The sequence below is a fragment of the Lissotriton vulgaris genome, chromosome 12 (assembly GCF_964263255.1).
Source record: "Lissotriton vulgaris chromosome 12, aLisVul1.2, whole genome shotgun sequence".
In the NCBI taxonomy this organism is placed as follows: Eukaryota; Metazoa; Chordata; class Amphibia; order Caudata; family Salamandridae; genus Lissotriton; species Lissotriton vulgaris.
In genome coordinates this window covers 707968262-708033842 of record NC_141700.1, presented here as the reverse complement: position 1 = coordinate 708033842, position 65581 = coordinate 707968262, and the positions used below count along the sequence as shown (strand labels likewise).

General features: G+C 43.4%; 1 protein-coding gene across 1 annotated transcript; it reads left to right on the top strand.

Annotated features, from left to right (window-relative positions):
• Nucleotides 1-12066: 12066 nt before the first annotated feature.
• Nucleotides 12067-60609, top strand: LOC147678058 (extracellular calcium-sensing receptor-like). Its single transcript, XM_086945610.1, has 7 exons — nucleotides 12067-12212; nucleotides 31638-31929; nucleotides 35314-35406; nucleotides 39854-40702; nucleotides 40988-41215; nucleotides 44841-44964; nucleotides 59648-60609. Exons 1-7 carry the CDS (start codon nucleotides 12067-12069, stop codon nucleotides 60607-60609), a joined length of 2694 nt encoding a protein of 897 aa, XP_086801736.1.
• The last annotated feature ends 4972 nt before the right edge of the window (nucleotides 60610-65581 follow it).

The following is a 65581-nucleotide window of genomic DNA, read 5'->3' as shown; positions in this document are numbered from 1 at the left end:
GTGGCCTGAATGAGTATGAGGAAGTAAACAAACAGGTCTCTGTTCTAAGCAACGGCTAGCTACTACCTCCTTGTACAGCCTCCTGACAAGTTATAAGTTACCTGCCAGCCAACACACCTTGTCCTACGTGCACGAGGCATACACACTACCCTGACTTAACAGCCACATGCATAACACATCATGCCCACACCACGGTCACCTTGTACAACGATGTGCCTTAGGGCAGGTATGATGCACATGTAATATGCATATATCGAGTGTCAGTTATTTAGAACATGCAGAGACCCCTTGGCAGCTAGATCCCGACTGGACACTTGGGGGACTGATTGTATTTCACATGTTGCCATGTTTGATTAACATGCATGCAGTTCACTATATGCACTTGCAGGCCATCTCGCCCTTTGCAAGTATCCTCTCCACTGTAAATAAAATATGTGTAAAAACTGAGGCAACATCCACCGAGCCGCGGTGTGTTGCCTTGCTTTAAATGTTTTATTAAATGTTTTCTAATCTCTCTACCTATTTAAATACACCACTGTTTTTTCAATTGTAAATGCCTTATTTGTTCACTGAGAAGTATTGTAAATACAACAACGTTTATGTATAGTGTTCGCATTATTAACATAATGTCGTATCAATTAAGCTGTCCGCAAATGATTCAGAATGACAGCGTGTGCCCGCCCTTGATCAAAAACGTTGCTGAATCGTTATCTGTATAAAGTTGCCATTCAATTGTACATCGATGTGAAGATATTGGTCCACACAAGACCTCCCGTGTCAGACCAACAGGATTTTCAGAAGAGTCTTTCTTCACTCTACATTTACCGTAGCCCCCACCGGCGTGCGACGCTCGCTCGCGAGCCGCTTTATAACGTCCTCACGGCCGAGTAGTCCTTCTGCCAGTTTTTCAAACGCGGACTCTGGATGCCTTTTTCCTACGGAGACGAGGTGAGAAATTGACTAGCCCCGTGCTTACTACCCACAATAGGTGCCCAACCCCTTTCTAATCAAGGCCATTTCTTTTAGCAGCGGCAGTAAAAGCACTCTGAAGGAAGGACAAAACGCTACCCTTCAAACTGGGGTAAGTGCACCCCCCCCCTTGCTTTCACACACCCATAGATGGTCTCATATAGAGGCTTACCCAGAAATTACAAGATGGTTTTTAATGGCAGCCCCTCTTGTAGTGTAGTTCCTATATTCCCAATAGGCTCTGCGCACTTGAATAATATATCCTGTAGATGTGACGTAGGACTTATGTCTACTAGGTCTCTATTGAATATATTAAACTTAATTGTGAGTGCCAGGTGGCTCAGAGGTCACTAGAAACTTTCTCAAGTTCACAAGAAGGGATTTCGTTTCTGACAACCACATAAACATGACAACTTTGTTTCCCCAAGATAAAACTGATTTTCAGAGTTGTGGAAACAATAGATAGATATTTTACTCAGTCATTCGTGCACGCTTCGTTTCAACAGAGTTGCAGAGAAGTAGAGAGACAGGCGTTTTCAATAAAAGGTATTACAATCGTAATACTGGTTGCAAAATATAATGCATACAGTAAAAAGAGTAGAATAAAATAATACTGTAAGAGCATTGTATGGTTCCTACACCATAGATAAATACATACATAAATAACAGAGGCTAAAAAGTACTCGACGAGTGCGTCTAAAATACACCTACCCCGATGTTCCTAACCTAAGCTTAGTACGAGGGAAGGAGTAAGTGAGGTGTAGCATAAATGTAGTATTTTTTGCCAAGAATCTATCCAAGACTTCTCTAAGGGTCTAATCAGCTCCGTACCTTGGTGTAGAAGGAAGACGGTCAGCCTCAGGACCCGATTTCCCAACAACCCGCAAGGGTAGCTTGGAAACAATGGAGCTGGATTTCTCTCTCGGCAAGAGAAACAACAGCAGCGTCTCTCTCAGTGCGTCTGCTGGAGGGTCAGCTTCCTCCGTCACTTGCTGTAGGAGGATGTGTTGGGCAGGTAGATAGTCGAACTGCTCCGAACCACTGTGTGTTTGCTATGGCAAGTGTGGGCATATTTATACCTTGAAGGTACCGAGATTGACGTAAAGGTGGACATAATAACGTCATTAAAGAGTTTCAGTTCTTTAAAAACTCCATGAGTTCTTGGACAAGTCAGTTTTCGAGCAAGGGGAAGTCCCTAGCTGCTGAAGCCGAGTTTTCCAAGAAATTGTTGTGGATTTTTGGAACTAGTGGAAGTAGCCCTGTCGTATTTGGACTGCATGAGCTATGTCTAAATATGGTTATGATTTCTATGCCTATATAAGGATATGGTGACTTATACCTATATAAGGGCATGAATCGGGAAAATTACAATAGGGTCCTAAAATGTTATACAACACTCTCACCACAGATGACGATGCCCCCTTCCCTGATCATAACTGATGTGAGGCCCTTGACGACACATAGGAGCCTTCTGGAGAATTCTAAAATAATGATATACACTCCGTATTGACAGCACCCACTACCCTGATTAACACACCGGTAAGCTTCTGATTGTGCAAGGACTGTCTAGTCTTGGCAATTTGTTTTTAACCTGTGCACAACCTTGACCCACTAGTATTTATCCCTAGGCATCCTCCGAAGTAGAGGATCATCTTTAAAGGCATGTGCATTGTGCTCAAGGCACTACAGGTTATAGGCCCTGTGCCTTTACAATGTAAACTAAAAGGATATACTCATGGGAAACATCTTCATTTTAGCTCTGCAAACTTGGTTTGCATAAACAAATTTCGAAGTCTAGACAAAGATGTCAGGCCTTCACAGTCAAAGCAGACAATTTGTGGAATGAATTACCACCCCTACTTAGGTCCTCAATGGAAATGTTGCAATTTAGGAAGGCCTTGAAGTCATAGCTATTTCCTAAGTAGGTAGACCTGCTACTGTGCCAGGGCATGTGCACAGTATTGACAGTATAGTACCTATATGAAAGCTTGGCTTCAGGATACCAGTTTTGTAACAGTTGCACTCTATAAAATAACCCCGGGCGCAGACCAAGGTTACCCTCCCATCCTGAAGAAGACCCGCAGCCTGAGGCCCCCACTCACCCCTGAGCGCTAAGTTGGGTCGAAACGTTGACGTCCATCAATACCCCACCTGGACCACAAACTCCTCCCCCTGTGGAAACGTGCTACACAAGATTTTTTATTTGTTATATATGAAAAACAACTGCGATTGGATACTAAATGTGGTCAGGCTGTAAAAATGACTGAGATCGCACGACCAGTCTAACTAAAAGTACCAACTCTTGCTTCTTCTACTCACCTTTTCATCACTTGAGCACTCTTTTCTTGCACATCCTTAGGAGTAACCTCCTCTGTGTACCTTAAGTGTCTAAAAGAAAATGAAGTAACAATTTACTGTTGAATTACGTTGGAATTAAAAAATTCTTTGTTCCCAAATATATTGTTCTTGGTTGTTGCACTTCTAGCTAAATGAATGTATTAATACAGTGAGCCACTAATGCCAAGGCTCTAATAAGCGTTCACAAATAATGATTGTAGATTTGCTTTAAACAATTTATATCTAGGTCTAGGACCATTGTTTTTCATAATACACTGTACCCAGGTCCAGGACCATTTTGGGTCACCCCATTTTTGATAATGGCTTTTTTTTAGGAGAGGCAGAAGCAAATCCCTTTTCAAGCTAGGGGGACTATTTCTTGCTTCAGTGACAAATTAAATAAAGGATTAATCAAAACACTGAATGGTGATGCTGCCTGAGTCAAAATATGGTGGTGCAGACATTCAAAGGGGAACCAGATTTAGGTTTTTGAATAATTTGTTCCAATTATGTTAAAGATATTTTTTAATGTGACAAGAAGAGAGCTCTTATCCTTTAAAGTAGGATAATGTGTTCGTATTATTTGTGTATTTGTCACCCTCTCCTCAAAATTTTGGAATATCTCTCTTCTTTTTTATGAAAAAAAAAGATGATAAAATATCAAAAAGAGATTGTGAAGCAGGAATCCCTTGTTGAGACACGTCTGCGATTAAAAATGATTTTACAATCTGGAAAATAGCTTTAGAGGAGAGGACTGCTGCAGAAATGTGTCCGCCTTTACCTTTTTAATATTTTTGCGAAAAAGTAAGAGCATTTTCTTATAAACCACTTTTTGTTTGGATCAATATTCATATCTCCTTTCTCTTTCAAATTGTTTACATTTAGGTTTTTTTTTCTGAAACTCGGTGTGAACTAGGCTGCTGTGGAGAAGTTTCTTTTTCATACTCCTTTCTTAATTTGAGTCAATATATTCATCTCTTGTACAGTGCCAACTTAAAGAAATGTAATGCTTCCTAATTCCATTGGCCAGATGTATAATAACTTGGGACCAAATGTCTACCAGGTTACTATATGATGGCAGGGACGCTTGCCTTGGTTAATTTAGTTGACTGTTACTGATCAGCAGCAATCGTTAATTGAAAAGTGACAAACAATGGTGTGCCCAGAATCATGGAAAAGCCATAGCAGTAGTCAATGAAGGGACTTTTGAAAATATAAGATCCAATGTATGCCCACCTTTATGTGTGGAAACCTCAACATTTTGCAATAAATTAGGATCTGCCATCACTTTCTCTAGTTACCCTTCAATTTAGATAATTAATGACCATTCAGTTTCCAAGTACCATAAAATTAGAATATGCAAGCTAAGAGGTGCATCAACATTTGAAGTAGCTCACTCAACTTGAGGAAATGTTCGGGTGCTCATTAAACTAAAACTCCAACAAGGAGAAATGATCAGGCACATTAAATGAAAAAACATTCCCTTTTGCCAACTCCAACACCTAAATTCCGTGAGTGGAGCATCGAAAATTAGAGGGGGCCCGCAAGGGGAGGAGGGGTGCACACTGGGGGGTACCTGTGGTACCCCCAAGCATTTGCATACATGAAGCAGCAGGCACCGAGCGGTGCCTGCCGCTTCGTGTATGCAAATGCATACATGCATGTTTTGCATTGTGGCGGGCGGTGCAGAGAGCACCGCCTGCCACAATGTTAAACATGAGGGCCACTTTGGCGGGCGCATCCTAATCCCCACCACGGGACCCCCGCCCTTATTGCGGGTGGTCCCAATCACCGGTAGGATGACGGGCGGACAAGACCGCCCTTCATCCTAATGGGCCCCAGAGTATTTTTGAAGAGAGTTGGATAGTTTGTTTCGGAGTTAGGGGCATATTACCAACAACTAGCGATAATTTTTATCTCTAACTTGTTTAGAGACAAAAATTATCGCCGCACATCGGCGATTTTTATCGCAGATAAACCTTGCTATTAGCAAGGTTTATCGCAAATGCGATAAAAAACGGCCGCAATGCATGAATATCGCTGAAAAGTCAGCGATATTCATGCATTATCGAGCAAATGCTCTTAGCCATGTTATCCACCTCCCATTGGATAACATGGCTAAGAACTGCTCAGGGCAGGTGTTAGCTTTTGGAGATATTCGCGCTTAGCGCGAATATCTCCAAAAGTTGGTAATAGGAGATAGCGATGTTAGGGACTGTTTCCAGTCGCTAACATCTTGGCACGCCCACTTTGCATGTCATTAGTGATAAATATCACTGACATGCAAAGCGGGGCCCAAGTTGGTCGCTATCTCCTATTAGCTGTCACTAACTGGTGTTAGCGACAGCTTGGTAATAGGGAGATAATTTTATCTCCGCTTTCTTGGCTTTTAAAGCCAAAAAAGCGGAGATAAACCCCCTTGATAATATGCCCCACAGTTCTGAAAAATATTGACAGCTTTAGAGCAATTAGAAAGAGTGATTATTAATATGGAAGCTGAACTAGGCAGAAGTGGGGGTACAGCAGCATTGTTAATGGAAGAGAATATCGTTAGAAGTTCTGGAATCTGTGACTAGTATTTTACATAAGAAGAGAAGGATTGGAATTGATTTAGGTGAGGTATTTATTTTGCTGTCTGAGGAAGATGACCTGTCAGTAGGAGTAGGAGAAAAGAGATTGAAAAAAACTAAACATGTGGAGGATTTAGTTATGACTAAAAGAGGGAAGGATGGTTTCAATTTCTCAGGAGGAGAGGTGGCCTTAGGGGCATTCAGAGATTGTGTGTCCCTAGTGGCACACAAAGGCAAGGTGTCTGACGCGGCACCAAAAGAGATTAAAGCATTATGGCTAATGGAAGAACATGTACCGTAAAGAGTGGAATGAGTATAGTTTAGATCTGCAGGGGGATGAGGATGACGAATTTGACAATTTGGAGAAATGTCGTTTTGGAGATGTTCTTAGGGACCCTTCGGGTGGGGAGATGTTTTCACCCTTTAATATAAAACATCCTAGGAGTGGTGATTGGTGGCCAGTGGACCATGTGGGCAAGTTTATTAAGGAATGGATAGGCAAACCTTTGGACAAGGAGGTGGGATGTGCTAAGTGCTCTAGGCCTGCAATTGAGGAAAATGCTGGCAGTACACCCAATTCAGACCCCAAATTAATATGTTTTCTGTTTAGACTATGTAGAGATCCCAGAAAGGGTCTAGAATGTTCATTAAAGATCTGCTAGGAGAAGGTCTTGGATGTGATTGGGGCAGTTACCTGTATTATGGATATGGTTGAGGAAACACATGTAAGTGAAAAACCTGATTTAGAATTGTTCAGAGAATGGAATCAGAGGGCGGGGTGCTGCTGGGAAATGCAAACACTGGATTGCTTACAGCGAGAAGGAAAGCAATTCTTCTGAAAATAAGCCCCAAGTTAGGAGATATGACGCAGATAGAACCCAGCAAGGATGCTCTTTGTAGAAGGGCTAGATAAAAGTATGTGCAAATATGTAGCCACTTTTACAGCTTTGGATAATGCTCAGTCAAATATGAAGAAGGTTTTTGGAAGTAGAATTTTAGACATGCCAGTAGAAGGGGACCCACTACAGGCCGGGGCATGCAAAGGTCCCACTACTACTCCCAATACAGAGGGAGAGGATTTCAGACCATTCAAGGTTTGTTCCTGAATCGAGGAAGAACTGGAAGGACGGCTAGAGGCTGTTTTTTCAATAACCGAGGACAATCTAATGGAATCCAAGGGGAGTACATAGATCATTTTTGATTCTTCCCCAGGAAAAGTAGGGGGTCGTTTCTGAGATTGTATAAGTCAATGGGAGAATTTAATTCTAGATCCCTGGGTGTTGGAGGCAGTCAACAATTATGTGATAGAGTTTTTGAGTTTCCCATTTCAAAAGAAAGAGACAAGAGAGTTTACAGAAGAAGACAAATTACTAACAGTAGTAGGCTTAGAAATAGAGGCCATACTTCAAAAGGGAGCTATCTTACACTTGGAAGAGTCAGAGAAGTTATTTGTACGTACAATGTTTTGGGTAAAAAAGAAAGACAAAGGATGGAGACCAGTGATCATTTTTAGGGAATTGAACAAATATGTAGTATACACACATTTCAAGATAGAAGGCATACATTGTCTGAGGGATTTGTTGTTAAAAAATTACTGGTTAGTGAAATTGGATTTATATGATGCATATTTCACTATTCCAATGGAGAAAGGGAGTCAGAAGTATTTACAATTATGTTAGAGAGGTCAATTGTATCCGTTTCAGTGCGTCCCATTCTGACTTCCTTCAGCACAGTGGTGTTTTACCAAGGTGCTGAGAGTAGTGGTAGCTTATTTCACTAGATTATATACTCGGACAACATTTTAATTATGTACCAAAACTTGAACAATTTGATGAGGGATTTGGAGCTGGTAAAGGGCATGGTGGAGCAGTTAGGATTTATAGTCAACCAGGAAAAATCTATTTTGTACCAACTCGGAGTTTGGAGTTTTTAGGTTTCCAAATAAATACTGGCAAGTTGTTGTTGCAACTTCCAGAGAGAAAAGTAAAGTTGATAAGGAAGGAAATATCTCAGGTTTTTAGAAAGGATTTTTTAATTCTAAGAGATCTGGGTCATATGATTGGATTGTTATCTTTCTCGATCAAAGCAAATTTTTCAGGACCATTGCATTATCGTGCTATTCAAATGTTGAAAGGAGAAGCATTACATAATGGGTTTTGTTATGTGGACAGGATATTAGTGAGTTCAGAGGCAAGGGAGCAAGGGCTTTGGAAAATATGCATACGTGGAATGACCATGCCTTTTTTGGTTGTGCTCCGAGTTTTGTTTTAGAGACAGATGCAAGCTTGAGAAGTTGGGGAGCTCGTTTGGGAGAGTTAGAGACAGGTGGAACATGGACATAGAAGATAAGGAAAAAGCACGTAAATTGTTTGGATTTAAAGTCGGGATTGTTTGCTTTGAAGAGTTTCAAAGAGATTTTAAAGGGGCAGTTAGTTTTGATGAAGTTGGACAATGTTTCAAGGGTAGTTTACATCAACAAGTTGGGTGGAAGCCGATCCAGGGTATTAGCAGAGCTGGCAAAGGATTTTGGGAGTTTCTGTTTAGAACACAGGATTACGGTGGGAGCTGAATATTTCCAGGTGAAATTAATCTGTCAGAAGATTGGAATTCTCTTCATTTGAGGGATTTCAGCGATTGGCAGTTGAATCATCGTTGGTTTGGCAAGATCAATGCGTTTTGGGGACCGTTAGAGGTGGGTCTCTTTGCAGGCAGGCAGGTTGATCTTTCCAGTTGTTAATTTATTACAGTTGGATGTCGGATCCAGAAGCAAGTGATGTCTTTTCTTAGTTGAGGAGGAGAGCTTATGGTTTTCCTCTTTTTGTAATGATACAGAGTATTGTTGAAGATGAGGTAAGAGAGATGTCAAATTGTATTAGTGACACCCTTTTGGATATTTCAGATATGGTTTCCGACTGAGAAGGAGTTGGCTTGTGCAATTTCTTTTTTGATTCTAGTAGGAGAACGTCTTTTGTTAAATGGATAAGGTCAAGAGCATCCATTGGTACAGGAAGGAATTTTGAACCTTCTTGTTTGGAAGATGTCAGGAGATCTGGATGTTTGCAGGGCTTTTCGAGATAGGCTGCAGAGTTATTTAAAGAATCATGGGGGCCAGGAACAAGGAAAATATATCGAGGAATATGAAGAATGTGGGACAGTTGGCGTATCGGAAGTCATTTGGATCCCGTGGAAGCTCCTATTGTGGATGTGATTACTTTTTTAGTGAAGGGTCTGGAATACAGGACCATGAATTGTTATCGGTCAGCAATTTCTGCTGGACATGCTGAAGTTGATGGTAGGTCAGTTGGCAGGAATATTATGGTTTGTAGAATTATGAAGAGTATGAGTATGCTGTCCGATTTTAGGTTTAAACCTAAAATAACTGATAAAATCCCACTGAAATGTTAATAGCCCTCACCAGTGAAAACATATAAACACTGAAAAAACACCTGCACAACGACAAACTAAATGCCATTCAAAGAAAGGAAAACGAGAATGAAAGAGTCATTTTTTTTCTTCCTGAAGGGGCCAATACAATGCAACTTTGTTATATAAGCTAGCAGTAAGAAAGACTGGGCTAATATTATTCTGCTTGGTTTTGTTGATTAGGGATATCACTAAAATATTGTTTTCTTCCTTTTGCTTTTTTTCAGTTTTGTTGTCTTTGGTCTAAAGATGCAGGATTTAGAAGCATGTTTTAGGTTTTGTTTAATTATTTTATAAACTGTAGAGAATCAGGAAATATCAAAATCATATTTGATATTTTAGCTGTGTTTGATTCTTTTACTGATAGTTAAAATGGCTGGTTTCATAACAATCTTTCCTAATAGGGAGGAGCCACGTGCGAGACCAAGATGGCCGCGTGAGCTCTTAGCTCCCGAGACCCCAGCCGCCTCCGGAACTATCCTGATAGTAATCCTGTGCCCTGTGTTGTGCATTCGGCAGCAGAGGGAAAGCGGCACCGGACGCTGTGTCCCGCGTATCGCTCCGGTGCGCATATTCGGAGTAACGTCGCCTTCCAGTTTGGGGCCTGCGAGCTGCCAAGTCGGGGTCTTGAGTTGTTTGTGACCCCGGCCGTAGTGCAACAACAGCGGGGCCGGCAACCGGAAGTCGCCGGTAAGGCCCGCGAGTGGCCGGAGCTTACATTGTCCCGCTGGCGGCCCAGATGCCGACTGGTTCTGCCAGACGAGGTGCAAGAGGCACTTGCTGATGACCCTGACGGGGACAGCGATCAGAAGTACTGCCACGGAGCAGCCAGTGGGGAAGAGTGGCAGTAATAGGCGGTGAGTCGGTGGTGGCGGACGGCGGACTGTGGTGGGACATCCGGGGGGCGGTGGACAGGTCGAGTGGCCAGGGACTCTTGGACCATAAAATTGCAGTGGGGGCCGAGGAGTGTGTCCCTCGATCATGGGGGCCCCGCCATGAAGACTGAATGTGGCGCATAGGCCGAAAGAGAAGATGTGCTGAGATCTGGCTGGGACGTCTGGGAGAGCCTGAGTAGAGGGGCGTCGTTGGTGATCTGGGCGAACAGCCTGACCGGTGTGTGGATGGTGGAATTGGACGTTGAGGCGGAATTAGGATCTGCAAACATACGCACAGCTATAGCACAGGCCGGTGCTGCAGGTTTCAGTTGAGAACGTTTGCATCCAGAGACACGTGCAGGCCTTGAATGAGTCCAGGGGTGCTTGCCTGCAGATAGCATTGCTTCTGCAACCGCCGCAAAGAAACTGGAAGCCTGGGTGGCTTATCTCGAGTCCATGGTCGCACAGCTATACAATCTGCGTCAGAGGCTGGTGGATGTTGACCAGCTTTGGTAGGAGATGACTCATCACACTCAGCACAGTGCTTTGGTACTATCCACCATTTAACAGTGAGTGGCTGAACAACGGCTGCGGGTGACTGAGGCCAGGAGGGAGGCTGAGGCTTGCTTCAAGGGTTGCCTGGAGCGGAACTCGGATTCTGCGACACTTGGAGTTGAAGTCTCGGCCCTGCAGCTAGATTTGGCAGGTAACCGGATTTCAGTGGTAGTAAAGCGTGGATCAGACGTACAGCAGCTCCAGGTGGAAGTAAGAAGTTTCGTTGGTGGCGGCATTGGGCTCAGCCTGGGGGACACGACCCACTGGGGGTTGGGTGCAGCGTCACCAGCTGCATTGACCACGGTCGTATATGGTGGAGTGTGATACAATTACTCCTACAACGGACTCCTGCTGCTTTGATCAGAGAGCGGCTTGGTGTGCGGTTTGCGCAAGGGGAGATGGCCACAAAGAGAGGTAACAGCGGAGAACTTCATTGCGTGCTCTCTGCCGGTGGATTATTGCTGACCTCAGCAGTGGAGTGCCCGGTTGATCCTAGCGCCTCTCCACACGAGAGTTAAAGTGAGGCGATGGCGATGGTCTGACTCCGACAAACCAATGTCTAGGTCCTCGAAGGGGGCGAAACATGTGCAATCTAACAAACTGGATCGCTACCCGATGCCCAAGGGATCACCGGTGGAACTCAGGAAGGCCCAGTTGTTGGGGGATGATGCGCAGGGAGCTTTAACCGAGCCAACGTTGACAGACGTCATGGCGGTGATAAATGGAGTTCAGTCTTCACTTGGCGGGAAGATGGAGTCCTTGGACAATAAATTGTATACTGTCACTATAGAGGTGAACCTGATACGCGCGAATCTTACAAAGGCCAACGAGAAGGTGAAGTCGCTAGATATCAAGATGGCGAGCTTGATGGATGATGTAGCGGAACCGCAGCAGGAGGTGTGCGCCCTCAAAACCTCTTGGGAAGCCACAGATCGGAAGCTGGATGAATATGAGGGGAGAGCCAGACGCAACAACATGCGCATTCTCGGAGTGCCCGAGAGGTCGGAGGGTCAGGCGCCGGATCTATTTGTAGACGACATTGTCCTAAACCATCTCAAACCAAAGGGTCTTAGCAACTTTTTTACAATAGAACGGGCCCACAGAGTGCCGGGGGGAGACCCAGACCCGGGGCGCCCCCTCGCCCAATGATCGCCAGAGTGCTTAATTTTCGTGACCGAGACGCAATCCTGCAGGCGGCGAGAGCAGGGACTCAACTGTGGTATGGGAACGCGACGCTCTCCTTCTTCTTGGACTTCAGCCAGACTGTCCAGAAATTAAGACAAAGTTTCCTTCCAGTGAAGAGGAAGCTAAGGGATAAAGGGCTGTAGTATGCGATGATGTATCCGGCTCGTCTGCGTGTGGAAGGGGAAGGAAAGGCCTGGTTCTTCAATAATCCAGAAGTGGTAGCGTACTGGATCGATAGTAGGCCCGTGGTTGGGGCAGCGGAACATGAATCCAAAACTGGTGAAGAGGGACTTGAACAGTAAGACTGTGACTAAGGGTCCACTGACGCGGGTGGTGAGACTTAAATGTTGAGGGGAGCAAACGGCCATTTCTGGCGCTCTGAATAGAAATAATTCAGAAAATGTACAAATTCAGGGCAATTTATGCTACCTTGGAGGCGGGGGGAGGGGCAGAGCTATGGTTACCACCCCGTTACTACTTTTAGTTCACTGATCAGGAGAGATATTGGGCGACAGGCACACTGCGATTTGGGGATGGGCGTTTGCCATATGCAGGGGTGCAGGGAAGGGGGGACATTGGGATGGGCTCAGTTGTTGTTTAGTTTTGTGATCATATCCTATGTAGCGATAATGGCATTGTTGGGTTTTATTTTGTATTTTTCATTTCTTTCCTTTTGTTTCCATCAGGTTATAATGTTGCAGCTAGACGTTATTGGTGTAGGGTAAATGTCACATGGTAGTCAGGAATCAGGGATAAAGGTGCTGAGCTGGAATGTGAATGGCCTGGGTGACAGGATTAGGAGAGGGATGGTAAATCTGTTGGTTAGAAGGCTCTCCCCAGATGTTGTGCTGTTGCAGGAGAAGCATCTGATTGGCAATCGTTGCATGGCCCTCCACAAAGGAGGGTATAAACTGGTGGCACATGCTGGATTTACAACGGGGTCTAGAGGAGTCGTCATTTTAACGAAGAACTCCTTCCCCTTGGCAATCCGGGCCACACGGTCGGATCAGAGAGGCAGGTATGTTGGTGTCTCGGGTCAGCTAGGCAAAAGGACGGTTACTTTTTTGTCTATATACGTACCACCTGACCTTCAATCCTACATTTTCCGGTGCCGTTTTTTCTCCCCCTCCCCCTGGGCCTCTTGGTATTGGGGGCGATTTTAATGTGGTGCTCAATGAGGAGATTGATACATATCCGAAGCGGATACACCAGGACCGGTTTGGAGACCCCTGCTCTAAACATTCAATGCAGGGTGAAATGACAAGTATATGTGAAAAGAGCACTATCACCAAGCATCTCGAATTGTGGTGAAAACGTGCACCAGACTTTTGGAAAACATGGAATGCAGTGTCACTTAGAATACTCTGCAAAAAAGGTTCTTTCCAAGTTCAACAAAGATTGGAGTGATATTGTTCGTATTTGCAGTAATTCCTGCTATGTATATGAACATTTTGGGCCCGATTCTGATCCTGGATTTTTATTTTCCATACAAATAGGATTTGTATTTTTTTCCATACAAATTGTACAAGTCCCTTCCAACCCGTGTATTAAGATTCGTACGGGAAAAATACATACAGACCGGCCCGATCCTTACAAATCGGATCGGGAAAAGCTGTACGACACAGACTTGTAAAAAAGACCATACAATGTGTAAAAAGGCTGTCCAACCCGTCAAGTACGATTCGTACCGGGTTGTCAGCATAGGATTTGTATGGAAAATGGCCTGTATACAGGGAATGACTTGTACCGGGCAACGAAGCGAACCCCTATACGCCTCGTACCCTGGTATGACTCGTTCGAGGGGTACGACTCATACCGGGGTACGGATCGTATAGGGGTATGAGGCGTACAGGGGTCCTACCACAAGCGAGGCGTGTGTATTGTGCGTACCCCAACATCACGCATGTACGCACCGTACATACGCGATTTTGGGTTACGGTGCGTACACAGGCGATTTTGGGGTACGGTGCGTACATACGCGATTTTGGGGTATGGTGCGTACATACGCAATTTTGGTGTACGGTGCGTATACAGGTGATTTCGGGGTACAGTGCTTGTACGGTGCGTACACGACCAGTACCCCTTCATCGCGTATGTACACACCTTACCCCACTTTCCATGCCATCCGTACATCCGCACAGTACATACGCACCGTCCCCTGTATTCATGGAGTGTACGACGCGTACATGGGGGGGTCTGTCTCATACTGTTTTCGGGGCGTACAAGGTTTTTCCTGCACTTTTTGACTCTTGTAAAAAAAGAGCCGTACGGAGTGCCGTTTGTACGAATCATACTTGCCGGGTTGCAAACTGCTGCCGGGAATACATGGGAACGTCGCGTACAGAGCAATCCGAATCGGAATTGCTTGTATATACGAGTTGTATGGTCTTTTTTACAATTTGTATGGAGTGTGTCTATTTGTACAGATCGTACTTCCTAGGTTGTAGGGGCCTCCTTACAAGTACGAGTTGTATGGGGAAAACGCTCCATACCACGATTTGTACAGTGTTTTTCCAGGATTCGAATCGGCCCATAAGTGTGATGACCTGTCAAAATTGATACCTGAACTGAAGTGCTTCCCTGTAAGAGATCCTTGTCACTTGATAGATGGTATACTGAAAGCATCTTTGCAATCTTCAGAGTTAATGAGGAATGCTATTGACTTTTCAGTCCATTCTGGTGCACTGTTTTCTTATGCACAGGAAGTAAAATGCAAATATGTATCATTTCAAGCTTTGTGTGGCATCATAGAAAGATTCATCCCAACTTTGTACCTTAGCTGATGTTTCTCAGTCCAAGGGCCTATGAATGCTATATTATCCATGTGGCAACCATTTACAGAATTTCTGCTGAGTGATGATGCCAAAGGCAAGACATGTAAGGATCTTTGGTCGTATATTAATAGTGATGTGAAAAAAGTACACTCTACTACATTCTTCGACTTTTACCAGAAAACATAACTGCTGTAGTGGACAAAAGAAATTCTAGATCCCTTCCTTAAAGAGGAATTTCCTCTGTAGTTTCAAAAGTGCTGCTTTATTTTTGACCGCTTCAATAACTCTGAGGGCATAAGCACCCAGCTCAATGCAATTGTTGCAGACCCTGCCTTGAGAATCGCAATCTTCAAGTGCACCAGTATTGGCATGGAAAGCTATGTTAGTGGCCAGGGCTAACAAATTGTGTACTGGCTGTTTTGGTGTTGCAATTCTCAAGCGGCAATGTTGAGAGGGGCTTTTCACAGAAATTTACATAGGAAGGAAAGAGCGAGCACACATGACCAAGCCTCACTGAATAAGTAATGTATGGTGTACTTCACTAAGTTTAATTTGAAAAAATCTATTTGGATCTCATATACACTATACGTACAGTGGCTATATACCATGTGCTATCAGTGCAGAAAGCAAACAATATAAAAGCAAAACGTTGCATAAACACTGGAAAAACACTGGGGCATATTATCAAGCCTGTGCGCTAAAATTATCGCCGCTTTATCGGCCGAAAACGGCCGATAAAGCGGCGATAATGGGCTTGATAATATGCTCTACGGAATTCCAATTGAAGCACATGTTAGATGTGAAGACATCTAACATGGGCTTCGATTGGAATTCCACAGAGCATATTATCAAGCCCATTATCGCCGCTTTATCGGCCGTTTTCGGCCGATAAAGCGGCGATAATTTTAGCGCACAGGCTTGATAATATGCCCCTTTGTTTCTATTGTTTTTAATGGCATGAAAATGTGTAATCACTGATAACCACTGTATTTTTAATGTATTGAAATCACTTGAAAACACTGAAAAAACACCACCAGAATTTACCAAACATAGAAACTGAAAACAGGAAAGCCTAAGTATTAGATTCAGGAGACCTCCCAGGGCAAGATATACAGTTTTGTGCAATGTGAATATAGTTGTAAGTTTGTTTCAGGAGTGACCTCTAAATAAGTATTTAGACATTAAAAAAATTACTCAGAAACTAGCAACTCTTTCATGTCTAGTTTCTTGTAGAAGATCTTCAGATGTTAAGACCTTGGAGACCGATAGTAGGGTTTATGGTCCCGAAGGAGTACATTTTCAGATGTGGAACAGAACAAAGACTATGTCAGAGTCTATTTTTTATCCTAAGTTTCTGGCGATCGGCTTCCGGGTCGATAGAGGAACCTCAATGCGAGTTGCTTCAGGGGAAAGATGCTGAAGTATTGGCAGAGGTTTTGTAGAAGAAGCGGATGCAGAAGAGACTAAGCTAAGTCTATTCTTTTTTTACAAAACTTACCAAGTGCGCCCTCACAATGGTGACAGGTTGGGAGTAGGGGGGAGAGACTATACAGGCACGGGGGACTCGAGAGTGAGGAGGTCAATGGAAGAGTTGCCCTCTAGTGCTGCTGAATCTGACCAAGATTTTGGACGTAGGGGGAGCGGTATCCCTGTTCCCCACGCTAGTGGAAAAAATATTGGTGACGGAACTAAATCCCCTTTAACAACCCCCTCAGGCGAGCAGGGTCTGGGGCAAGGGCAAGGACCATCAGAGAAAGTTACAGACACTACGCCATTAGCGCCAAAGGCCCAAGTGAGGAGCCAGTACCAGTTAAGATCACTCCCGGACGGGAGAAAAAAAGGTAAAGGCGGGAAAGGAGGGGTGACCCGGGATCAGTTTTCTGGGGAGGCTACTGTTGTCACTCCAGTTTCACCTAAAAAGAAAGTCTCAAAGGGTATTGGAAAACTTCGGCAATGTGTGCAGAAGGTGGTGCGTGCCCCAACTAAACCGCCTCCCTCTTTGAAGTCATAATTCAAAATTATGGAGCATGTTGCAAGCTCACAATTTAAGGGGAAGAAAGCCCCAATGCATATGGTTCTAGCTCCTCTCCCTGTGAAAAATAGATTTTTTGCTTTAGCTGGATTGACCTCTAACGATGATGGGCAGAAGCTTGATAATGCCAAGGTGCCAACTAGTCAGCACAGCTCTGGTTTCAGTATATGGCCGAGCCTCGATGCCAGCTCTAATTCTAGCTCTGTTTGGGTCCTAGCCCTAGCCCCCATCATGGTTCATATAGGATCAGAACCTCTTCATGGAGGGATGGATAGTTCGAAACAGGGGGGATCGTGAAGAGGGCTTGACGGACCGAAGAGGTGGAGGTGAAGAAAAATCTATGGAAAGATTGTTTCCTAACTTACTAACTACTAACTAATTTGAGATATCGGAGTTCAATCAAAAGGGGATTCATGATAAATGTGAAGCTCTAGAGGAAAAATTTGACGACATCGTGCAACGTACCTGTACTTTGGAAGGAGAGGTTAAATCACTGTCAGCAACTGTTTCAGAAAACTCAAAAGATATTGGATGGTTAAGGAAGCAGAACAGAACATTATGAGAAGATTTAGAAAGATTAGAAACAAAATCTCGTCTTAATCACCTGAGGTTTTTAAAAATCTCAGAGGGGGCTGAGAAAGGAGAGGTAAGACCTTTATTTGTACCCTTTTAAGAGAAATTTTGCCTGATAGATTGGATATTGAATTGGAGAGTACGATTTCAGAGGGCACATTGAGACCCCTTTAGGTTAAACCCTGAGAGGAAAACTCCAAGAAAAATTTTGATCACCTTTTTGAATTGCACTTTGAAAGAGTTGGTATTGGGGAAGGCGTTAAAAGAGGGTTCCTTAAGACATGAGGATTTTACGTACCAGATAAGATCAGATCTAAGTAAGAGGACAGCCCAGATGCAGTGGGAGCTGGGTACAATGATGAGTGAGCTCCGAGGTAAGGGAGCGCAGGTGCAATAAATGAGATATAGCACGTTTGAATAGATAAAGAAAAAAAGGTGGAAAAAAGCAACAAAGGGGAATATATATATATATATATATAAATAAATATATATATATATATATATATATATATATATATATATATATATATATATATATATGTGGCCTAGGTCTCTTGTTTCTTGAAAGGGGGTTTCCTGGGAGGGGAGGAGGGAAAGGGACACTGGGTGTGGGGTGCAGTGGGAGGAAAACACAAAAACATTTGTCCTCATTAACATAGTTTTTAATTCTTTACTGCGGGAGAAACTAGATGGGGTTGATGTTGTATGGGGGATCCAGGACTCTCTTTATTCGATGAGATGAGCATAGACTAAGCTAAAATATTTAATATATTAACATGGAACGTAAATGTATTAAGATCTAGGAAAAAAGTGTCACGTGTTGCTGAATTTTGTATGGATAGTGCGGCTCAAATAATACTGTTGCAAGAAACCCATTTAGAAAGGACAGAATGTAAACAATGCTTTCAAAAATGTAGATGGATACAGGAGGTAGTATGTTCCGACCAGAGTGGGAGTACTAGAGGAGTGGCCATAATTGTTAAAACAAACAATGAAAAAAGATTAATTAAATATAAATCAGATTTTTTGGGCAGGTGGTTGGTGGCAACTTTTTTAGTGCATGGCAGGCCCTTGATATGTGCTGTCTATTATGGTCCGAATAATGACAACCCAGATTCTCTGGAAAAATTGAAGTCTTGTCTATTGGAGACAGCAGCCCCTATTGTATTAGGGGGGATTTTAATTTGGTTTTAAACAAGGGATTAGACAGGACGTCGAAAGCAAAATACAATAGCCCGCCGAAAACTTTTTCTCGACTAACTACTATATTGAGAGAATTTAACTTAATAGATATATGGCAATCTAATTAAAAAGGATAAGAGATAATTCACCTTTTATAGTAAAAAGTACGGACACCACTCCCGTATAGATTACTTTTTAGTTGATCAGGAGCTATGTGGAGATGTTCTTGATGTGAGTCATATCCCAAATAGAGGAGTGTAGAAGGTGGACTCTGGATAGGGCGATCCTCTTAGACGAGAGGGTAGTCGAAGATTTAAGGGAGAAATCAGAGGGCTTTTTTATTACCAATGAATGTTCAACAGAAGAAGATATGGTTTGGGATGCTTTCAAAGCATATTTACGGGGAACCTTAAAATCTAGAATGATAGGGAAAAATCGAGCGGAAAAACAGGATAAAGAAGGTGCGATCCAAGATATTAAGAATAAAGAGGGGGAGCTACAGATGGCATCCATAGAGGATCCAAATAGAGTGGGTGCTTTAAGTAAGGAGTTAGAGGGGTTACAGGCTGCATTCCTGGCAAAAATGGATAAAAGATCCATGGATAGTTGGAAGGCAAGCAAAATTCAACACTTTGCTTATGATAAGAACTATGGAGCACTATTAGCCTGGAAAGGAAAAGCGGATAGGGCAAGAAACGCAATACGAGAGTTGATTAGTGGAGAATCAGGTGTCCTTCTGAACGTTAACTCAGATTTGTGTAAGGAGGCTGGGAGATATATGAAAGAACTATATAGAGAGGGCACAGCACCAAGTCAGGCAGACATAAAGGAATGGCTTGGGTTAACAACTCTCCCCCGGTTATCTACTAAGCAATTAAAAAATTCTAGATGGAGTGATTAAGGAGAGTGAGATAAGAGCTCAGTGCCATAAAATACTTAAGAGAAAGGCAGCCGGACTGGATGGTCTTCCCGTAGAATTTTCCCGTTTATCTTAGACACTGTAATTCCCATTCTATACAGTTTATTTAATAGGATATAGATAGGTGGAAAAAAGCTTCCTAAATCTTGACTTGAAGCAACAGTACTATGATTCAGAAACCTAATAAGGATCCACAGAAGATAGACTCATATAGGCCGATTTCATTGTTGAATATGGATTACAAAATATCTTCTGGTATTATTGCATCTCGGGTGGCCAAAGCAATACATGAGGTCATCCACCCTAACCAAAGAGGGTTTATTCCTGGGAGGCAACTAAATGAGTTGACATTCCAGTTATTACGAGCTATCTCTTACTATAGTGGCAGTGGACGCAGCAAAAGTCTTTGACCTGGTACATTGGCCATATTTATGGGAGGCTTTGCGGAGTTTCGGTTTTCCGCTGAACATGGTAACCGCGATCCAGACTTTATATCAAGGCCCTACAGCCAGAGTTTTAATAAACAGGAGGCTGTCAGATTGGTTTGATATTTTTAGAGGGACAAGGCAGGGTTGCCCCCTCTCCCCGCTCCTTTTCAATATATATATCAAGCCTTTAGCAAATCTAATCAGGGCGGATATGGCCATTTCTCCTTTTAAATCCCATTTTTTCTTTTTTTTTTGTTTATTGAATTTTTTGACAGCAAACAAGCAACATAAATACATACATTTCAATGGTCAAAAAATCCCATTCTTTCGAAGTGAAGTTAGGGCTCTATGCAGATGACCTGTAGCTTTATATAAGTAATCCACAAGAAGCAATCCCAAATCCGATGAGGAAGGCGGAGGCCTTCGGTCGTATCTCAGGCTATAAAGTGAATCCAGGTAAAACTGAGATCATGGATTGGAATCAGGGGGTGGCAAGCAGCGGGGCAAAGAATCAAATAAGATATCTGGGAGTCCAAATAACTCAGAATATTGAAGACATCATTAAAGTAAACTGGACGAAAGCTAGTAATGAAGTTATAGGTTTGCTTTCTAAATGGGCGAATTTACCACTTAATATTTACGGTAGGGTTAACCTTATAAAAATGATTATTTTGCCAAAAGTGACATTTACGTTTCATTCTGTTTCACTCACGTTCCAAAAGAAAGATATAGCAAAACTCCAGGGAAGAATAGGAAGCTTTATCTGGGCATGAAAGGGTGTCAGGATCTCCGGTAAAAAGTGCGTAGGAGACTTGACATTGGGGGACTGGCATTACCAGATATATTAGCCTATTGCTATGCCTTCCAATTCAAGAATGTTCGTATGCTGGCCAATAAGATTGATAATTCAATGATTGGCGAAGCATTATTGACAGACCTACCAGTAGGTCAAATTAGTTTTTTTGTTAAATATGGGGATCCTACATTTTCTTTTAAAAGTGAGGATTAAGATTTTAAAGTCAGCACTGAAGGATGTATGTGCGGCAAACTTTCAAAATCCCATATTTCTCATCATGGGCACCAATTTGGGACTCACCCGTTACGCCGGAGTGTTTGAGGGACCAATTGAGCCAACCTTTGACAACTAGAGGTATTTGTTGTTGGGCGGACCTTAAGGTTGGTACAAATTTGATGAGTTTGGAAGCATTTAGTAACTGCACCAATGGTCTGCTGACAAGGTTCAAATATTACCAACTCAGCTCTTGGTGGGCTACGCAAGACTGGGCAGAGTTTGAGGACGCAAACTCTGATCAAGTAATGAGAACCGGTCATGGCGTAAGGAAACATCATTTTGGATTTGGGCTTTTGTGGAGACAGAAGGACATATTGAGAAAGACATTTTAAAATTGTGGGGCAAAGAGCTTGAAAATCAGGATCTAATGCAAATGTGGAGTAATTCATATGCTACCCTGCGAAAAGTAGTAAAATCAGCACCACTGAAACCATCTGTTCACCCCGTATAGGGTATATTGGTCTCCTGTAAAACTCTCTAAGGTCACTGGCAACATTTATACCTGTCCCAGGTGCATGGAGGTAGAGACTGACGATATACATATGCTTATGTCATGTCCCAAAATTGTGCCTCTTTGGAATGCGATAATATTTTTTGGGGGAGAAACCATAGGGGTACAAATAAAGGTAACATTAAAATTAATTTTTGGGGACTAAGTTTGGATCAAGAAGCGCAAATTTCTGCTGTAGAATCTAAATTTTTGTTTTATGTTGTTTTGCTGGCAAGACAGGAAATCTGTAATTTATGGAAATCCGAGAATCCCCCAACATTTTCTGAATGCCTCCGGAATATTGTATATATTAGTGAATCTCATATGGCGTGCAATCGAAAAAGCAGAGAGAAGGTGTGGGCTCAATTGATAAAGTAGAGAGAGAAGGTAACGTGAGCCCAATGATTATGCCACCTACTCTGTTGGCCATATTATCTCCTGGCATCCCGGTTGGCACAGTTAGTATGTGGAGATGGAACTGGGAACAGCTGTATACTAATGGGCTATTTTCTTCTGGGTCTCATTCTAGGGTCTATGGCCAGGGTCCCCAAGACAAGACCTAGGGCCAGATGTAGGTGGCCAAATACCGGTCGGTAACGGCCGATTTTGGCCATTACCGACCGGTATTTGGTTCTTGAGATGTAGGGGGCCCTAATTTTAACGATTCTGTAAATTTACCGATTCTGTAAATTTACTGATCCGGTAAAATACTGAATCGGTAAATTTACCGAATCGGTAAATCTGGATGTAGGTGGCACTGAAAACAGTGCCACAGGGCCTTTAGAATTCGTTATTTACCATCAAATACTATTTGATGGTAAATAACGAATTCCTGTGTACATGCACATCTGTGCATGTACACCTGTGCCATGTGGCACACATACATGCCCTAAGGGCATGTATGTGTGTTGCATGCCACACAAGCCTGAATCAGGGGTGCAACAGGGTGTCAAAGTAACACCCTGTCCCCCTTGTGAATTTGGTAATTTTACCGAATCGGTATTTACCAATTCAGTAATTGCCATTGGTTCCTATGGGCCTCAAGGCCCATAGGAATCAATGGCAATTACCGAATTGGTAAACACCGATTCGGTAATTACCGAATATTACAGATTCGTTAAATTATTTGATAAAAATACCTACATAGCATTTACCTATTTGTAAATTCCGAATCGGTAAAATTCGGTATTTACAAATCAGTAAATGCCATTTACCTACATCTGGCCCCCAGAGAGACTAAAAGTATTGAGGTTACGTGGTTTTTGACTCCATTTTGCATTCAAACTCCATTTTGTGTTGCCTTTACACAGGCTGCATGATTCACAAAGTGTCTCTGCCCTTTTGGACTGCAATGTGTCGAAAATCCCCTCTGTCCTTGTCTTGAAACTCATCTCAGACACCAGCCGGCCTAAACTAATTCTTGTCTGGACCACCTAATCCCTGTATCAACTATCTGTTAGCCTTTAGTATACTTTTCATGCTGTATCTTATCTTTTGGCCTTCGCTATTCTCTCCCTGTGTTTTCCTATTCCACAAACCTTTCCTTTGAAGCACGCAAACATGTTCTGCCATTACTGATTGACCTATAGGTGCTGTCATTGATTGACTTATGGGATCGGACAAAGACACGACTCAAGGGGGATGTTCTGGTTACATGATACCTTGTTTTGAATGTTTTTCTATTGACTAATATTTGGCAGATCTTGCATGTCCATGTTAGGCATTTTGCATGCTTGCAAAAGCTAGGACTGCCCCTTACTTTTATGCTGAGTTTCGGAACCCTAAGCATATATAAGGCCTCTGGTTTTTGTACTCCTCAGACTGCCTCATTCAGTTGCTAGGGCTTCTGTGTGACGTAGCCTCACTTCTTTAAGTTTAATAAAGATGTCTTTTCATATTTCAGCTTCTGTGCCAAGTTCTTTGTTCTATTAGTGAGACCCCTGAGAATGAAGATTTTGAGTTTCTTCAGTATAACCCATCAATATATTGGGCAAAATGAGGACTTTAAAAACATAATGTAAAATAAAGTAAATAATACATATAATTAAAATAAACACAGTTAAAAATTAATTAAGCATATATATATATATATATATATATATATATATATATATATATATATATATATATATATATATATATATATATATATATATATATATATATATATATATATAAAACAAAAGCAATTTTTCATCACAAACCACCGGCAAGGCAGCTGAGCAGAAAAACCACGCGAGTCCCAATCTTCATTTGGCAATATTTAATGGAAAGGCAAGTTCATCAAATCTGACGCGTTTCGGGCGTCCGCCCTTGGTCACAGATCGTCAGGCAAGTAAAAGAACATCCCTTTTAAAGGGTCCATTGCACAAATTACAATTACCATTTTTTTCTTTTTGCAACACCATGTGATTAGAAGCATTAAAACTGAGAACATACTACATATATTAGACATAGCTAGTCTGTTTTCCAAACCATCAATTGATATATGTATATATACAGGTGAATAAAAGGAGGTATTGATGCATTATTTACATTTTGTTGCTAAAGTTTACACTGACATTAACATTTTTATAAAATTGTAAAATTTTTGTCGTTATTTTTAGAATTCAATATCAAACAAATATTGATAACGCCCATTTGTGGTGGCGCATGATACCCGCATAAATGCGCTTGTATATACGATTGCAAAAAGACAATATAGTGTAACCACTGTCCATATGTCACTGAAAAGTGCAATGCGCGTAGAAAAAGTGCAAATGCATATGTGCAATTAACGCCACCTAATCTGTGCAAATATAGCATATAAATAAATATAAATACTTATAAATGCTTTAAAATCATCTAGGTTTTCCAATTCATAAAACCTGATGTTTCGACATATGAACACAATGATGTTGTTTATGTTGTGGTCTATTACAATAGTTCAATTGGCTGCATAAATGCACCAAAATTGTGCTCAAAGCAATGGAGCAAAGTTGTTTGAATATCTTCATTTGTGTAAACTTAAATAAGGCAACAAGTTGCAACCACCCTTGTATAAATCACTGTTCATATATATATATATATACTTACTAATAATTTTTAATAACTATTTTAATCACTTGTCATTTTATAAAAATATCATATACATTATAAATACTTCTATACACATAAAACAATACTATAAATAAAAATTGAATAAATATATACAACAAATTTAAAACATTTACATTATTTTTAATCTTTTTAAAATTAATTAAATACTACATTAATAGAAATAATAAAAAAATATTAGATAGCGGAGGTAATGAAATTACTATTCGAACTCCAAACAGTGCAACAGTAGTGAAAATGTTGGATATCGTAGGGGTAAAAATTACTATTCCCACTCCAGTGAGTGCAACAGTAGGGAAAGTATTGGATAGGGTAGGGGTTAAAATTACTATTCCCATTCCAGGAAGTGCAACAGTAGGGAAAGTGTTGGATAGAGTAGGGGTTAGAATGACTATTACAATTCCAGTGAATGAAACTGTGAAAAATATAGGATAACATAGGGGTTGCATTAACATTCTTATTAATTAAATAATTTTAATAAAATAACTACCATATTAAAAATGAACTAAAAAACATAATAATAAATACTGTAAAAATTAAATTAATATTTACTTGAATAACATTAAATTATTTCCCACCCTGTTCCCCCATAAACACACAACCCGCTACACATAAAAAAGAACAAAATTAATTTACTTATCAATTATTCAATTAATAGAAACTAATGACCAATTAATAACAAATTAACAATCAATTAATTAACAATAACAATAAATAAAAAATAATAATACATGAATTATAATTAATATGATGATAAATTAATCAATTCATAAAACTTAATCCACAATTAATAATTAATTACCAATGAATTAATTATCAATAACAATAAATAAATAATGTGTATTAATTAATTATAATTAAATTACGTCCCACCCTATTCCCCTATAAACCCACAACCCGCCACACATAAAAATTAACATAAATAATTTAATTATCAATAAATCAATTAGTAAAAGTAATTAAACATTGATAATTATTTAACAATAAATTATTAAACAATAACAATATATAAAAAATAATAAAACATTAATTATAATGAATATAATGATAAATTATTCAATTATTAAAAATTAATTACCACTTAGTAATTAATTAACCATAAATTAATGATCAATAACAATAAATAAGTAAATAATAATCAATTAATTATAAATGAATTACTTCCCATCCTATTCCCCTATAAACCCACAACCCACTCTGAAACTAAAACGCAAAATCTACTTTAAAAAAATGACTCATTTCTAAACATTTAATACATATATTTAAAAATAATAAAAATACATTACAAAAAATGTTGAACATACATATAAAATACATACTAAAATACATAACACTAAGATAAATATTGATATTATTAACAACAATATTTTTGCTAACGATATTACTTACTTCGATAGTACTTACTTCGATATAAAAAAAAACTATATTACTTACCGTAAGGTCGATATTCTGGTCACCAATATTCTTGACATCGAAATTCTGCCCTATGATTTATAACCTCTATATTAGTGTAGGTCGATATAAAAAAATCAATATTTTGACTGCCCACTGGGGATGAGATAGCCATCCCACTCATTGGGAGCTGATTTATTGCCTCGTATTTTGCCCTCTTCCCTGTCTTCCTCCTTAGAGATGGCATTGTCAGCTGGAGGGTCAGCCAAGGTCCCCACCAAAATGCGTTGAGGGGAGACAGGTGCTTAAAGCAATAGTGATGGTTTTGGTGGAAGTTTAGGAGTTTGCAGCAACTGTACCGGCATTGGTGCTTGTGGCACAGGAGTCACAGGTGCAGATGATGGAACTTCATATAGTAATCTTGGAGCATACTTTGCAAATTGGTAACCAGAGACATAAACATCAGAATAGAAGGTTACTATTGGTCTTGTTTTTAAAATGTGTGTGGTTCTGAGTGTTCCTTCACAGAGTAATGGTTTTTAGAAGTAAATTCCTCTGAAAAACTCAGAGAAAAATAGTAATTTGCGCAGAGCTCAAGGAGACTCCTATCACACAGTTGAAAATCTGGGAGATCCAGCCTCTCTTGGGAATCTTCGAGAGGGTGCTGTTGCCTGATCGGCTCAAGTTTGCACCTTGGTCCTTTTTAAAAAGGACATAGATGGGTTAAAAAACATGGTTCACTGCCATCCTATCTTTTGTAGTAATGCACATTGCTTTATTATAGTACCACAGGATTCCACTTCGACGACGAGGAGTGATATAAGCATGTGAATCTATGAAAGATCCAATACTGTATAATCTGAGTATTAGGTGTTATGTTGCAACACAAAGTCCCAAAATTAACAAAAATAAAAACCACTCTGACATGCAAATAATAGTGATGTACAAAAGTGACTTATCAACAATTACTCTCACACTAAAGTGCTAAAAAGATAAATTGATTCCAACCTACATGTGGGCCACTATTGGCAATAAGTCTTATTTTCTCCAAGTTAGGAGTTCAAAGGAGGTTCAGGAATAAGTTCAATGTTCTGCCTACAGCTGAAGGTTTATGATCCCTACAAGATAAACTCAATTCCTATAACGAGAGATAAATTAACAAGGAAAAGTTGGACTGTCACTGGAGACCCCGCAAATAAAGAAAAACAAGACTGCAAAGTGGGTCATTTCCTACCTAGCCCGTAGGCTATAGACCCAGATCCCAGAATGTACAATAACAATTCCAAAACTCCTTATCTTCTAAAAATGTTTAAAACACACCTTTTTTGGTCTTTCTGTTGTGGTATTTACCCATTTGTAGCTAACTTCAAGTTATGCTGATTCCCCCAGAATGCATTTGGAAGTTAAAGTTATGAACATTTTGCATGGTAACTGAATTGAGATATGTAAAGTGCCCACAGCTCCTACAACTATAATTGTATTCTATACATACCATAAACAAATAAATCTTTATGGCATAATTCCTCTTCAGAGCTTAAAATTCAAACACAACTGCTGTCCAAATTATGATCTCAATATAGTCAATCAATGTGGACAATATTGTTATAAGAGTAAGATCCCATATGAGCATAGTGAAGTATCGCGACTTGAAAGGATTAATATTACTTAATAGGTATTAAGACCTATCAGCATGGACAGTGATCTAGCTGCTTTCCAGTAGGTGGTGTCCCCACGTGTCGAGCTTTAGGCCATGGTGTCTCAAGTTGGTAGATCTGGACAGCCGGAATTTGAGGCATGTATACCAAGCAACTTCAGGTAGCACAGGATTTGAGAGCATGGTGCCCAGTTTAAAGTAAATAAAAACAAGGGCATATAAAGTGAGAAAGACAGAGGAGGTATGCTCTTCACCAGTGGTTCCCGTTGTTCTTCATCAAAGGGCTCCAACATAACTTGGCTAAGTCTAGATATGTGCCACAATGTCAGGCAAACCAAGGACTATGTAATGGAGTTCTATGCAGATAGATTAATTGCATACATCTTTATCCTGCCTCGATAGCCTTTAGCTTCTCTCATCCATCTGACCTCCTGGACTTAGGAAGCACACCCATTCCCTACAGCCAATCCTAGGGTAGGTGACAGACTAGCCACATAAGGTCATCTTTCAGATGGTGCCTTTGAAGCCCAGGCTCCCTTAGCCCTTAGCCCTTGCATTTCTATCAATGACATGAGAAACAGTGAGCTGCCCCTGGAGTGGAATGGGGGAGGGTGGGAGTGTTCATACCAATTGGCACTGCTAGTTAAAAAAATAACAGTCTTCCATTTTATAATTACAGGGCATGAATATTCTCTGGTTTCTGCTCCCAACGGATGAAGCTCAGGGAAGTAAGTGTTTGTATATATTTCAGAGCCATTCTCCTCTGGAAAGACGTTAGAACCACTGGCATGTCTGTGTTCCTTTGATTTCTCTGTACCTAGCATCAGATGCCCAGCATCAACATCCCGGCTCAGGTGGTGTCCCCATGTGGCGCATTGATGGCGCTATGCTGCCAGTAGAGATCACACCTGGAAAGCAAGACTTCATGAACTTGGCTTTTGAACGAGTCACTTTGTGAACAGAACCCCCCTACCCCCCTCTCTCAAGAGAAGGGTCCACACTGGACCTAAACAGGAGCTTTCAAATTTTAATCTTTTCTGTGGTGTTCAGCAGTTTCCCTCAAGCTTTCCAAATTCTGCGGTATTTGTTCATTCGACAGGCTTCTGCAAAAGCTAGGCATAGAAAAGATGACTATTAAAACCTTTCAGAACTTGAAATAAGAATCTAAGTTAATAATATAAGTAGAACTGAACAATAGTTGAGATCTCATTCTCAATGTAAAGTTCCATCTTTTCTTGAGACTAATATAATATCCTTCAAAAACTAGCATAAAGCAATTATCTTTCCATTCAGAAATTGAAAGCATATTTGTATGGGTCATTCTGTGACCTCCAATAAAACGTGCAATCCCTTTAAACACATGCTGCAGAGTATGTTTTATTTCTGAAATGTAGAAAGTGGTAAAAAAAACTTTAAGCTCGGTGGAACCAAAATGCAACTCTGCAATCAGAACCGCCAGCTGCATGTGTTTTAGAGCATGTCTCATTGTTTCTCGGGGTCATCACGTCTGCCTCTCACCTTCGAGGGGTTCACATTTCCCTCTGTAAGACTTCCAGAGATGTGCAGCTTCAGGGTGAACAGGCACTCCTCATCAAGCACCCCAAACTTTGTGTTGGGTTTGGGGTGGTCTGTACTCTCTGAAACCAGGTGGTTACTATAAACACATCTACTTAAGATTCCTGGCTTGGCTGGAAACAATCTACTGGGACTCTCTGGTGCAGATTACCTGGCAGGTAAGATGTTGTTCTTGATTTTGTGAATTTAATGTCTCACCAATTTCCATTTACAAATAGTTTTTTTCTCAAAGAACATGAAAACAGTATTTATGAGGGAGCCTCTCTTGTGCAGCTGGCTCACAGTTGTACACATTTAGAGGAGAAATATTTCTCTACATTAGGAAGAGGTCTAACTCGTTTTATTAGGTTGGAAATACTTCCACATAGATGGCAGTGTTATGTTGTTGGACATTTGGGGTTGACTTATTCTCCAATATTCAAATGCAAAAATATGTCCTTATGTTGTTTATTTTCTGATATTTGACGATTAAATATTTGCCGATGTTGATGCTTCGTTTTTCCTGGTAGCTGGTTGTAAAATGTTTCCAAAAATATGATGTTGGACCCTGTTTCCCCTCTGTAGGTCAGAGAATAAAGTCTCTTAAGATTTGGTTAACCAGTTTAAAGTTATTAAATATGGTTTTAGTTACTTAAAAAGCACTGCACGAGCACACAGTATTGACCAGTATACAAATATTAAAAGAATGAGCGCGTGCTAAAACATAAGGAAACTTCAGTAAATGTCCTGATAAATACAGTGGGCCTCATTTATGAAAGCCTTGCGCCACCGGTGCGTCACTTTTTCCCATGTTAAAAGTGACGCACCGGCGGCGCAAGGCCTTCATAAATAAGGCCCAGTGTACACAAGGTAAAGTGCTAGTGCGTGAGCGCTTCGAAAATTAACCTTAATACTACTAAAAAGGGTCGCAAATTTCCATAGTAACTTCAGTGATTGTCCTGATTAATTGAAGTATACACAGGGTAAAGTGCAACTGTGTGAGCTCTTCGATAATGGACCTTGATCCCACCTGAAAAGCTAATGCACAGCAGATAAAACCGAAGAAAGGGTCGCATGTTACCAGAATAAGACAATTAAAAGATCAGTTTGCTTGTCCTGAATTTCTGTGGTGTAATATTAATCTCTTGTTGGGGCTGATATTCTCCTGACTTTTGTCCCTGATGCATTTCCTGACAATTGGTTCTAATGTATTTCCTGAATTGCTTACAGCATGCTTCTCAGTGTTTGACCCTGATGTTTCTGCTAATTGGCGGTAGGTGGACTACAGGATAGTTCTCCAGCTGTTTGTCTTGACTGACGCAGAAGATGGTGGAGAGCCGGAAGCCCAAGAAGGCTGTGTTGATCTGTGCGGCTGTTCTTCTAAGCCTCCCCCTACCTGTCTCTGGGGCGCAGACACAGTGCCACCTGCGAAGCGACATCGGCAGCAGTCTATCCAGGGGTGGAGATGTCATTCTTGGAGGGGTCTTCCCAATCTTTTACAACAACATCTTCCCTCTGAGCAAATTCAGGGAGCCCCCCGCGCCAAAATACTGCAACACGTAAGACTGGATGAGAAGGGAGCGGGATCATTGGTTGGCGGAGTAGAGAGAGTGGGAAAAGGTTCTTGCAAACTTTAAAGTCTGATCACAGTCCTAGATTAGCAGGGGGTGCAGCTAAGAACTGAAGGTAACTGGTGAATCTGTGTGGTTGTTCCACTCCTTGAACAGTGCTGAGGGCTGGTAGTAAAGGTACAGGTGCAGTACCATACTTGTGTGTGGAAACTTGTACTGACACCCCAACAATGGTGCAAGTCATTGTGGAGATGTTTTGAGAGAACTGTTTTGGAAATGTAGGGGGTTCTCAGGTCAGGTCTAATGTATTTTGCAGAGCTATGAGTGGGGCACCCATGTTGTAGGGAAGTCATTGTTGAGGTTCATTGGTGGTGATGTGCACAGGTCCTAGTATAAGAACATCAGGGGAGGGACATGTTGACAATAAAATGAGTGGGCAACACATTGTGGGTCCCGTGCTGCAACCGTAACATTATATTAGCTCCGAAAGGTAATGCGTTAAGCCAGCTATTTCTACTTCAAGGAGCTGGAATAGCAGTGGGTGCTGCTGGCAGGACTGAGGTGCATCAGCAGTGGGTGCTGCTGGCAAGATTGAGGTGCATCAGCAGTGGGTGCTACTAGCAGGATTGAGGTGCATCAGCAGTTGGTGCTGCTGGCAGGATTGAGGTGCATCAGCAATCCTGCATAAGATCTTTGTACTCAGATAGTAGGCGTGTTTCAGAGTCCACCCGAGGTGCATTGGTGGAGATCTGTGGCAGTTCCAGGGCTGGAAAAACAATGGCGTATGGCACAACTGAGGTTTACTGGAAGAGCTGAACCTGGAGCCTACCACTCAAACTGCATGCAGTACGGCAAGGCAATACCAAGGTCCTTTATCTGAGGCTCAGTGCCAAATCACTGCGCAGGAAGGAAAATAATCAACTTGTTGCATTTAACCCTCCTTATTCAGAGGTCAAATAAACATTTAAATCCTAATTCTCTCCCAGATTCCGATTTCGAGCTTTCCGCTGGTACCAATCCATGATTTTCAGTATTGAAGACGTGAACAGGAACCAACACCTACTCCCCAACATCACCCTGGGGCTTCAAATGTATGACTCCTGCTCTGCCGAAGCCCGGGCACTTCAGGGCACCATGTGGATACTATCAGGGCAGCGAGAGCCAGTGCCCAACTACCAGTGCCAATCGCGTCTCCCAGTGCCTGTCATAATTGGCGATTCCCTGTCTGCGACCTGCCTGCTTATGGCCAGGGTCTTGGGACTCTACAGGTACCCCCAGGTAAGATCCCCTCATGATACCCTACTGCCAGATTGTGCTTCCTTGGGCTGTTTAATGTGCACTGAATCTTGTATGTTATATATGCAATGCTGAGACTAGGGCTCACCTTCAACACTCAGCCCTCGGGAAGTTGGATACTGTAGAAGCCTTTAATTTTCTGCATAAACATACAAAAGTTTTAAGTTACCCAGATTTCCAATCACCTACAGAAAGTGATAGCGCTCCAGGTAGTGTTGGTTTAGCGCATTATTCGCTTGTGAGGGTATCCAGGCGCTTAGCTGGATGGTAGGCGGAGGACTACCTGGAGGTTATTCGAATAGCTTCTGGCAGACCTCAAAAGGTGATGAGGAATTTCTGATGTGCTCTCGGAGGCCGTTCCACACTTTGGGGGAGATGTAAGAAAAGGCGCAACCTGCTGCTCTGCTACTGGGTATGCGGAGTAGGAGTGCAAGGGAGAGTCCGGCAGAGCAGAGGTGTCTGGACCGTTGGTGGAAATGTCTATGGCAAGCCAAAATACTTCCATTTGCCCCTGCCAGCAATTCACAAAACAATTCCTGGCAGGTGCATATTGATTTATCCTTGCGAATTTGTCCGCCACAAGTGTGAAAAAATCTGCAGTCGTAAATCCCACGCACGGGTTGGCAGTGGGTAATGCAAGGTGGAGCCTCTCTTGTAAATCTGTGAATACCCGCAAACATGTACGTTTATGGGCACTCACGAACTCCAGTCCAACTCTTCTCAATGCTGGAAATGGTTGGCAATTTGAGCCAGCCTAGGGATGGAGAAAACTCCCCTTTCAGGATCATAGCGGGAAGGAATCAAACCCAGAATTGATGTAAGTCTAGCGGAAGGGGCTTCTACTCCTGAAAAAATGTTATGCACATGAAGGAAAAAAAAGTGCATGTGTACAGAGAGCTGCATTGCCTGTATACTTAAATCTACAGGGCATAGATTTCTGCCCAGGTGAGTCCAGACTCCATCATCAGATGTCACATGATGACACTCTCAGTAGTACGCCTGGAAACGTGCGATTGACACCATTTTTTCGACTGAAAAAGTTTGTCAATTAAAAAAAAAAGTAAAAAGTTTGAAAAAGAACGAAAAGTAAATCTCTGCTTATAGTTTGTTATTTTTTGTGAATTAGGGTCAAAGTTCCAAAATCTACATTCTCAAATATAATGAGATTGATCTATGTCTTTACAATCCATAGTGCCGAATTTCCAACCTTAAAATATTGTAAAAAAAACACGACAGGGTGCACAGTTTTGCTCAGGGTTCACCGGGTAAAATCCGGAGTTTGTGAATTTCATGTCACACCTTTGAAAATACTTTTTGCCTCTAATGGCCCTTTTTTTAGTTACTGGAGTAATCTATTGCACTTCCTGCGACTACTCAGCTAGCATGAGGCCTGTAAAGGCCACCTGGGCTACCCTTTTTTAAGCTACAACTTCCTGATACACTCTCTGTACTCCCTGCTCTTAATGAGCTGGGTGGAGCCAATGGAGACTGCCTGGACTCCATCATTTTCAGCTAGTATGCTCTGTGCCCTCTGTTCCCTGACTGAGCTGGGCGAGAGCCTGACTGGACACTACTATTTCCAGCAAGTAGACTCTGTGTCCTTTGTATTCCCTGTGCCTACTGAGCTGGGCTGTGAGCCCAGCTTGGCTCAACTGTTTCCAGCCAGCAGGCTCTGTGCCCTCTGTATATCCTGTGGCTACTGAGCTGGGCGAGAGCATGACTGAACTCTACTGTTTCCAGCCAGCAGGTTCTGTGCCCTCTGTATTCCCTGTGTCTACAGAGCCGGGCTAGAGACCGACTGGGCTCTACTATTTTCAGCCAGTAGCTTTTGTGCCCTCTGTATTCCCTGCAACTACTGAGCTGGGTGTGAGCCTGGCTGGGCTCTACTTTTTCGAGATAGTATGCTCTGTGCCCCCTGTATTCCCTGTGCCTACTGAGCTGGGCGAGAGACGGAATGGGCTCTAGTATTTCCAACCAGTAGGCTCTGTGCCCTCTGTATTCCCTGTGTCTACTGAGCTCTAGCTCCTGATGCCCTGGGTATTAGCTGTGCCTACTAAGCTGGGAGCGAGCCTGTAAAGGCCAGCAGCGCTCTTCTTTTTAGGTTTCGCCTGCTTGTGAAATCTACTGTATTTAATATAAATCTTAAAAAAGGGCTTACATCCCGCCCCGTTGCTTTTTAATTGGTTTCTATGCTCACCACTTACTTTTCCTCTGCTTCTATTGGCTGTATCATACTGTTTTCCTTTGTTACTATGTTGTTCCTCGTATGCTCCTCTTATCAGTGTCCCAGAACCAAAGTACCATTTCCATCTGCTTTTCTGGAAGTATTTGTTTGTTTACGGTTTTTAGCTGCACAGCACTTGCGCTGTGCCTGTTATTATTTTTTAAGTGCTGGCATGTCTGTTCGGAGGCTTAATTAATTTGTCAACATTTTTCGCCATCCAATCGGGTGTCTTTAATCTGGTTTCTGTTTCATTCAGCTTGTAAATTTAATGTCTTACATAAGTCTTGGAACGCATTGTTCTCCAAGCCTTGCTTTCAACCCGGAGCCCAGCCCCCGGATTTTGACATAGAGCCATCATTCCTTTGCATGAACTCATTCAGATTCTGACTATGTGCTTACAGTAATCAGTGCGGAAACAGATGCACCAGCCACAGATGGGGCAGCTTCCGTCCCTGAAGTCAGTTTCTTTGTGTTTTACGGAGGGTCTCTACCTGTCCTGGTAGTTGAGGGTCATGCTATACTCTTCTTTTTTTTAAGTCTCTCATTATGCTTTGTGTAACGTGCTGGCCGTGCTCACTTTAGCCATACTTTAATGTGTTAGCATTTAAGGAAGGTTCTGAGTATTTGAGATCGTTAACAACTGCTCTTATATGTAGTTCTATGCTCAGTTTCTTTAGATCTGCTTTTTATTTAGGAATCGCTATGAACTATGAATATGTTTTATTGATTTTATGCTTTTGATATGATATATAATGTGTATTGTGTCTTGGCCCCTGAACCTTTGAACATGAAATACCATTTGTGATTTGTGTGTATGAAATTTTTAAATTGTGTACTTTTATGATTCTTTTTTTAATCGAATAAAGTTATTTGATGATGATGGTGTTCACATTGCCTAAAAATACACTTAAAAATAGATTTTTGGATACAGCATTCTCTGGCTTACACATCAAACATAACGGATGCAGCCACAAAAAACTATTTTTTTGACAGATTTAGAAGAGCATTACCATGCCTCACTCTCTAGTCGTTGTCAGACTGTCACTGACTTTCAGGTATTTATCTCCCATATCATAATTTAGAGCATCAGGACACTACTGAGCTTGTTGCTACAGCTCAGTTTGCTCTCCTCTGTCTCTCAGGCTGTGCTGGACAGTGCCTCAGGAGCTGGCTGGCTGGGCTGTGGCAGTAATGAGACAGCACTTCAGCACAGTAGTCCCTTCTTTGTTCCGAAGGTATGGGCTGCAGGTGATATGAAGCGGAAAAGGCTGGTGACTGCACTGGTTACTGTTACGTTGCCAGGAATGCTGCGCGTTCACCTGGCAGGATCGCCTCGATCAGCTGAGGGACCATCTACAGAGCCTCAGCAATTGCCCAGGCAGACTCGCCAAGGCGAGCAGAGGCAGTAGGGACTGCAGTGCACTACAGTCAGCAGCAGATGGTCTCCAGGAGTGCTGGCACACTCGTCACCCACAACAATGCCACCTACATCCTGCCTGCACTCATGCCCGGGCAAAGCAAGTGGGCTGTGACCACAGCACCCCATTTACCTTCAACCCAAATACAGTAAAACATGCAGCATTTTGTTTAACCTCATTTACCTCACAAGTGACCTTTTCATGGTAACTGAAGTTCACAAGATCTAATGCAATGCCACATGCTTGACATCACTCTAGAATAACTTCTGACTAGTTAATTTAGAAAAAAAAACTTTTTAGTTAAGAAAAAAATGATTTCCTAACTTTTTTGCAGCACCTTTATTCCAACCCCTAAATCACATCTCTAATGGAAGACTACCAGAAGAAAATTCTTTCAGTCACAAAATCTTCACTGCCTCCTTAGGCTGTCTCGTGAGAATGCCTTTTGTATTTTAATATATTGCTTTTTATATTATGCTTTCCGTACCCCTTGCAAGGCCTAAAGCACCTCATTGCTCCAAGAGTTGCTGCACGACCCCCAAAGGGACCCTTCCTTTAAAGGGTTGAAGGTGATTTAGCAGAATGGTTTCTGGTTAAGCGCTCTGTGCACTGGGCTCTTGTTGGGTTTCAGTGTGAAGATGGCCGTCCACTCTCCTGTCCACTGGGTGAATTACTGCTTCTATTCTACTAATGACCATTGTTGGATTTTGGGGGGCCGTGCGGCTCCTTGCATTTAAGTGGTGCTCGTTTGTGCAATTCTGGTAGTTAAATGGTTAGCATCAGACATTGCTCTCTTGCCTATTAACATCACATAAACAGTTTCAATTAAACTAGTAAATCTGAAGAGAGTAAGTATGTAGGTGCAGAATTAGACTATTGTTGGAAAGTGAAGGAGTGGATGATTCACTCACTGACAGTGTAAAATCATTGCTCCTTTTAACACCCTGTCCGAGCTTATATACTACTATAATAGCGTCAGTATTTTCCCAGCAGAGTTGGAAAGAGAGTTTTGTGTTTGGAAAGGGATCACTTACCATATGGTACTGTTTAAGATGAAGAAAATGGATGGATTTCAAATCTAAGTTGCTGTATAGGGTTCCATAGCCAAACATGGTCTGACAAATGTACACTGTTCAATGATGTAAGGTGTCTGTAGTTCTGCAAGCAAATGGGGAAGTCAGAACAAGTGTAAAATCGTGTAGGATGTGGGCGGAGTGTGAATACATATGGATACATAATTGCTTTAAAATAGGATCAGCTTACAAAGCAGCAGTAGAATAGGGCCTTTCCATTTCAGGTGCTTTGCAGCAGTTTCAAGATCTTTTTAGATCATTTTCTTGCTCAAATGGATGTAATTTCTAATAATTATCTATTTCCATGGTTGATTTTGCTCATGAAAAAGAGTCACTCATACTCATTGAGCATCACTCATAATCACAATGAAATTATGAAAACGTCACACATAAGCAATCTGAAACCTTGGAAGCCATGGACCGAGAGTTTTCATTGCTCTCAAGTAGTGCTTTTTTTTCTACCAATAGAAATTCTATTTACAATTGAGTTTGGGGGGCTGGAGGGGGAGGGGGTCATCCTCCATCGATATGTTTAGCACACATCGAAAGATTCCTGTGCGTATGCTTGGAAAATGCCGCCAGCAGATGGTCAGACCCAAGCTACCCTTCAAGTGACTCTATCTAATGCCTCAAGGCTGATACATAGGCCTCTGCAAAGAATTACGCTGGTGTGTCATTCACGGTAAAATTATATAGCACAGAAACAACTATGGTTGCCACCTTTCCCAAATTAAAATACCGGCCATTTGTCCAGTTTTTACAAAGGCCCAGACATGATGTGTAATATAACTCTAAATCGTTTGTTTTTATTTCTAACATGTCCTTTTTGTTTTGGTATACTTTATTGATCCATCTGGATTCATCAAGGCAGCTCTAGAACACGTTAGCATGCTTTCTTCTTCTAATGACTGCTTATGCGGAGACATGGCTCCCTCACTTGTGACAGAGCACTATTGTGTAGCGTGCACCTATGCAGTCCTTATTTAACAGGCACAGAGAGTACTTTCGGCCAAGATATTGTGTGGCCTACATCCAGTGGTGTAGTAAGAGCGGAGGTGTCCCTGGACGAAGCAAATAATTTGGTCCACATTCCCTTGTTTTACAGAAAACAAAACAGGCACAGGGTGAGGCACAGTGATCTCCTCATACCCGTGAGCCGCAGTGTAACTTATTTCTTTGCACACACTATTGTAAACTGAATAGTTCAGTAAAATGCATTCTCCTGATGCAAATAAAGACTACAACTCCCATTATGCCATCTGTAGGTCGCAAGCGAGGTTCTCCCTGTTTTTTTTTCTTCCGTCTGCTTCTTATATAAAATATCCTCAACATCTCAGGTTTATGAATGAATTGATGCTGGCCAGACACATTATTACTACAATCACAGTGAACGTTCCTAAATTGGGTCATGAAGGACTATCAACAACACATTCAGAAATGAAGAAAACACTGAATATGCCAAAATAGAATTGCAGTACTTACTTTACTTCTGCTGGATAATTGTACACTGTCACGTGCATTTTTTGCATTGACATTTTCATCGTCAACTTCTTCAAAAATACATTTTTCACCAACATACTTTTTTTTGTTGTTGCCAGGAATGCATTGTAATGATGGGGTACATTTATAAAGATGCTTCACTACGAACGGATATATTAACATCGCTTTCGTGCACTGTAATTACTTTAGCAACAAAACACTGCAAATGTTTTCTTTCTAGTGTAAATGTTAAATATCTGCTGAAACCATATGCATTAATCATTAAAATTGTTTTAAAGATTATTTCCATTCATTTTGCCAGATCAATCTGGAGAACATTCTGTAGCATTTGCTGAAGCTTCAGACAATAGCTTGCATCCCTTATGCATCTGTTGTCTTATTTACATTTAGTGTCCTGCTGTGGTTGATAAAATTGCTGTTAGATGATGCCTGATTTTGTTTTCAATATGTGTTCTACTACGCGGTATACTAACAGCTATCATTAACATTTCATTGACATACACATTAATGCTTTGCTATTCCTAATTCACATCTTGAATTCTTAGGTCTCCCATACAGACAGCTCGCTATCTTTTTCATCCTTCCTCTGTCATTCTTTATCCTTCCTCCACTCTTCTTTTCATTTGTATTCTTTCTCTCTCACTACTTTTCTTTCTTCGTCCCTGTCTGTCTGCCTTTCTTTCTTTCTTCCTCCCTTCCTGTGTCTTTCTCTAATGAATTGCTCTTCTCCCTTTCTATTTCCCTCCCTATCGTTTTTTCCTCCCTTTTCTCTCTATTTTCTTTCTCCCTAACTCCCTTGCAATGCTCTTTTTATACTTCTCCTACTTGTCTTTCATTCTTTCTACTGCCCCTTATCTTCTAGCTGACTCCCATCGTCCCTCACTTTCTCGATACTTCCCTCTCTCTTCCACCTTCTGTCCCTTTCCTCGACTTCTTCCTTTCTTTGAGTGTTTAGCCTCTTAAAACAATGCTGTAATGCTCCAGAGACATCTTTCTTTTAGAAATGTATGAAGCCTTTGTTAAACTTGCCAAATATATATTGGTAATGATCTTAGTTATGGGTGCAATGAATACTTGCTTTTTAATCCACCATTTACCTATTCTCCCCATGGCTGCACCAATTGCAAGCCTGTATATCAGGTAGATGTACTTTTTTTCAAAGTGCTACCCCATTAACCTACTCTCCCCATTTTATAATAAAACCATCAAGAACACAATATATTGCCTTTCTTTAAAAAAAACAAGTCATAACACTTCAATAGACTTTCAATAACTTATATTGCACTACTATTCACCAAACTACAACTTGCAACAAAAAACAAAATATTATGAATCACAAAGGCGAAATCAAATGCATTTACCTATGCTTGTTACATTCTGTATTCCTTGCTGCATTCTGTCCTTGCTGTGTCACGAAACTGGAGAGGGGGAGCCTGGAGCAACAATCTGGGCTCCCCTGCTCCACTCTGCATTTCTTGGTCCTAATGTGAGTCACTGAAGAGGTCAGCTGGGCATCCCTGTTTTCCAGCAGCAGTCTCAGCTACCTGTGCCTGACTGAGCTGGGTGAGAACTATGGGGGAAATGAGATGAGTTACATAATAGAGCAAGTTTCGTCAGGTCTAAAACATAACACACTATCTATTTACGAGCACTGGGTGCTAACATGCCACTATTGACCTCTTTGTCCACAGATCAGTTACTCTGCTGTGGTCCCCATTCTGAGTGATAAAGTCCAGTTTCCATCGTTCTTCAGGACCATCCCAAGTGGGAATGACGTGGCTTTCTGCATCACCCAACTGGTCCTTCACTTTGGATGGACGTGGGTTGGGATACTGGAAATAGAGAATGACTACGGTCAGCAGGGGAGCCAGATCATCAAGAGTGAGCTGGCCAGGCACGGAAGGTGTGTGGCATTTTCTGAGGTCCTTCCCCTAGTCTACTCCCAAGAAAAGATCCAGCACATTGTCCAGGCCATCAGGATGTCCTCAGCTAAGGTCATTGTGGTCTTCTGCACAGAGTCACTCCTCATCCAAGTGATGGAGGAAGTATCCCGACAAGGAATTACCGGAAGAGTCTGGGTAGCCAACCACAGCTGGTCCAGCTCCCGCTCCTTCTCCAGGAGGGAGTTTGCCAGGACCTTGGGAGGCACCATTGGAGTGGCCATCCGAAGAGGAGTAATGACCGAATTCAGAGATTATCTCTTCCAGCTTCAGCCAGCCGAAAACATGGATGACCCCATCACAATTGCTTTCTGGGAGCAGGCCTTCAGATGTAGGTGGCCAGTGCATGTTGAGGACAATGGGACAATGGCAACGGGCAGCCGATCGGACAAGGATTCACCTGCCTGCACTGGCCACGAAAATCCAAGATCTCTAGATGAAACTATCCTTGATGTGGACAACTTCAGGTTCACCTACAATGTTTACAACTCTGTCTATGCCATCGCTCATGCCTTACACAACCTCATCCACTGCAAGCCAGGTGCGGGACCATTTGCACAGGGCGCCTGCTCCCGCCTCCGAGAAATTAAGCCCTGGCAGGTAAAGAGAAAATGAGAAAAGTATTTTTACTTTTTCAGAAAGTGTTAACTGAATCACTGCAAGATCTCCAAAGATGCTTTAAGAAAGGCAATACATTAATTGTCGAGTCAAACTATGTAAATTTAAATATCATGACATGTTGCGTCCATTATAATTCATTTGAAGAGATAAAAAATGTCAGAAGGTTCATATTTCTTTATGGCTAAGCCCATGTAGGTGAATGCTGCTCCATAGAAAAGTCTTATATTTTCAGGGTTGTTTGAAGCAATATTTGTTCGCCAACAGCTTTTCCATTACCTGAAGGAAGGGCGCTTCCGAAACAAAGATGGGGAAGAAGTCTACTTTGACATGCATGGTGACCCACCCCCAGTCTTCGACATCCTGAACTGGCAGGTGGACGCAGCTGGGAATGTCCACTACATAAAAGTGGGAAGCTTTGACCTGACCGCCCCCAAAGGACAGGACTTTAAAATAAACGAGACGGCTATTGTGTGGCATGGAGGGCAGCAGCAGGTGAGATGGATTGAGCATTGCCTGAGAGAGAGGGTACTCAAAAGATTGGGGCAATACAAACAGCTTGGGGCATAACTGCCCAACAGGAGTACAGTAAAACAATGAGGGCCACTTTCTTTTTTTCTACAGAGCCTCCTTATATTGGGACGTTCATCTCTATGGAGAACATTATATGATTTCTGACCACTGTGCAAATTTGTAAAGTCATATACACATCTGCATTTTATTTCAGGCCAAGATTTTGGACTTTTGCAAGCAGTTAATCAAAAAACTAATACCCAATATGAATGAAAATGTATCCAACATTTCTCCCCAAATTCCCAATACCTTGTGTTGAAGTAAGTGAGCCCATTAAGAAATATCTCTATTTTAAACCAAAAGTATTTTGCATTGCTGCTTTCAATCGTCTCCGTTCACAAAAAGCTTACCTTGGCAGTCATAATCAATCAATCAATCAATCAAAGACATTTATAGAGCGCGCTACCTACCCGTAGGGTCTCGAGGCGCTTTGGGGGGGGGGGGGGGGGGGGGGGGTGCCGCTACTGCTCGAACAGCCAGGTCTTGAGCTTCTTCCTGAAGGAGAGGTGGTCTTGGGTCAGGCGCAGGTCGGCCGGGAGGGAGTTCCAGGTCTTGGCGGCCAGGTAGGAGAAGGACCTTCCTCCTGTGGTGGCTCTGCGGATGCGTGGGACGGCGGCGAGGGCGTGGCTGGCGGATCGGAGGTGGCGTTTGGTAGCGTAGAAGTTGAGTCGGTTGTTGAGGTAGCTCGGGCCTTGGTCGTGGAGAGCTTTGTGTGCGTGGGTGAGGAGGCGGAAGGTGATTCTCTTGTTGACCGGGAGCCAGTGCAGGTCTCTTAGGTGTCCGGAGATGTGGCTGTGTCGTGGGATGTCGAGGATGAGTCTGGCTGAGGCGTTCTGGATGCGCTGGAGCCTCTTCTGGATCTTGGCGGTGGTTCCGGCGTAGAGTGCGTTGCCGTAGTCCAGTCGGCTGGTGACGAGGGCCTGGGTGACGGTCTTCCTGGTCTCTGTGGGGATCCACCAGAAGATCTTCCGCAGCATGCGCAGGATGTTGAAGCATGACGAGGAGACGGCGTTGACTTGCCTGGTCATGGAGAGGGAGGAGTCCAAGATGAAACCCAGGTTGCGTGCGTGGTCCGTCAGTTTGGGTGCGGTGCCCAGGGCGGGGGGCCACCAGGAGTCGTCCCAGGCGGAGGGCGAGGAGCCCAGGATGAGGACCTCCGTCTTATCTGTGTTCAGCTTCAGGCGGCTCGTCGTCATCCACTCGGCTACCTCTCTCATCCCTTCGTGCAGGTTGGCTCTGGCGGCGGCGGGGTCGTTGGTCAGGGAGAGGATCAGCTGGGTGTCGTCGGCGTAGGAGATTATGTTGAGGTTGTGTTGGCGTGCGATGGCCGCGAGGGGGCTCATGTAGACGTTGAAGAGAGTCGGGCTCAGTGAGGATCCTTGAGGGACGCCGCAGATGACTTTGGTGGCCTCTGACTTGTACGGTGGTAGGCGGACTCTTTGTGTTCTTCCGTCGAGAAAGGAGACGATCCATTCCAGCGCCTTCTCCTGGATTCCGACGTTGCTGAGGCGCTGAACTAGGGTGCGGTGGCAGACCGCGTCGAAAGCCGCGGAGAGGTCTAGGAGGATGAGGGCCGCTGTTTCCCCGTTGTCCATCAGGGCTCGGATGTCGTCGGTGGCGGCGATGAGGGTGGTCTCGGTGCTGTGGTTGGCACGGAAACCGGACTGCGATGGGTCGAGGGATCCATTCGTCTCGAGGAAGGTGGCCAGCTGTTTGTTGACGGTCTTCTCGATGACTTTGGCAGGAAACGGGAGGAGCGAGATGGGACGGTAATTCTTGAGTTCGGTGGGGTCTGCTGTAGGTTTCTTCAGTGGAGCGCTGAGTTCGGCGTGCTTCCAGCTCTCGGGGAAGGTGGCGGTGTCGAATGAGGTGTTGATGATGTCCCGCAGGTGGGGTGCGATGACAGCGTCGGCTTTGTTGAAGACGTGGTGAGGGCAGGGGTCGGTTGGAGATCCGGAGTGGACGGAGTTCATCGTATGGACGGTGTCTTCGGTGTTGACTGGGGTCCAGGCGCGGAGGGTGGTGGTGGGTGGAGGTCCTGCGGTCATGGCGTGCGTCGTTTGAGTGCTGAAGCTGTCGTGTATGTCAGCGATCTTGTTGTGGAAGTAGGAAGCGAGGGAGTTGCAGAGGTCTTGCGAAGGGGTGATGTCGTTGTTTCCGGCGTTGGGGTAGGGAGTTCTACTAAGAGATCACCAATTCATTGGTGTTTCATCTTGATTCCATCTAGTGTCTCCATCTTCCTTCCCCATACACGTCCAACATCGCGATGCCTTTCATGCAGTTTCGGTTTCATCCATGACTTCTCCCTTTGTAAATGTAAATGTAGTACATGTATAGCGCACAAATCGACCCATGAGGGTATCTCGGCGCTTGTACGCATACCGCTGTGGAACCCTTTCGGGCTTGTCCCTGTGAAGTGCCCACTCCTGGGCACCCCCAAGGTGAAGCCAGGCATTCTAGTGTTGTTGGGGCCGTTGTGGAGATTAAGCAAGCTATTGCCCAGTGTTGCAGAGTGGGACCCATGATTAGAATAGGCACCGAGGCGAGAATTATCAGGTCCGAGGAAATTGAGCCCAAGACCCGCCGAAGCAGGAATTGAACCCTGGTCCCGGGCTAGACCTCTGTATCAGGGTCGGCCGCTCTAACCATTGAACCACACTTCTCCTCACTGTTTTCCTATCTGTTGACTACTCCTACTTTCTTCCTTTTCTGCCTTTCCCTCTCTTGTGCTAGGTCTACGTCAGTTATGAATAGTATGTACAGGTCTGTAGTGTCTCGGCTTCTGACTTACTTGGGCAGCACTTAGGACCGGACTGGCTGTAGCAGGCGTTGGCATTTCCCTGTGAGGCTGGCTGAGTGGGGTCTAGGTCTGCATCAGTGGGGGCCGATTTTGTTACTGGGGGCCTGTTTTGCAGCAGTGCTGCAATATCGGCCCCCAGTAACAAAAAACAGCAGTGCTTCACACTTGCCCCCCTCCTCCCTCCTGGGGCTGGGCTGACAAAATTACCAGGCACTTCATGGCAGAGGGTGGAACCACACCTGTGCTCTGGAAGTGAGAAGAGGTTGGAGGAAGGCAAGATGAGCAGAAAGGAGCAGGAGCGAAGCAGAGAGGAGGCAACAAGAGATCCCCGATCTCAAAGAGGAAGGAGTCCTGCCTTAATTAAACAACTAAAATGATTGTTCTCTTTTCCGCTGCAAGTAACTCTAAATAAAGATACAATACTTCAAGGGATCTGAGCTGCCTGTGGTCCATACAAAGTCCTGAGAATGAGTGCCAGTGACCCGCGACTTGAAGCCACTGGCAAACAAACACGGGATCTCCATACCACACCAGTGTAAGAGGGATCTCTTTTTAATTCCATATGCTTGCAGATACCTCTTGAGTGTAGGAATGTAATGTCTTTGTTTTCTATTCCTAACTGGTTCTTGTTAGGTGTCAGTGCTAGATATGACTCTAACCAAGGGATGACTCCTCAGGAGTTACTCTGCTTTACTGTTACCCACCCAGCTTGTCTTGATTACAGCTTTTCCTGTTTTCTTCTGCAAGGTTCCACACTCAGCCTGCAGCAGCAGTTGTGTCCCCGGATTCCGGAAAGCTGTGCGCCCTGGGGCCCCGAGATGCTGCTTTGACTGTGTCCCATGTTCACCAGGAGAGATCACAAATCAAACAGGTGAGTGCACTTTCACCTCAGGGTACTAGCTAACTGGATGTGGGCAAATGGCTCTATAATGAAAGTCCATTCTCATCCCCAAAGAATCTGCAGTTGGATTTCCAGGTAGGGAATGGTTCTCACAGGAGTTCTGCTGTATGATTTGCCTGTTTCTTCTGATGATTCTCAGACTGTGCCCAAGCAACCATACAGCTGATCACTAGGAAATGAATATGCCTCTTCACTCCGCATGTAATTAATCCGCATGCTGTCACAACGCGGTCGTAACAACGACTTTGTTGTGATAACGCATACCATTACTCTGCAAGTCGTTACAACGACTTGCGGAGGGGGGGCGCTGGATGTTGGAATAGTAAAATGTACTATTCCAACTCCAGTCTGTGCGGACTTTAGGGAAGGTGTTTGATTTTAAATTCAACACCTCCCCCCCTCCGCAACTCATTGTAATGACTTGCGGAGTAATGGTATGCGTTGTCACAAAGCGGTCGTTGTAACGACCGCGTTGTGACAGCATGCGGAGTCACGGATGCGGGGTGAAGGTGCTTCACCCTAGGAAATACCTAGCCTTGTGATCACTCTCACCAAAAAGATGATATCACTATTTTGGTGAGTGTTACTAATTGTGTTATTGATTGAGGGGGAGGAAGCCTCACTCAGGCAACAACTACAATCCTTGTCAGGGTGAACAACAAAATTCAGTAAAGTAACCTGTGCTTAACCCTTTGGTAGCTTAGCAGAAAAGCAGTCAGGCTGAACTTAGAGGCCATGTGTCAAGTTATTTATGCACCACAAAGGCAGTCATAAAGTAAAAAGACAACACAATAAAAATCGCAAACAAATTTAGAAACCTTGAGTACATTTTAATTAATAAAATTATATCAGACAGGCAAAAATGCAATCACTAGAACCAGGGATATTCAACTTAAAAACGTTTGCAGTGAAAAGAGCACCTACAAGCACAAAGTGCCACCAGTGGAAATCTGTTCACACTAAACTAGGGCAAAATCATAAGTTGAGGCCGACTGCGATTGAGCACGGTCAAGATATAGGGACCTAGTTAGCCCTGCTAAAAGTTACTTTCTAACTCCGGCACAAAGAGTTCTGTTCAAGGTGGAGGAGGCCGCAAGGTGCAGGGAAAGTGCTGTGGATGGTTGTCACTGTAGGACATAGTGCATTCCTAACACTGTGGATGGTCGTTTCTGAAGTGCAAAGAGGTGATCCAGTGCCTGGCATGATCACTGCTGGAGCTTTAAGTTGCGGACATCGCAAGCTGTTGTTGCTGTTGCATGAAGTGTAACTCTCACATTGCTGGTGATCGCTGGTGGTCACTGTCGGCGCAAAGAGCAGGTCTCACAGGGTCTTCACGTTGGCAGTCATTGCAGGTGGCAGTGTTGGTGTAAAATTGCCAGTTTGCAGTTGTTAGGAGCCCAAACTTCAGGATTTTCACCTTTTCTTTAGAAGTACAGTTTGATGCCATCAAGGGTCCAGGAACTGGCCCAAAATGGGTGTATGCCAATTTTATCATGCTGGAAGGAGAGAGCACAAGCACCTTAGCAATTGTTTGCAGTGGTAAAGTGCACAGCATCCTAAAAGCCCGTAAAGAAAACGGGTTCTGCAAAGGAAGGGAGTGAAGGCAAAAAGTTTGGGGTGACCCTGCAGAGTGAGCCAGGTCCAGCAGCAAGCACCTTGTGTATACTCAGAAACATGTGTATTCTCATAGTTCTAGATGTAAGAAAGAGGGTGTCGGGCGCTCTTTCCACGGAAATGCTCTGGATTGTGGTCCCAGAGTCAGTATTGATGCCACACAAGCAGGAATGTTCTGCTAGTTTCCGCTCTGCACAACCGCTACATGAAGTGACCAGTGTTCTTTCAAAATCTCTAATGTGACAATGCATAATAGATATCTTTAAAATCAACTCCGCATACAGACATTCCTAAAACATAAACAAATACCTAAGCACAGATACAGAAAAATAATCCAACCGGCATGAGGAGCCGTTCTTGTTAGTTACATAAACAATTCTCTATATATAGAAGAGAGCGGAAATGTAAATTTTTGGCTAGAAGTGAGCCATGTTCACTACATATATAAAATCATACAAATTGGCAAATCTCAGTTACAACATGACTTTTTGGTTATTCTTGACAACTGTGTGTGACCCACACTGGATAATTACTGGTCAATAAATAGGGACCCTTATTCTTCACTTGCCCCTTCTGTACATAAATTGAGGGATACATTTGAGGATACTGTAACACAATCTCAGATTTCTGTTATAGTTTCTAAGTACACATACAGTGCCTCCTTGGTAAAATTGTTTCTTTCCTAAACCAGGGGGTCAAAGACCAGACAAGGCTGCCCCTAGGGGTTCTGGGGTATACAACCATTACAACGAAACTTTTACAATGACCTACCATTACAACGCAGTCCTTACAACGCAAACCATTACAACGCATTGCTCTAGGATAGGGAATAAGTTTAATTTACTATCCAACACCTTCCCTAGTGTCCACGGGGAATGGTGTTGGAATAGTAAATTAAACTATTCACTATCCAGCACCCCAAAGCGCTATGCGTTGTAAAGGCATGCGTTGTAAAAACCGCATTGTAAAGGTATGCGTGGTAAAAGTATGCGTTGTAACATCATACATCCGGTTCTGGACATGGCTATGTAACTTCGTCTATTTGAGCATCCCCAGGTATAAGCTGCTGGGGCTACAATCTGTGGAAAATCAAACTACCTGTATGATTGTTAATGGCCCTTGCTTCAGCTATGCAACCCGCCTCCTTCCATTCCTCCACTGGGTACTGTTAAAGATTGCATTGTGTTTAAAACCATGATCATTCTCCCTGTACCTATACTAATTAATTCACCAACTTTCGTTAAGAAATGGCTTAGCCCTCATCTTTTGAGATGCAACCATTGGTCAGCTTTAGCTGCCCTATTGGCAGGTCTTAGACTCAAGGAAGCATCCATCAGCGTCCATTTTTTCACAGTCTTAGCTCCAATCCCATATATAACTCCTCACTAGGTAAGATTTTTGTTATGTCTGAGATACAAATAATTTTAGCTTACCAAGACCTATTGTTTCTAGACTAAGGTTTGGGTTAGCCCCTTATTTGTTACCTGCATCACTGGGTGTCTCCTCTTGATTTGTTGTTTATTTTCTTCCTATTCATGGGTTTGTCCAAGTCAGTTGCATTTCGGTTTCACAATATTCTGACTGGTTGACAAGGATTCTTCCATTGTTGACACTGCTTTCATTCAGGGAACTACTTTTTTCTTTTATTTTAGGCATTCCATGGGAATGCACGTGTTGTCTTTATTTCTTCCCATGTACTGTTTCACCCTTCACTTTCCTCACTCCCCTCACTTTCTGTGTTGCTTTTCCCCCTTGCTCCCAAGCTCCTCCCCGCCATTCCTCTTCCTGCTTGTTTTTTTTCCTATTTACCCACAGTCCCGCATTGATCCCCTGCCCCTCCCCACTTGGCACCCACTTCTTTCTCTCCACTCTAATAATTGTTTTTTTAGGTCTGGCCTTTTAGGAAGCATTAGCTGCACCACCAAACTATTGTTTTACTAAACAAATTCATACATAATATACATACAGAAAAGGGCTTTTGGTGAGTGGACTTCCTCAACTGATCTGTTATTTTTTTCCCACCACCACTGCTCTTTTCAATTTTACCGACTGCACTAAGCCTGTGCATAATGAGTCTCATTACTCACAGTTTAAATGGTTCCACAGTCAAATAAAGGCATAGTCAGTATTGGACATCTCTGGGCACTTGCTATGTGGCAGTTTCTTTGGAAATTCATAAATGTGCTCCTAGTAGCTGTGATGAAGTGCCAAACAACTTCGGGGGTGTCTTACTGACTTAGTCAACCTAAAACATCTCCTTCCTTTTGAGGAACAAGTTACTTACCTTGGGTAACTCATCTAGTAGAGACAATCTAGTCACAGATTCCTTACCCTAAAATATTCCCCAATCCTCAAACTGGATCCAGCAAATCTTGAACAGTACCTATGTGCGCCAGTAGGTGGCATCGATTGCTCTGAGTTGGCTGCACCAGAAAGGACGTGAGCCGTGCCTATGTAGGCATTCCCCCAACGAGCTGACATCAATTTCTTTTGGTGAAATATCTGCACCAGAAGCACAGAGCAATGTCAGAAGGCTGGTGGACCAGTGTGCAGACACTAAAGACCTAAAGGGAGCTTTCTAGAAAAAGAAAATCACAGAAGCAGGGAATATGGGTGGATTGGTACGGAATCTGCAGTTAGATAGAGTGTCTTACCAAAGGAAAGAAACTTGTTCATCGTACCTTGGAATAGGTACCCAAGCAATACCTCCCCAGAGGTGGGTCTCTGAACAGATTCATGCTAAGAAGTCCCGTTGGACCAAAAGGGCAAAGTGCCTGTCGTAATGGACCTGATTAGTGTTTAGTAAATGTGTTCAGAGATGCCCACGTTACTGCCTGACAGAGATCTAGGATTGGCTCTGGTGAAATGAAGCTGCCAGCCCTCAGGTTGCCTCTTAGCCAGTGCACAACTGATCTTAATGCAGAGGACAATCCATCCAGAGATAATCCATTTCTATATGGCTTTCCCTTTCTTTGCTCCGGGGACCCCAGCACGGACAACTAGTTTGCCTGAAAAGAAGTTAGTGGATGGAGGGTGCACAGAAAGCACCCCCCTACCTGATGTAATGGCAACTAAGAAAAACGTTTTGACTGTCAAGAGACAGAGGGTGACTATGTTCGGGCAAGCACATAAAAAATGCAAAAACCAAATTAAGGTTCCACTGGGGCATAATGAAGGGTTTGGGATGAAACATGCTGGAGTCCTTTCAGAAAACTATTCAAATCTGGTGACTTGAACAGGAAGGGGTGATCCGGAAACCATAAGAAAGTTGATGTAACTGAAAGAAACAGTTTAACTGTGCCCAAAGCAAGGCCTTGCCAGGCTAACGATAATACCTCGGACGAAGGTGTGGAAAGAGACTCGACTTGCTTGTCAGTGCACCAAGCCATGAACTTATCCCAACATCAGGTGTATAGAGTTTTTGTTGAGGGATGCCTAGCTGCCTGAATAACTACACACAGGTTTCCAAATGAAGGTAAAAAACTGTCAGTTGGATTGGCGTGGCCATCCAAGATTGTACACACTGAGCCAACTCCGCAGCAGCCAGTGATTTAATCACTCAAAATCCATCATCATCCATAAAGTACCAGTGGTAGGAAGATCAGCAACAATCACAAACAATCCCTGGGCCAAATTGGGGATGATCCCGCTGTTGGGAGATCCCTGTGGTGAGATGGGGGTGGCTCTATCACAGAGACCATGTAGGGAAAGCGGCAATTACAAAAATGAAGCGGAGCCTGGGAGTGGTGAGCGCGTCAAAAGTGGCCTGCTCACAGTGCTGCACTGCCGGGAGTGGTTACAAGAGTGACAACAGTGAGAATGTAGTGTGTGGGAAGACAATGCGCCCACCTGGGGGGGGGAACGGTGAGCCAGGTGAACATTGGACTACTAGGGACAGGAGAGGCCTTTAGCGGATGGCCGGAAGGACCTGATCAATTATACGGCTTCGTTTAATGCATTCAGCAGGTTCTCTTTTGACTCGAGAGTCCCCTCCCCTGCGGCCTATCGAGAGATCTTGGGCAGCCCCGCGACCACGCTGGGTGATTCTGCTTGATAGCTGCTCTGCGGGGCCGTGGACACCAATCCTGCTCTGCTGTAATCAGGCGATAGACACTTTGATGACGAGTCCCCTAAGTGTTGAGTTGGTCCAAATTAAGATATAAGCGCCTTCAAAAATAATTAGTTAGGGGTGTTGCACCTCTGGCGCTTTTAGGACTTCCTTTGAGTGTACTACTTGGAGTTAGGAGTGTAAACTGTGAGATTTTTTTGTGTTCACTTAGGGTATACATAAACATTTTTTTCTGTATAAAATAATTTTGGCTTGTGTATGTATTGTATATATTGTACATGTGATGTATATATTGTATTACGCATTGTATATAGACATGAATGTGAGTTAGAGTGTTTCCTAGTTGTGGAGTCTCTATCAAGTATATATATACATTTATGTTATTTTGTGCCCTACCTCGTCACTTGACACGTATATATTCTGTCTTGACTTATGGATATATAGGATATGTAAATACTATATTGAACATCAGGGTTATTAGTTGTACCTTGTATGCAAATAAATGTTGAATTGATCGCTCTGTACTACTTCTTGTTTATATACATCTTTTGATGTCCCTTGCTCATGTATAGGAGGGTGATTTGGGCTTAACCCCGTTCCTTGATTTTCTAGCGTAATCAGGCATTGAAGCACAAATGGGTGGCCTTCGGCTACCCGGCTGGCAACCCAATGATGAAGCATGCCACCAACTAGGTTGGTGGGAGAAAGTTCTTTTTACAAACTTAGTCAGTTTCTGGCACTCGAAAAGTGAAACTGAGTTGCCTTGACTAGTGGGTTCGTCCACTTTGTTTATTAAAATTGGTGAAAGTCTCCAATATCAACAGCATCCCATTGGTTTTGAACCCTCAGTACCTGCCGGCATTCTTGCCTGTTGGGGCCTAGGTAATTGGGGGGAGACATGCTGTAGAGCCCATAATTATCGCATACTGGCTAACCAGTGATTCAGCGGCTACTTCCATAATGGGACCAACAAAAGTGGTACAACCCTGGGAGTGGGACAGACCCAGAGCAACCCACCAGAGATCTAGTCTTTTAAGGCAATGGTCAGAAATTGTAGGGCCAACCTCACACAGTCCAATAAGCTTGCTAAGTACGCTATGATTATGGCAACTCCGGGAGGAACCTCCCAGAATGCAGACGACGATGGGGGACGGAACCCTCAACCCGAAAAAGTACCTACCTTGCGAAAAATAATGGCAGCAATAAAGGGCTTGAGCGGTACACTAAAGCCAAAATTAGATACAGTCACAACAGATGTTAATCTGCTACAGGCCAATGTCAGGAATAGAGCAGATATGGCAGGCAAATTGGTACTTAATAAATCAATACAAGCCTCTGGAACCTTAAAAGATCTTCACTGGCCACCAATAAAAGAAAGAAGCATCTTTAAAGCTATGTGTACAGTCCATATGGCTTAGGCCCTGCAGCCCTACAAAAGATGTTTTGCATCTACAAACCAGAAAGAACACTGAGATCTTCAACAGCAAACCTAGTCTGTATATGTAGAAGCAAGAAAGCTAGGATGGGCGGGAGAGCCTTTAAATACAAGGCATTGCTACTCTGGAACAAGTTGCCCCCTCCTCTTAGAGCAATTGGAAGTCTTCTGAGTTTCAGGAAGAATGTAAAAATGTGTTCTTTCTAGGAATGAATTAATGGTAGAGTAGAAGTCAGACTAGTAAGTAAATGAAATGAGGCTATTGGAGTAGAAAGCAGTTCTCTCCTCATCAACTGGTGATGTCTTATAGCGCCAAGATGCCTGCCTGATGTATGTTGCACTTTACAAATGGATAATAATAACAATGCAATCTTCACTTGCAAGATCGCTGACCAGGAATACAGATCCAAATGGAATAATATGAGGGTTGTAGGGGTCCCTGAAGTAACCGTAGTGCCAAGTGTAGACCCATTCTGAGAAGATTTATTTCTTAATACATTTCACATGAAAGACTATCTAACTTTTTCTCTATTGAACGAGTGCATAGAGCTTTGGGCCCTTGGCCGAAACAGGTGCCCCCGCGCAGGATAATTGCAAGGATATTTAATTACAGAGATCGAGCCACAATTCTTCAGGCTGCACCAGTCCATGGCAATCTATGGATCGACAACACAACAGTCAAATTCTTTCCAGATTTTGCCTTACAGAGGCAGAGACGGAGCTTTGAGGCAGTAAAGTGACAAAGACATATGATGATTTATTCAGCCAGGCTTTGTGTTACTGATGATGGCAAAACATGACATTTCACCACCCCAGAGGAGGCCTGGAACTGGCTTGAAGGTTGGTGCCCGGTGCATCGGCAGGGGACTAAGACTAAAAGAACCTATGATTCAAGGTCAGGGACTACACTGAAATGACAGGACTCCCCAAAAGGACGTCAATTTCTACATCACTTGGTGGACACATGAGCAGATTAATTATGACCCTGTATTTGCTTATTTATATACTGTGGCTTAAAATGTCTAAAGTCCAATTAGTGGTTGCCCCACACCTCGGTCCTTTGAGGATTGACGAAGGCATTATAATTTGCTCTTGCTAGATTAACTTATAATGACTGGTACTGCTATCAGGTCTCTTATAAGAGTCCTTTGTGTAGGTATTACTCAGTATTATTGTTTGTTAGAAATGGGCATCTCTAGTTGGCAGACGTAGGTCCCTTTGTCCAAGAAGGGACGCTTCTTCCTAGTCAGGATAAGGAAGTTATACTCCTAAAATACCCATTGATCACCCTCTTGGTAGCTTGGCATAAGCAGTCAGGCTTATCTCAGAGGCAGTGTGTAAAGCATTTGAACATAACCAACAGTAATACAGTGCAAACACTACAAAAGGACACCATACCAGTTGAGGAAAATATCCAATATTTTATATATTTTGAAACATGACCAAAACAATAAAAAATCTAACATACAGTCACTTAAAAGGGTGCAATTTGCAAGAATACTTTAAAAATGCAGTTCCTTGTAGTCAGTACTCTGTGCCGGGGCTACCGCAATACTGAAAACAACAGAATCCAACAGTTCCATCTGACCGCGCCGGTCAGGGTGTCGGCAGACTTGTAAACAGTACCTTTTGTTGTGGCTGACACGTTGGTGCAAGCCGGTTGTGGCAAACGTCACGGTTGGCATGCGAAGCCCAGTGGTGCACGGTGCAGTGTCCTGAAGGCTTGGGGCGGGCAGCGTCTTGGTGACGGTTGTCCAGCGGCATCGTGAGACCAGGGCTGCGGTGCAGTGCGGAGTGGCGACGGTGCTCGTTGCTGTGCTGACAGATCACGGTGCAGGCGACAGAGCTGGTTGTGGAGAGCTGGAGTCCGTTGGTCTGGACTACGGTATGGGGCAGGGTGATGCATCGTGAGACTTACGAGCGGTGCCCCCAAGACATGATGCGGTCACGGAACTCACACGCAACAATGGTATTGGTGGGACCAGGGTGGCGACGTGAAGCTAGGCAGTGCAAAGTGCGGTGCTCACAAGTCAGAGTGCAAGCAGCGGCTCGGTAGCAGCAGCATCGGTCATCGTCATTGGTGAGACCAGGGTTGTGGTGTGAGATGCAGACGGTGCCCTCTGCATTGCCTTCAGGACACAGACCCAGCAACGAAGTCAGTTGCTTTACCCACTCTGTGGCAATTGAAACCACGGTTCCAGAGGAGGTACCCAGAGGTCAGTGAAGTCTTTGCGGTCTCTGTGACTTCAGAACAGGAGGCAAGCTCTACTTCAAGCCCTTGGAGATACTCAGCACATGTAAAGAAATTATTTCAAAACGTGCCAATTTATGCAAGAGGCATTTCGGACCACTCCCTGTTGGGGTTCTACTGAAAGGTCCTTCTAAAAACATCCTAGTTGTTCCCAGAAATTGGTACCTGGTACCTCCTAGACAGGGGAATGAAGGATAAAATTAGAAATAGGACCACTTTATACTTTCAAGAAAATCAGTGTTCCATAGACTCCACCTGTGTCTTCGGGGAAGCATACAAAAACGTACTGTAGAACCATTCATAGGGTGGAAAAGAAAGATCAATAGCTTGAGAATGAAACCATTGAGGAGTAGGTGTTGGCGCTTGAAGAAAAAGCGGTGGCAGATAGCACAGAGAGCTTGGGTCATCAGTTGAGGATCAAATAAGATGCACTTCATGCCCTTGCCGAGAATAGAGCTAGAACCTGTGTCTTGGCAATGCAACATCACCTTTACGATGTAGGTGATAAGGCCGGCAAACTGTTGCCTTGGTTAACCAAAGGGATTGAGAAAGAGCATGGATACTTTAAGTACTCAATGGTGCCATAGTGGAGACATTCGCTGCCTACTACGAAGCTATATACTCCTCCGTGGTACTTGGGGCTGAAACGTACTGTACCACCTTTCTGCAAAACATCGAACTGTGGACAATTTTGCAGGAAGAAAGAAATGTGTTGGATGCAGATCTGGCAGAGGATGAGGTAGCAGCCGCCCTTCTGGACTTGCAATCTAAGAAGGTGGTGGGCCCCAATGACCTACCTCTGGAGCTGTATAAGATCTGTGCAGCTGGGGTGGCTATACCTCTCTTTGATATGTTTCAGAAGGCGCGCAAGGAGGGATGACTGCCTGCCAAGAGATCAACGTCTTGCCACAACCATTGTTCTTCATAAGGTAGGCAAACCGACAACGCACTTCAACTCCTATTAACCAATATCGCTCCTCGATGTGAATTTGAAGGTGCTTGCTAAGGCACTCGATACTAGACTGCGAGGAGTAATCACCACAATGATAGAACCGGATCAATCAGACTTTATGTCCTATCATATTACTCATCTTAACCTAAGGCACCTCTATGTGGTGTTCGACTTGACAGAGCCACCCTACTCATAGCAGGTCACTTTGTTGGCCCTGGACACTGGATGGTTTTTTATAGCATATCTTTGCAGTGTTGACAAGGATAAGCATCAGCCCAAACTTTTGCAAGTGGGTTAGGCTTCTGCACCAGGCCCCCCGACTAGAGTCAGGGTCAATGGAGTAGAATCCCAGGAGTTTATACTGCAAATGGGTACGCAAAAAGGTTGCCTCCTGTCACCAATGACTTTTATGTTGTCTCTTGTACCATTGACAGTGTGGGTATGACAGGACCCACTGATTAAACAGTTGCGACAGTTTGAGAGTGGGAAGAATGTATATCTCTTTATGCAGATGACATTCTCTTAAATGTGACACAACCATAGCTATTTATAAGTAGATTACTATAATTATTTGATGAATTCGGTGGCCATTCAGGTTATCAGATACATTTTGTCCAAATCAGTGGCTTTCCAACTTGGTGGGGGTCAGAACCTCCTTCAGACTGTGCGGTGCCAGTGATACAGAATGGGTTTTAGTTTTTAGGCATCAATGTTACCTGGGATTCACAGGAATTTCTCCGCCTCAATGTACTTCCCCAACTTGATAGGCTACGAGGTGACGTTGTCCATTGGCGCAGCTTGCAACACTCATTGGCGGGAAGTGCTTCACTTTATAAGATGATGACCCTCCCATGATTAATGTACATATGGCAGACCACTTCATTCCATATTCCAATGGCCACGTTTCGGAAAATAGACCAGGTAGTCCGTACACTACTCTGGAATGGCTCTATCCCCAGGGTTGCATTGCGTAAACTGCAGAGGGGAGAATGTGAAGGAGGTTTGGGTGTCTCTGATATCCAGATGTATTATTGGGTGATGCAATTAATCGTGATTAATGATTGGGTCTTCTCAGATAGGCAGGGACCCACCCACCATGCAGATAGATATGCGATGGGCCAAGGGAAGTACATAACTATCCTTTAGCAGTGACGAAGAGGGCGGAGCCTGCCACCACATACACAGGCAGTTGTCAGGGCCTGGAGGGATGCAACACAATTTTTGGAGGGGCACAGTAAACATATGGGCCAGACCCCATTGTCGCACAGAGACCTGCTGAAAGAGGCGGGAGGCTTTAATGGCTTCTCAAGGTGGGAACTAATTGGGATAGAACATCTAGGCAATGTATGGATGGAAAAGGCTTTAATATCCATTATGGAGCTATGTCAGGGATACATGTTCGAAACTGAGCGTAACAGACACCTGCAATTGAGTAATGCTATGAGATGCCACTTTCAGGAGGGGGTTTGTGTTAACAGAATATTCTCTTCTAGAAAACCGGTTCGTGGCAGATCCCATGCCAAGCATAGATATCTTGTTGGTCTATAGGAAGCTACTTAATAACTCCCCAGACTTATTAACACATTTAAGAGATAAATGGAAGGGTGACTTGACAAGTCAGGGACTGTAGCAATTCTAAAGGCCCAGAGAAATTGCTATCAGGACCAGATTTCCTCTGGTCCTATTACAGATCCTGCACAGATCTAATTATTCCAGAACTGTCCTTTTTAGGCCTGGGGAGGCAGTGGACCCGCAATTTGTGAGAGGCTGTGGCCAGGAAGGTACATTGTTCCATATCTCATGGGGCTGTCCTCAGATCCAAGACCATTGGAAGCAGATAACAGAGGTGTTGACTCGAATAACGTCTGGCACAGTTTTGCTGAATTCTGCTGAATATATTGGGAGAAGAACCTTGGCCAAAATGTCAGAACATCTGGGTGACAATGGCAGCTGAAGTGGACAACTGAAATATAGCCTGTCAAATGGCAAGATAGAACCCCTCACCATCGAAGATTGAATGTCTGATATGGACTGATGTCAGAGAGCAGAGCAGGTGGTGTGCCAAGAGAGGGGATGCCTCAAAAATGGGAAAATGGCTGGGGGGTTTGGAGGGATTTCCAGGGATTCTAAGGACCAGACAGGGAGTGGATAGAAGGGGATAAGTATTACGCATGTGAGTTTTGAGCCTAAGCCGATTGTGTGGGGTTAATGAAGAGCCGTACAAATACTGAGAAATGTTATACTTACTGATGCCTTCTAATTGTTGATCTGCTCTGTATTGAGCAAAATATGTATCTATCACTCTTCTACGCTGTATAATACAAACGTTAATAATACGATTTATCAAAAAGACTGTCAGTTGTCACCGCTCTATCACCACGCATGAAGGAGGAGTCTGCGCAGGTTCGGATGTAGAACCATACCCTGTTGCTGCGTCAGAAGATCTTCCAGAGGGTCAGCATGAGTGGAGGACCGATAATCATACTCAGGAATTCAGGACAACATACTCTCTGTGCCCAACCCGGACCCACAAGAATGACTTTTGCCTGGTTGTTCCCAATTTTCTTGAAAACTCTGGCCAGAAGTGATATTGGCAGAAAGGTGTACAGAAGGTCTGAATTCTACTTGAGATAAAATGTGGCTCTGAGAGAGAGCTACCTTGGAATACCAGTGAATAGAAATGCTGACATTGTGCAGTCTCAATGGTGGCAAGTAGATGTAACTGAGGTTCTCCTCAGTTACTGAAGAGACCTTGCATCACCTCCAGATGGAGATTCTGTTCCTGGTCCACAAGGCACCAGTGGCTGAGTTTGTCTACACTGGCATTCAGGGAGCCTGCCAGATGTTGCACGACCAGAAATAAGTTCTGCCATTCCAGCCATGACCAGAGATGCAGGGCTTCTTGACACAGAGTCCACGACCCCACTGCACTATGTTTGTTACATTACCACAAGGTGAAGGTTGAATACTCATGACCAGAGCCGCTCCATATATAGGAATCGATTCAAAGGGTCTGACTAATGTAGAGGGTGAATTCTCTGATAGGAATCCACTTGGGGCACCAGCCCATATATGAAGTGCATGGCCTCATAAAATTATTTTAGCTGGGCAGGATCGTTACGGTTCTAGGAAATTCTGGGAGGCGTGAAGCAGACCTGAACTAAGGCTCTGCAGCTAACGTGTGGTAGGGGGCCTAAATCTGTGGCATCGTTCCAGTGCCTTGTCTGAACATTTAGACCTGCGCAGTGAATTTGAAGACTGCTTCGACTTATTGGATTGTTTGTGGGCCTTAACCAATGATCAATCAGAAGGAGAGCTTGAGGGCGCACTCCCAGATGGCCTTGGGGATTATTGCTCGACAGTCGGGGCAGGCCTTGGATTCGTTGCCTGGCTCAAGGCACCAGAGGCAAATCAGGTAGGCGAGTGCCTGTGAAAGGATCCACAGGGTTTAAACCCTATAATTTTTTAGGGGACATCCCTTCAGCACACTGGGGCTAAGATAAAAAGAATTTTGAAAACATTGAAAAATATACCAAAAATGTAGCTCTCTCTGGATCCGTACTGATGGTGGGGAAAGAAAAGAACTGATGTCAGCGCGCTGGGGTGGTCCCCATACAGGCATTACATATGTCTCTTCTGGCGCAGGTGCCGCCGACCCACAGCCAATTATAGTCACAAACTCAGAGCCGATCAGTGCCACTTGCCAGCATGCAGAGGCGCTGATCAAGTCTGAAACATGGGTAATATACTAAGGTAAGGAATCTGCGTTTAAAAGTCTCTATCAGATAGGAGCCTTTAACGATTTTGAATTGGGTAGTTTTGTCACTCCTAACATGTTTGTACCTATCCTTTCACTGTTTTCCGGTATAGGCACTTGATCCAAGTCTGTTTACAGTTTTATAGGTTTCTCACAATGAATATTTCCTTGTAAGCTCCAAATCACCATGCTTGCATGGTAAGGAGGATTTAGACCTGGACTCCCACTTGAATTCACGCAGAGGTTTACTCCTCAGTGCATTCATCTACATTATCAACATACTTATTACTAGAATCAATACACATCTAGAAACTGTGGAAAACAATAGCATTTTAGCTTTAAGTACTGCAAAGAATATTTCTGAATAATACCTCCATTTATATATAAAAGCCTTCAATAACCAGCTCTGGTGAGTGGGTGGACTTTGTAAGTTTTCTACAATATTGAGATGAAGCTCTATCCTTGTCCCTCAATGGAACAGTTGTGCTAATTGCAGTACTTGTGGAATATTTTAAAGAACACATTTGTGAACCTTGCATGGATTTTGATCTTACTTCTTGTTTATATCATTTCAGACTCTAGGGAGTGCTTCAAGTGCCCTGACAGCCATTGGTCCAATGAGAGACAAGACCAGTGTGTCCCCAAAACTCTGGAGTTCCTTCATCTTGATGAAGCCTTGGGGATCACACTAAGCAGCGTTGCCAGCATCGGTTTTTTGATCACCCTCGTCATCCTCTCCATTTTCATCAGATACCGGAACACCCCGATTGTGAAGGCCAACAACCGATCCCTAAGTTACATCCTCCTCTTGGCTCTTATGCTCTCCTTCTTGTCCTCTGCTGGGTTCCTCGGCCAGCCCGACACCCTGACTTGTATGTTCCGTCAGGTAGCCTTCGGTACGGTTTTCACGATCTGTGTCTCATGCATCCTAGCCAAGACACTCACTGTGGTCATTGTGTTCAACGCTGCAAAGCCAGGCAGTAAGATGAGAGTACTGGTGGGACCTAGGCTGCCAAACTCCATAGCAATAACATGCCCCTCAGTCCAACTCCTCCTGTGCAGCATTTGGTTGGGTAAAGCTCCTCCATATCAACAGATCAACATGAAATTTAACAATGAGAAAATGTTGCTTGAATGCAACGAAGGTTCGCCTACTGCCTTCTGGCTCATGTTGGGATATCTTGGGATCCTGGCTTGTGTTAGTTTTGTCATGGCCTTCCTGGCAAGGAAACTTCCAGATAGCTTCAATGAGACTAAGTACATCACCTTCAGCATGCTTCTGTTTGTGGCTGTTTGGCTGTCTTTTATCCCAGCATATTTAAGCACTCAAGGGAAGTACATGGTGGCGGTGGAGGTCTTTGCCATCCTCACCTCCAGTCTGGGCTTGCTATCTTGCATATTCTTCCCGAAGTGCTTCGTGGTTTTGCTTCGGCCGCATATGAACTCCAAAGGATTCCTTATGGGGAGGAGGCCTGCAGCTGCTGCCGTGAACAAAAACCATGTTGGCAATGGAAAAGCAAGATTAAGACGCAGCTGAACAGACAATTATGGACAATGAACAGACAATTATGGATAATATGAAACCTTTTCTTGACTGGAAAAAGCAAACTGCTATGACTTATCGCAAATTCCTTGCTATGTGCAAGATGACAAATGCAAATTTACAGTTTAGGTTGCTTGACACCCCCATCCTCAATGGTAAATTACATCTTAGCATCAAATCACAGGTCTTTACCTGGTTAATATCACCAGGATACCCAAAGCAATGACTAAAGGTCACCTCTAAGTGCTGTCTGGTCAAATTTATCTTACAGCAACAGTCAGTAGAAGGACTGACATCTTCTGCCTGCATATCTGTGAACTCACAATCATTGTTCCTATCACCGGTATGTAACCACATCACAATCAGCCCAATCTTTCAACCTGGATGACCAATCGCTTCATTATCACCACCAATTGGTGGGACAAGCACATTAGTGTGTTATTTCAGATGGCAATGGGAGAATGTAATCCACTGCACCAACACATTTTGATTTGTTGACATCACATTGTCTGAACAGTTAATGAAGACAAGAGTTTGAGGACTAAAGTGTTATCTATTATGAGTGACAGTGATAGATACATATCTAATAAGCAAGCAATCAAATATAATTTTATTCAAGGTACAAAGATCACAAAACCGCAAGTCAGCAAATTCCATATGGATAGTGCGAAAGATCCAGGGGCCAGATGTATGACCCTAGTAAATTGCGAGTCGCAATTTGCACTTGATTGCGAGTCGCAAATCGCGAGTCACAATTTACTATGTACGACAGTGTCAAAGTCACTGATTGCGATTCCCAATAGTGTCGCAAAATGTGAGGCTCATTAATATAAATGAGGCGCTCAGCTTTTTGCGACCCCATTGGGAATGGGAATGGGCTCAGCACATTTCCATGTCTGGGACTGCTTTTAAATAAAGCAGCTATTTTGTTTTAATGCAGCGCGTTTCCCTTAAAGGAAAACAGGATGCGTTTAAAAAAAATAAAAATGAAATGTTTTTGATTTCTTTTTCAAGGGAAGGCAGTGGTCCCAGGGACCACTGCCTGCCCTTAAAAAATATTTTTGCATGCATTTGCAAAGGGGAAGTGGTCCTCTGTGACCACTTCCCGTTTGTGAATGCATTATCATCTACCTAAAGTAGGTGGTAATTGCAAGTGTTTTGCAACTGCAATTGTGGTCGCAAAACATTAGTACATGGGTTAGAGAGTTGCTATTTGGAAGGACACGGCCCTTCCAAATAGCGAGTCTCTAAACACTTTTTTGCGAGTTGCAATTCATTTGCGACTCACAAAAATTGTATTAGTACATGGCCATATCAATTTTAGCATGCGCAAACGGGTCGGTAACCCATTTGCGCATGCTAAAATTGGTTGTACATCTGGCCCTAGATGATCAAGTCACTCCATTTTATCTTGAAAACTCGTTTGGTAAGAGCATGCTGAGTAATTAGCAGCAGCTGTGACCACTAGCTGTGGGCCAGCAGTGGTCCATACATACCTAAACCTGCACGTACATAATGCCATCAAAGTAAGCAGATGGAGAGTTGCAATAGTACATTTTAACTTCCCTATGTATGCTTACCTTGGTGATACAGTACAATTAACAGGAGTGTGACCCATATGACTACACAGCTTATTAATAGGCGCATTTCTATACTGTGGTTCCTAAAATCAAAAAATGGAAATATAACATTGTATCTGTGATTTCACTTTGTCACATGATCCGAACCACCCACTGTAGATAATTTGCACCTTCTCACAGTGCGCCGTTTCTGCTGTTTCACTTCTTCACTTGCGTCGCCACCTGCACCACAATCACTTTTTGTAGAGCACCAAGTTTTCTATGGTTGTCATCTAAATTGAATATATGCAGTGCTGCTTATAACTGTATTATTCCGACCATAAATTTACACCATAAAACAAGATGATTTACTACCTTGTCTGAAAGTTTATAAGAGAGTCTCCTTTTTCCCTTGTCAGCAATGCAATGTGCATGCATGTATAACTGACTGTTTATTATTTCTTATTGGGACATTGTTTTTTATTTATACCTACCTTGGTGATACAGCGCAAAACGATTCTTCTGCCCAAAAAAATGGCTTGCACCACTCATATTAAATCATGGTATCAGAACCTTAAAGCATTCTTTGCATTTTTTTGTAGAACCTCAGGTAAGGCAATATTCATTTTTAGCATCTCAAGTGACCTACGGCAGATAAGAACCAGGCTACTAGGAACATTCATGAGGGTGGAAAGTATTGTTAGTTGCCCTTTAAGTTATTTTTTTCTTGAACTTGCCCTTCACATCCAGGTCTTTAAATATGTTAGGCTCCAGGGGCACGTGGGTGTGCTTCAAGGTACATCGTAAAAAAAAGTAAAAAAGCTGAAATTAAAAGTGATTCATTTACATGCAAGCTGATGTATGAGAATGGCACAGAAGAACAAGTTACTTACCTTCAATAATGCTCTTTCATGGGGATACTCTAGATAACCACAAATTCCTGACCTTGTGAATACCCGCAGGTACTAAACTGGAGCCTGAGATTTTTTCTCTTTACAAAAGGGGGTGGTGATGAACAGAGTGTCTGAATTAAGCAGACCACTCTTACCCAGTCCAAAGATCAGGGCTTGATCCATCACCGTTATTTATCTCACTGCCCCATCCCAGCTCAGAACCTGGCTATATGCAAATCAGTCTGTCCCTGGCCCAGTGCATCATGGGAACAGGGCAGACTAAACTACCAAGCCAATTCTTTACCAGAAAGGAGACAAGCTACCGGGGACCGGTTTCTGGCATTTCAGCCGTCTTCGGCCCGGCTTGCTTGAATCCTGATGGAGCAGTGAGAAAGGGACTCATGTCTGAGTATACCCTGCCACACCTATAGTGGCCAAAATCGATTTACAAAAGGGGGTGGTGATGAACAGAGTGTCTGAATTGAGCAGACCACTCTTACCCAGTCCAAAGATCAGGGCTTGATCCATCACCGTTATTTATCTCACTGCCCCATCCCAGCTCAGAACCTGGCTATATGCAAATCAGTCTGTCCCTGGCCCAGTGCATCATGGGAACAGGGCAGACTAAACTACCAAGCCAATTCTTTACCAGAAAGGAGACAAGCTACCGGGGACCGGTTTCTGGCATTTCAGCCGTCTTCGGCCCGGCTTGCTTGAATCCTGATGGAGCAGTGAGAAAGGGACTCATGTCTGAGTATACCCTGCCACACCTATAGTGGCCAAAATCGATTTACAAAAGGGGTGGTGATGAACAGAGTGTCTGAATTGAGCAGACCACTCTTACCCAGTCCAAAGATCAGGGCTTGATCCATCACCGTTATTTATCTCACTGCCCCATCCCAGCTCAGAACCTGGCTATATGCAAATCAGTCTGTCCCTGGCCCAGTGCATCATGGGAACAGGGCAGACTAAACTACCAAGCCAATTCTTTACCAGAAAGGAGACAAGCTACCGGGGACCGGTTTCTGGCATTTCAGCCGTCTTCGGCCCGGCTTGCTTGAATCCTGATGGAGCAGTGAGAAAGGGACTCATGTCTGAGTATACCCTGCCACACCTATAGTGGCCAAAATCGATTTACAAAAGGGGGTGGTGATGAACAGAGTGTCTGAATTGAGCAGACCACTCTTACCCAGTCCAAAGATCAGGGCTTGATCCATCACCGTTATTTATCTCACTGCCCTGTTCCCATCATGCACTGGGACAGGAACAGACTAATTTGCATACAGCCAGGTTCTGAAACTGGGATGGTGCAGTGAGCTAAAAAACGGTGTTGGATCTAGCCCTGATCTCTTGACTGGGTGAGAGCTTTCTGCTTAATTCAGAGACTCTGTCCCTCACCACCCCTTGTTGTAAATATTTTTGTCCACCCTAAGCGTGGAAGGGTATTCTCAGATGTGAGACCCTTGCTCATTGCACCATCAGGATTCAAGCAAACCGGGCCGAAGACGGCTGTAATGCCAGAAACCGGTCCCCGGGAGCTTGTTTCCTTCCCAGTGTAAGAATTGGCTTTTGTAGTTGGGTTTGCCCTGTTCCCATCATGCACTGGGACAGGAACAGACTAATTTGCATACAGCCAGGTTCTGAAACTGGGATGGTGCAGTGAGCTAAAAAACGGTGTTGGATCTAGCCCTGATCTCTTGACTGGGTGAGAGCTTTCTGCTTAATTCAGAGACTCTGTCCCTCACCACCCCTTGTTGTAAATATTTTTGTCCACCCTAAGCGTGGAAGGGTATTCTCAGATGTGAGACCCTTGCTCATTGCACCATCAGGATTCAAGCAAACCGGGCCGAAGACGGCTGTAATGCCAGAAACCGGTCCCCGGGAGCTTGTTTCCTTCCCAGTGTAAGAATTGGCTTTTGTAGTTGGGTTTGCCCTGTTCCCATCATGCACTGGGACAGGAACAGACTAATTTGCATACAGCCAGGTTCTGAAACTGGGATGGTGCAGTGAGCTTAAAAACGGTGTTGGATCTAGCCCTGATCTCTTGACTGGGTGAGAGCTTTCTGCTTAATTCAGAGACTCTGTCCCTCACCACCCCTTGTTGTAAATATTTTTGTCCACCCTAAGCGTGGAAGGGTATTCTCAGATGTGAGACCCTTGCTCATTGCACCATCAGGATTCAAGCAAACCGGGCCGAAGACGGCTGTAATGCCAGAAACCGGTCCCCGGGAGCTTGTTTCCTTCCCAGTGTAAGAATTGGCTTTTGTAGTTGGGTTTGCCCTGTTCCCATCATGCACTGGGACAGAAACAGACTAATTTGCATACAGCCAGGTTCTGAAACTGGGATGGTGCAGTGAGCTAAAAAACGGTGTTGGATCTAGCCCTGATCTCTTGACTGGGTGAGAGCTTTCTGCTTAATTCAGAGACTCTGTCCCTCACCACCCCTTGTTGTAAATATGAGATTTTTTCTCAGCAATTGCATCAAGCAGTGATGGGTAGCATTGCGCGACTCCG

Coding starts and splice junctions, on each gene's coding strand:
- LOC147678058 (XM_086945610.1), top strand. CDS start 12,067: ATGTATCCGGCTCGTCTGCGTGTGGAAGGGGAAGGAAAGGCCTGGTTC. Junction 35,407..39,853: donor GTCCCTTCTTTGTTCCGAAG/GTATGGGCTGCA, acceptor CTTTGTCCACAG/ATCAGTTACTCTGCTGTGGT. Junction 41,216..44,840: donor GGCATGGAGGGCAGCAGCAG/GTGAGATGGATT, acceptor TTCTTCTGCAAG/GTTCCACACTCAGCCTGCAG.